Genomic DNA, 72,089 nt, shown 5'->3' with positions numbered 1-72,089 from the left:
TTGGAGTGGACACAGCCCCTATGGACAACTGACTGCACAACACAACACAGCCAGCCCCTATGGACTTTGGAGGAGTGGACACAGCCCCTATGGACAACAGCAGCACAACACAGCACAGCACTACACTACACTACACAGCCCAGCCAGCCCTAACTCCCACCCTCCCTCTTCACTGTCCACAGCCGAGTGAGAAAATGGCGCTGACGCGGGTACCTTATATAGAATCCAAAACCCGCGAGACCCGGAAGGCGGGATGATGACATTTTGCCTCGATTTCAGATCCGAGTCAGGCGGGAAAAGCCGAGCCTGACTCGGACGGCCTCGGATCGGGGGGGCTCGGGGGGGTTCGGATTTCAGAAATCCGAACCCGCTCACCCCTAATTGAAAGTGTGATTGTACAAGTGTGTACTTATTTTAAGAGTGGTGTATGCAGTAGATGTTATCATTTGTTATGTGGGTAAAGACAAAACAGTGGAAGAATATAATACTGATATATTATATTAATGGATATAAAAGGTATCAATTACTTATCTACTATGAACAGGAATGAGTGAACATGTGCAAGGCAATGTGCCCCACTCAGAAAACGTTGTGCTGAAAAGACCTTAATATTGCTAAAGGATGGTAAGGATTAGTTTAAGGTCCCAAAAAAGACTAGAGGCTCTGAAATGCAGTTTGATGTGGCAAGCTACTTTGGGTAAACTAATAGACATGAGAGTGTAATGTGAGCTAATGTTGAATACTGTATGAAGACTGAGCACTGGCACATGCATCCTAATAGAGACCATACTAAGGCCTTTGATGACACCAGTGCAGGAATATCTTTCAGATGCAATGGTTGGCTTTCTTGCAAGCTTAAAGAAGAGTATTGATTACAGAGTATCTATATTTAGGATTCAAATGTCAGGCTGTCAGATGGGTAAAACTGAAATTGGGATTGATTGCTGGTTGCTGATGTAATATATTTAGAAGACATATTGATGAGATCAAAATACTGTACCACATGCACCTCAATGATGCTGGAGAGATTATGATGGACATCTTCCAAATGACTTGTAGTAGGAGGCTACTTGTAGAAAAAATTTATATGAAATGACTAGGTTAGAGAGGCCATTAGATTTACAGTACAGTATGTCTGGCTGACCAGCTCCTGCAATGTCACTCTTCTGGGAAGGTTGGGTATGGCAGTCTGGCACTTGGGATGCTGGCTGACAAAAGAGGAACAGCGGTGTCCCGATGCCTGAGATGTCTGACAGGGGATAAGTATGCTCCACCCTCTAACCCTATCCCTCCTGGTTAGTACCTAAACCTAATCCTCCCCCCTTAGTGCCTAAACCTTACCCTTCCACCTTAGCGCCTAAGCCTAACCCGCCCCCGGGGTGCCTAAACCTATCCCTACCTCCCATAGCTAACAGCTAAGGGCACCCACTATACTTACAATCAGGGTGCTGGCTGTCAGGATCTCGGCGTCGGCTTCTCCACTCATGTCAGGATTCTGGCGCCGGTCTCCTGTCCGCAGGTCAGGATTCTGGTGTTGGGATTTCGTCAGCCGGCATCCAGATGGTAGGTAATGTAACTACATCCCCTCCTGGGTACATGGTGTTTCTGCTGAACAAGTTTGCTTTCTGGTATTCATTCCAGTTATGAAGATGGCTAAGCCATTGTTGGCATGGAGATCTGACAACTGCATGATTGTGACTGCTTCTTGTAGTGCGCAATACTTACTGGTCTTTCCTTGGTTGTTGTTGTAGGCGATTGCTGTTGGCCTAATATGACTAAAACATTAGAAAATTTAATTCTTCCTCTGACATATCAGAGTTGGTATGGTCAAGTCATAGCCTAGTAGGGTGGAATCCATTAATATGACTGTCCAGGTCTGAGGATATCTGCATCTTCCAACCTTAAGTTTGATGGCTGATTACACCAAAATAAGATAGAATGAGTTGAACTGGTTACAGGTATATTCTTAAACAAGTTTATTGCACCAGCACTCAAGACATAGAACATTCTGTAGCTTCATGTACTAAAAGAAAGGTCCTTTTATGAATAAGACTAGGGAGTATAGTTACTAAAGTGCAGGTTTTTCAAAGTGGAGTTGTTAATCATAGCAAACAATCAAATTCTAGCTATTACTCTACAAGGTGATAGATAAATAAGTAGAATAACACTTTAGTAAATATACCCCTTTAAGAACCAAAGACAAATCCCATGGTGCTATCGGTGGAACAAAAGGAGGCTGAACTCGCAGAACTCCTTGGAAAAAAATTCTAACATCTGGTAATGAAGCAATCTTCTTCTGGAACCAGACTGACAGTGCAGAAACCTGTACTCTCAAAGTGGCCAGGCGGAGACCACTATCTAAACCCACCTGAAGAAAAGCCACCTTAGGATCATATTTCCCATGGGAACACACAATTGACCAAAAGAATGCCAAACTCTGTAATAGATGCGGGCAGAGGCAGGTTTCCGTGCCCTAAGAATTGTTTGAATTACAGAATGGGTAAAACCTTTCGCTCTCAGGATGGAAGATTCAAGAGCCACGCTGTCAAAGCCAGACGAGGTTAATCCGGATGTCGGCAGGGAGCCTGCATTTGCAATAGAGGAAGTGGATATGGACTATCTACGAACAGATTCTGTATGTCGGTGAACCAATGACATCTTGGCCAAGCCAGAGCCACCAGTATTACCGTTCCACCTTCCTGCTTGAATCCTCTGAGAACTCTTGAGAGAAATTGGAGGAAAGAGATACGCCAGTTTGAAGTCCCATCTTACTGCCAGTGCATCCACTAAGGCTGCTGATGGGTCTCTGGACCTGGGGACTTTGTGGTTGTGGTGTGACGCCATCAGATCTCTCTCTGGTAGAGCCCATTTGTTTACTAGGAGCTGAAACACTCTGGAGTGTATGTCCTGGTGACTTAGGAAGTCTGCTTCCCAATTGAGTACTCCCGGTATGAATATTGCCGAGATGGACGAAAGATGATGTTCTGGCCCAACGAGAAACTTTGGGCCTGATTCAGACCCACTCGCGAGCGGCTGTCCGCTCGCAAGTGGGTCGATGTTATGCACTGAGCATGCGCACGACGGAGGGAGCTCCGTCGTGCGCATGCGCCAGACGCGACAAGCGAAGGAAAGTCCTTCGCTCGTTGTGTCCGATCAAAGGGGGCGTGCTGTCAATGTTGATTGACAGCACGCCCCCTTTGGTGGGCGTGCCTCCCTGACGGGGGCGTTCCCACGGGAACGCCTCCCGTCAGAAGCTGGCCCACTGACATCACTAGTGATGTCAGTGGGAGTGATTTTGGCTCTGATAGAGCCAAAATCACTCCGGAGCTTGCGGTTGAAAACCTCAACCGCAGGCTCCGGCTCGCAATTTCGATGGTCGCGATGGTCTCGACCATCGCGGCCATCAAAAAGCACGCTCGTATAGCCTGTGGGTGGTGACCCACAGCTATACGAGCGTCCAGGAGGACGCTCCATGAAAATGGAGCCCGGCCCTCATTCAGAGCGTGCGCTCTGCTCAGAGCGTACGGCTCTGAATGAGGGCCTTTGTTGCTTCTTTCATGGCTGCATAACTTTTTGTGCCTCCCTAATGATTGAGATAGGCCCCTGTGTGAGGTTCTGAATTTGTTGTGGAGCCGGGGTGGTGATAGGAGCAGACACAGAAGCAGACTTAAATGAAAAAGTGGGGTTTTCAATAGGTGATTTAGAAGACATGGGAATGGCAAATGAAAAGTCCAGGTATAGCACTAAAGTGCACTTGATAACTGTAGTGGGGGTTAATGGGAAATGTCCAGATAGTGACGGGCAGGAACAGTCCAATAAACAAGTATGGTGAGCTGTAACTGAATGCAGGTATGGTGAGCTGTAACAAATGCAGGCTGAGGTAATTCAGTCCAGCTGGGAGTGAAGGGAGGCAAGGTGCAGGAACAGCAAGTAGAGGTACTCAGGCAGGTAAAAGGTATGTGGAGGGTGCAGGGTAAATCCAGCAGGTTGGAGCAGGCAAGGTTCAGGCTAGTAGCGTAACAGACAGGCAGGTAAGGCACAGGTACTCTCTCTCAGCTGCAGCTTAGAAACACATTGCACTGGCAAGGAAGGAAGGCTCTGGACCTTCCTAAATACTCAGTGCCGCGCTGTGACTGGCTGGAATGAGCACATGACCTACCAGGATTGGACAGCCGCAATCACATGGCCGCAGGCAAGATGGCGGCGCCCATGCCAACGGAACGGAAACACCACCAGACCTCACCATGGCTAGTGACAATGTGCCCGCACAGAACCATGCGCAGCCAATGCCCCTCGCCAAACACCAGCACCGCTGCCAGAGACACCCCGCCATAAGGACCTCACAGGTAATACCCGGTGACTACCCTGCCAAGAAACCCTGGCCGTGAGACACTGTAGCAGGTCCTGTGCCATGACAAGTGCAGATTACTTTCCTGATTTGTCCATCTTCCCTGAAAAGTGTGATGACCTGTCACTGCCCCCCATCAGCGAAGACTGGAGTCCGTGGTGAGCACACAATTTGGAATCCAGAATGGGCGCCCTTTGTTTAGATGATCCTTTCTCAGCTACAACAGGATGGTGTGACGAACCTCTGGAGTGAGAAGGACCTACTGGGACCTTATTGATGATGATGTCCATTCCACCATGTCGAAGGTGGATACCATTGATCCCAGGACTTGCATCGCCAACAGAATGGATATTCATCACTTGCATAGCAGCTTGCATATTCACAATGATAGGCCTGCAATCTTGTCCTCTGGCAGAGATACCGTTTGTGCCAGAGAATCCAGAAATGCTCCCTGATGTACAACCTGCTGTGCTGTGTTGGAGAAAGTGATGATTTCTTCCAATTGATTATCCAGCCGTGCCTTTGTAGGCAGGCTATGGTCAGTTGAAGATGGTTTTGTAAAACAACCGGAGTCTGTGCAAATATCAAAAGGTTGTCCAGATATGGCAGAATTCTGACTCCCTGACATCTGAGATAGGCCGTCATGACTGCCATTATTATGGTAAATACCTGGTTAGCCGTAGATAGGCCAAAGGGTAGAGCCTGACATTGGTAATGTTGCTAAAGGACAGCAAACCTTAAGAATTGTTGGTGGGATGGTATAATAGGAACATGTAGATATGCATCCTGAATGTCCAGGGAAACCATGTAATCCCTAGGCTCCATTGCCAAAATAATTGACCTGAAAGTGAGGGCATACCCCTGAGACCACTTCTCGGACCCAGGCATCTGTTGTTGTTTGATGCCAATAATCCACAAACTGAAGAATTCGGCCTCCCATCCTGGGATCCCCCAGGAGGAGGCCCGCTCCATCAGGCCGAGGGTTTGTCATCCGGTTTAGAAGCTGGATGTCTTGCCAGGCCAGACCTCTTAGTTTGTCACCTTGTTTTGCGAAAACTAGTCAGTTTAGAGAAAGACTGTTCCCTTGCTTGTCCTTGAGGATGGATGGACAAAAATAAAACCTGCTTAGACTTTATAGCCATGGATGCTGATGTTGAAGCCGCCAGAGTAGCTATTATTTTATCCAACTCTGCTCCAAAAAGTCCCTTTCCATAGAAAGGTAAGACTTCAAGCGCCCTCTTTGATCCTGTATCAGCTTTCCAGGATCTTAACCAGATGGCCCTGTGTGCCACTATTGAAGCTGCTGATGCTTTAGAACAGGGGTGGGGAACCTTTTTTCTCCCGAGGGCCATTTTGATATATATAACATTTGTGGGCCTGGTGCAGGCCACACCCCCTCTGTGTGACATCATACAGGGCAGGGTCACAATCGCCAGTGGTTACAGCAATGCCCGGAGCACCCCGAGAATGCTCCAGGGAACTGTATTAGCAGCGGTGTGACCGTCTGAAGCATCCTAAGAATGCTCCAGGCGGCTGTAGGGTTCCTTTCTAGGCACCCTGCTAGCCAGATGAGGCTAGTAGAAAATAGGGCCGAGGGCCAAACCAAATAATTCCGCAGGCCTTATATGGCCCCCGGGCCTGAGGTTCCCCGTCCCTGTTTTAGAAGCTAAAATTCCAACATCTACTGCAGCTTCTCCCAGATAGGAAACTGCTTCCCGTATGTGGGAGATCTACATCATCTGTTCTCTGGTAGAGAATCTGACCAGGGCCCCAATCCATTCTTCAACAGCTTTGGCTACCCAGGCTCCAACCATAGCTGGACGAGTAACAGCTCCATGTGATGAAAATATTGCCTTAAGAAATGCTTCAATTTTTTTATCTGTGGAATCCTTCAGAGAACTTGCCGACGGAATAGGTAATGTAGCATTTCTGATTAAATGCATTACTTGAGCATCCACAGTAGGAAGTACCTCCCTCTTAGTACATACAGAAGCTGGAAAAGGATACAATGATGTTATTCTTTATTCACATAAAATTTGATTCCTCTGATGATGCGTCTGAATCCATATGTTGGGCAGACTGATAAAAAAAAAAAAAATTGCGCTTAGGCACCTTTGTCACTATCGGTCTGTTATCAACATTAGATGGTGCCATACTTTGACTAGAATGGCCATAAACATCCTTCCAGGAAGGATGCATAGGAAGTGCAAACATAGCATACTGTGGGTACCCTATCCAAGGAGGCATCGTAGGCGCAGTCATACTATCCACAACCTGCTTCATTACCTGGGACAAAGAGGAGACCGAAGATGGCTCTTGTCCAAGGACAGGTAAACTGGACTGGTGAGGTGGCTCTTTATAACAGACAACACACAAACCATCCTTTACATCCTGAGGGGACACATAACTTACATGGAATCAGCACAGGCTGCTCCCCCTCCTGTTTCCCTTTATCTTTTGACATGTTCAATAAAGGCAATGATTGCATTTTGACAGCCTTCACAAAATCTTAATGAATGTGAAGTACTGAGAGAAAAACCTCCACCCCAGAGGATGGTGAAAAAAAAAAAAAAAAAGTGATAATTATAATTGACAGACAGAAATAAGACTGTCAAATACAGCAGTTAGCAAACAGTCACATACAATGCATATGTAATATAACAGCTACAGAGCGCACTGAGCGTGGACGTCTCAGATACACGTGAATGGTGGGTGGAGCAACCCAGAAGCGCAATACCCTTTGTAGGGACTGCATCTGAGGAGGAGCTGTCGGGGGAGCACCTACTTCCCTTAAGCTGCCTTAACCAGCCGGGTACACTGGCCTCGTGGCAGCAGTAGCATCTGCTGCCAATCCACAGCGTAAGGCAATAAGGCCCCGGTGGTGTAGTGAGGACGCAAACACTCCAGGCCCTAACTGCAGCGGCTTCCGATGCATTTCCTGCGCTGGAAGCAAGGACTGCCGCACGCCATTCGCCATAAGCGAGGAATTGTCTTACCTGACATTTCCGTGCGTACGGTTGTAGTCCGGGTCACAGCATAGCAGCTAGCAAGCTTAGCCACAACCTGTCAGAATCACCAGCCCAGTTACTGGTGTTGCGGCCCAGCGGATGTAGATGGAGTCGCAGTAAGTGTGTCTTAATTCAGACGCTTAGTACTGCCAACCCAAAAACATAAAAATAAAAGCTTAGGTCTGCCTGAGCAGTCCCGTGTTACAAAGATGCATCTTGATCCTGCCGCACCAAAAGAACAACTGAAGTCCTATGACTAGGGGTGGGGTATATATGGAGGAGGACCTGAGGCATCCTGGGAGCTGAAGCTTTAACTGTTTGGTGCCTGGTCCCTCCAACCATAATATCCTCATGATATCCCTGTGCATCCCAAATGCCCACCCAGTTGTGATGTCAGTGAACACAAAAGGAACAGCCAATTGGTAATTCTGTATAGCTTAACTGATTGCCAATGGATCAACCAACACAAAGCCCACAGTGTGTACCCAGCTTGAGAGTATTCTCTTGTCAGTGGAATCCTGATCTGCAATCTGTAGGAGGGGGGGGGGGGGGGGCTCAGTTATTTCACCTTTTGAGTTAAGCTCCTGATGGAAGAGGGGTGATATTTTACTTAGAGTACTTCCAGCTTGTGGTTCTGAAATGGTCTGTGTGAAGTTCCAAGTGAAGCAGATTGATACACCTGTGATTAAATTTAACACTTATGAAGGATATTTCTCAGGTGGGTTCAGACACAATGGAGGTGTCCCCTCTGTATTAGACAGGAGTGTAAAGGGTCTCTCACGTGCCTGCCGATCCGTTGGGGAAGCGGTGAGATGCTTCACATTAAAAAAAATTACCAATTTGCGAACACAATCATATTTTGGTCGGGATCAGCAAATGCAACATGTTTAATTTCACAGATCCCCCAACCCCGGCATCTGTCAGTGATGTATGGGGTCCTTTAGACAAAAAATACAGGACAATCATCCTAACCACCCAGCATCTGTCAGATAGATATCTAACTCATACATGGAACGGGTGTATAGCCAAAGCCCAGTGTTTGGATCTGACCATAGATGCAGTCATAATACAATCATATTTACAGATTACGGTCATTGACACCTAAACAATCCAATGAAATTACAGAATTTAAAATGTTTTGTACAATTTTTACCCACTGAATGGACACTATAAATGTGAAAGTATTGAATACCAATTGTGCAAGAAGTATAGAAAATATTCTGCAGTAAGAGTACAGGTAACAACAACAAAAGAAAAAAAAGCTGTTTGTGTGTAGGGCATGAGACCATAAATAAGATTCAAGCAGCGGTATCCAGTTAGCCCGGGGGCTGTCCAATTAGCACCGAAGGCCAGGCTGACGCCGGCACTTATCTGGGCTTGTTTCTTCAGGACCTGATTTGTCCTGAAAAAATACAGTGGTGAAAACGTACAATCTGTGATAAGTTCACGGATTCTGTGGATCGAATTCAATTCAGTACGATGAGTAGTCGGCAGGGGGGGGGGGGGGGGAGAACTTCCACAGTTATTCTATACAATGCGCTGTTCGCCAACTCGGGAATTGGTTAAGTCAGAATGCCGGCTCTCGCGACTTAACCTGGGTGTTTAGTCAGAGAATGCCGGTTACTGCACTTTAAGTGTCAGGCACGCGGCTGTTAGCGCCGTGCTAAGTCGGCAAACAGCTGTGTGCCCTGCACTTTTGTCTGATTTCTCCTCGCATCCCCAGGGGGGTGGGAGAAGAATTCCTTTAGCAGCCCAAACAGCGCAGTGTATTGAATAGCTTCGGGAGCTCCCTCCCGCAGCTATTCATTATTGCACTAAATTGAATGCGGCCCTATGGGTTTTCACCCGAAAATCTTTTGCTTGGCCAAATAGGATACAAAGAAAAAAATAATATTTGGGAAAATCCCCGTTTTTTTCACCCCCCCCCCCCAAAAAAAAATGTATCGGGGCTAACTGGATATCCCCTATGTGCCTTGGCAGATTTAACAAGTGGCTGTCAGAACAGAACTGCATCTTTGTAGGAAGAGGGTGATCACGCAATGATTTCTGCTACATTTATATATCCCCTTTAAAAAGGAATAAGGAGACGTAAACTATACCAATTAAATGCGTCCCACAGCACTCTAGTACAGGCAAAAGCCTTCGACATGGAAAAGCATTACCAAAGCACAACCCTACACACCACACACATCACAAGGTGCTAATAAAACAAATCTGTACCAATATAGATTGCTTTGTACTTTTACCATCTTAAGATGGGTACACTACATAAACCCAGCGGCCGACCGGTAAGCAGTAAACAAGTACCAATCAGCCGCTCGATATACCTGCCTAGAAATCACAACTTAGTGAGCATTTAAATTTGCCCGCCCAGTTGTGATGTCAGTGTCTGCTGTCCCTGCAGCCAGTGTTCAGGCAGTCAGCGGGTCGCCTGTACACACATGCACATTTATAGGCATCGGCTGTGGTGCAGGGCTGACCGAATATCTGAACGACGTCGATTAGACATATCGGGGTGTACACTCCCACAGATGCTTTACAAATATTGTTCGATCGAACAATCTACTAGTGTGTACTCCGCTGTAGTCAAGTGGTTAGATACCTGAAAAGTTAACATTGTGAATAAATCAAATCTGAGACACGTCATAACACCTTGATCCCTAAATTATAAACTACTCTGATCATGCGACATTGGGCCAGAGAGCTGACAAGGTAACATTTGATCAATAAAAAGGAGAGGGGGGAGGGGAGAAATTACAATGAAATGAATACACAACTCAAAACACAGATTCAAGATGCTCAAAGTTAACATTTTATTAAACAACTGATTCTTTTAACATAATGGGGCAATGTTGGCTCATAAATTAGCTAAAAACACCCCAAATCCATTTTACTTTCTAAATTTATTTAATACAGCATGTATGGAACATTTGTGATTACATTTTTTTTGTGCAGGGTCACAGCCAATGTAAACTTTTGTTACTCTTTTGTATGGTAGAACAGTGTCACTTAATATAGCCCTGGACACAGACAAAATTAAGATTACACACAAGGAAATACTTAAGGTGCATACACACGTAATGAATATTTGAACCAACTAACGTAGTTATCGTTCATAGTTATAACTCAGAAACTGAACAATTTTTTGAACTATTATCGTTCATGTGCGTTCCAGTTTGTAGTTTATTCTGACTGAGCGATTTTCATTAAGGGAAGTTACAAAAAATAGTTTGTAGTTCAAAAAATCGTTCGTTACACTTTAAAAAAAATATGACAGAAAATAGTTGATAAAACAGTTGGTAACAAAATCAGTACGTGTGTATGCACCTTAAGCGTGACAGCAGAATAAAGGAATCCTTCATACGCAGTCTCTCAATACCTCTCTCTCAGGCTGTGTTTTATGTGGGGAAGAGAAGTACTGAGAACTACTAAGTTATTTTTTTTATTTTATTTCCCTTCTGTTAATGCAATCATCTGGTTCTAAACTCTGCTTTGGCAAGGCAGCCCTGAGGAATGGAATGAGAAGCTGAACATGCAGCACAATACAGCTGCCAGTAACAGGTGTGCCCAGCATCTGTTTGAAGGAAACTGGTTTTGGAGATGCAGACTTGTTCCTGCAGTTTGTGGGGAAGTTGTATTTAATCAGATTTGTTGTGGTACAGGCTTCTAATGCAGACTTAAGGTTGCAGTCTTTCCTATGTGTCACTTAGAACCACAAGATATGTTGATTGGGTGGACACCATTGTAATGTTGAAGGCCCTTATTTTCACTAACACTATCACAAGCTATTACATTTCCCATTTACGCAATTTCATAATTATACATTTTTTTTTATAATACACAAAAATGACATTAATGAAAGTGATGAGGACAATCAAACAAAAACCGTAAGACCAAAATAATAAAAAAAAGGAAAGCACCCTTCATCACATGGTGGTACATAAATGACAGGGATGTCAAACAGTAAACAGGTAACAATGCTACAAGTGATTGAGAAAAATTTTAGAACATGGACAATAAAAATAAGAAAAAAAAATCCCCGTTTTAATTATTTTTTTCACATTTTCAAAACATTCAGTGGCAATTGGTGGTTAGAGATGCATAGACCTTCACCACAACAGAGTTGGGCCACACACACACACACACATACGACAGCTGAATTAAACAGTTTTTCTTAATAACTTGTCCTTTTTGTAGGTGGCCATGGATAAAAAATAAAAATCTCCCCAGATATGTCACCCTTACCTGTTTAGTTATTTAGTTCATAAGCCATTTAGAATATAAACACTTCTAATTTTCTTAGATTCAGGTGTTAAAGAGGAATGTGAGATACAACTGCATCTACAACTGTATAATGCCCAGGGGCATCAGTGGGTATTTGCGCTGTTAAAGTGAGGGACGGGGAGCAGCCATTTTATGGCCTACCTATAAAGCATATAGATTCACTTGTATCCAGGGACCACAAGGCACTGTCCCTTCAAGAATTTCACTAGTTATTCATAAATGGATAAGCTACATTCTCCGGTATGTTGTTTCAGCCTGCAATATGGCAGATGCACTTTAGAGTTAATACAGCTAGCTCAGCCTCATGAACAAAGATTTCTGATCAGAAATTAGTTTTACAGCATTAATACATTTGTCACGTAAACCAGAAAGTCAGTGGCATAAGGAAAAGCAATTAAGTAAAGCCAGTATTAAAAGATTATTTCTCTCAACAGCACAAATTTAGCGCAAAGCCAGGAAAATTCTGGCTAGTTAGAAGATAAATACTGTCTCCACAACTATAGTCCAGTTTAGTACCTTCATACTGAACCTCCTGTAGGACATTACAGGGAAGCCTTTGGCGACGAAAATGGCAAGGAGCAGAGAACAATACCTTGGAGTGAGGTAGATCACTGTTATGGAGATCCAATTTAAAATTGATATATTCACTTGGGAGGGTTAAATTATACAGCTGACAGGAGAAGTTCTAAATGAATAAAGCTGAAGGTAGTGAAGTCAAGTGATGAACAAAATGCCAAAGTAGCCACCACCTATGCTGGGGTATGGGATTATTTCACAAGTACATTTTATACTGGATACACTCATTTTAAATGACACATTATAAAGGTCACTCGGCTTGGAAACCTACTGCAAGATGGCTATTTATATAGCTAGTTAAGTCATCTCCACATTAAAACAGACTAGAAAGCTGGGGAAGCCCCACAGGAATGAATACAGATTTAGTAAATTCCGAAACAGTCAGAATTTGTAAAATATTTAGTGTGGTGCTTATAGACCTACAGCAAATGTTGCATTCCACTCACATTCATTAGATCAGCGTCTTAACCACTACCAGGGAGGAGTGCACAGGAGCAACTATTGATGGATGATAGAAGAATGCTGAACTTGTAGTGTTATCACAAGCTGAATTTCAGATTCCTTAATTGCACAAACATTCTGGTTTACAGAAGGACAATAAGCAAGCACGGTTGATGCTAGAGGCCATGTTTATTACAGATACTGACAACAAGCTTTTTTTGGCAAACAGTCCAATAATCACATCTGTAAACATGTGTCCCTTTTTTATTGGCAGCTCTTACAGGAAGGGGAGAGAAAACAAGTGATTTTGGTTTAATCAGAATGCAAATAAAGCCGACTGTTCCCGCATGAAAATTATACATTTTTAATTAAAGTAAACTGGTACATTGCATGAAATGCAACTTTGTGCTGTCTGATGATCACAGTATTTCTTAAAGTTAAATATATCTTTACTTTTATTAACTCCTGGTTCGCAGGAGGAAAAAAAAAATCTTTAAATATACATGTAGGTAAATAACTTCTTTGCATATCTTAAAAAATACTTTATATATCAGTATATAAATACATTACCTACATGGTTACATTTCTTTGTCACCCCCAAAATATTTATTTTGTTAAACCCCCTTCACAAGAAGTAGACACCCCTTCTCTACTGAAAGGGCTCTGCTGGGTTGAATACCAGCTACCTAATTCATCCTCCATTCACTCCTTGTTAATAATGCTGACAAATTCTTGAAATGAAAAATGCTTTCGTTTTCCACAATAGAAATAGCAGTCATAGGAAACGCCTACACCACCATTCATCAGTTGTTTAAAACCTGAGCACTTGGCCTGTTACATAGCAGCTTAGTGATTTCATCATGCATGCTCACCACCCACGCAATCCTTGCACGCGTACAGGCACACTCCTAGATGCTGATAGGCCACAGAGTGCTTCCCGTTGCTCTAGTAAGAGGGGAAAGCAGTGTAGCTAATACTTAACTACACTAAATATAAACAGGCAAACACCTTAAGGCATCTTTTGAAGTTGGGAGTATGATTTGAAAGTTAAAGTTCAAGTTAAGGACAGTTTTTTTTTTTTTTTTAAAACATACTTTTCTGTCCTCCTTCACCCTCCATTTATTTTTCTAAGTTTTTTTTTATTTTCTTTTTTTAAATACATTTTGTGCAAATTTTTTTAACCTTCTACCATTTAAGGCAAAGGGTTTGCATTAATAAAGGTCAGAAGACAGACATTTATCCAAAAGCACATCATTATGCTACATAAAATTTAGAATGCGCAGTTTCAGATTATAGACACTGGAATTCCAGCAGCTATACTGATTTCCACAGATAAATGTCCAAAAAGGACAAGGAAGAGAAAAGCAGCTTTTACTGAAGCAGGATAAAGGAAGGTTGGGCACCAGGAGAAAGAAAAAAAAAAAAAAACATTGCTGCTAATACTGAAACTCCTGAAAGTTTCTTTGCTTTATCCTTGCGTAACACATCTGGAATTTTAAATAAATAACGTTAAGTATTCACATCTTGTAAGCAGAGCTTTAGTGCCAGGACTCTGCCCGTCGTTGGTCAAATTCTCCTATTAGTCTTTTAATGTGGGCAAGTTTATTGTGAAGGTATTCACATCTGTACTTTTCTTCATAATAGTTCGGACTTGCCTGTGAAAAGAAAATGCATGGTATTACGAAAAAGTCAGCAAAGCAATCCAGTTCAGAACATATTTCAAAAATGATTATATTTTATTTCTCCTTCATGTTAAAGAGGAAATTTCTGAGCTAGTCATCACTTGACCAGTGTACCAGCCATTGCTGCGGTTATAGATTTCTATTTCACTGCGATGGAGTGGAAGCAGGCCAAACATTCCAAGGGGATAGGTTTTCTAGAACACTCAAAAAAAATGAGAAGTGGTGTATTGCCCAAAGCAAACTGTTTTGTCTACATAGTGTAGATAACTGAAATCTGATTGGACACTCCCACACAAGCGAAATGCATACCCTTTTACGAGAGTTCCAAATGGCCACTAATGTGGCGGTTTCGACAAGAACACTTCGTAGGTAGGTCCATGCACTTGCAGTTCTACAGAAACAATTAATGTTTTTATCGGACGACGCTGGATCGGTATACAGAAAATTCGGTAACCCGGATGGACTGGCCAGCCCAGATCTTATACTCATTGAGATCTTCTGGGACGAGTTGGACGGTGCGTTCTAGGCAGACTCAACCTTCTCCAGTGTCAGTTTGTCGCTGTAATTAAGGCGGATTGGCAGAATATACAGCCTGCTGTTGTCTAGGAACTTTAACAGTTTGTTAAGAAGGGTGTCTGTAGGTCCACCAAATGCACTGATTACTGCAAAGTACTGTCGTCAAAATCATATTGATCTATTTGCCGACATTGTCCAATCACTTGTCTACATATTGTAGTACAGGTGTGGGCAACCTGTGACACTCCAGCTACTGTGGAACTACACATCGTAGCATGCCCTGACAGTTTTAACAGTAAAATTGTAGCAGGGATTCTTGGATGTGTAGTTCCACAGGTTGCCTACCCCTGACCTAGTACATTATAGAAAATGACAGCTAACATCAGATTGGCTGCTATGGACAACAGACCCACTGTTTTTTTTGTAAAGGTTTAGTAAATTTACACCAAATGTTAGGAGGATGTTTAAACCAAGGGGTGCTCAGAACATGTACAAAAACAAAACTGGTATCAAAGTCTAATGTATAGAAAAGGAAGGATGACAAGGCTGTAGATTACAAAGGGGGGGGGTTAACTTTTCAATTGTCTATGCTTGTTTTCCCCATCTGTGATATAAAGAATAAAAAAAATGGACAAGGATATAAAGGTTGCATAAAGTACCCCAGGGGGTCTTCTCTAGATGAGATTAAGAACAGAGCATTAGAACCAAGGATATGACAGGAGCTTCTACATAGTGTCACCTTTATTATGAAAGTAAAAAAAGTAAAGCTTGACAACACTTGAACGGACGATATATATCTGTACTGCAGATATATCTATAGTGCATCAGTGGGTGTGTACAGACGATATGTCTGAACATCATTCACAGACTTACCACATCTGCCCTGTAGCACAGCCGATGCAGATACATTTTGCAGATACAGCAGCACGTCTGGCTGTGTGCAAGGACGATCCGCCGACCATTCATACACTTGCTGCAGTGACCCGCCGATGGCACATCTCAACTGGGCGGGGAAATTTAAATGCCCATCCAGATGTGATGTCAGCAAACAGCGGCTGAATGATTGGTAAGTGTTATGCACTTACCAATCGTTACATAGGTTAGTGGGTCAGCCAGGTGTGTACCCAGCTTAAGCGCATGAGGAATATACTTCTCACACTTAACATCCAGAGAGGGTTATAAGCTTAGTTACATGAAATAACCGACATGTGATGTATACACTTACCTCTTTAAATTTACGATACTCTTTTATAACCTCTTCATGTACAATCTAAAAAAACAAAACAAAAAATAGGCCTTGATATACCAGATTTTATAGTTATAACAGCGTTAAACACATGGAAATAAAGTTTGCACTTGAAGGATGAAAATGTCATACAATAGAGTTTTCTTTTTTATTTTTTTTTCTCTATGGTCAGTAAAACATTGAGGTATTTCACAGACATGGACAAGCACAATATGATAAAAACAAAACAACTTCACATTCTATAGCATAGTGAACGATTACAGATTTAGGGGCCAGATTCAATTACCGAAGATATCGCACCAGCGATATTGTAGATTTTCCGCAATTTTCATGTAAAAATGGAAGAGAAAAAAAAAAAAAAAAAAAAGTCTCCATTTTGAGATATGGGGAAAAATTTGCAAAATCTCTATTCTTGGGTAAAAATGTGGGGATTTCTTACAGAACCCTTTGGACAGCCCCCTAATAGTTTAGCGAAAATATTTTTCATAAGTTGCGTACTTTGGCGAAAAACCACAGCTGAAAATTTCAGTAAATTTTTTATTTTTTTCATGAAAAATGCATTTAACGTATTGGGTCTGGTATTTTGAAGGGCCGTAAGGATGCATCAAGTGTTTTAAACATCGCACGTTTTTTTTAGCGGTTTTAAACACTGCTTGCGCCAGCCACATGCGAGGTTTGAAACACTTGACACATTCTTATGGCCAAATACCAGACCTAATACGTTAAATGCATTTTTCACGGGAAAAAAAAAAAAAAAAAAAAAAAAAAAAAAACTACTGAAATTTCAGCTGTGGTTTTTCGTCAAAGTACACAACTTATGAAAAAAAAATAATAAAAAAAAAAAATTGCTAAACCATCAATTCCGGGGGGGGGGGGGGGGGGGGGATGTCCAAAGGGTTCTGAAAGAAATCCCCACATTTTTTCCCAAAAATAGGGATTTTTCACATTTTTTTCACCTGCCCTAAAGCTGGAGAAAAGTTTACTGCAGCTTTTAGGCAAAAAATGTCCAATTTTTGCAGTCGCTGGCGAAATAGGCCGATATCTGCCGTGAAATCGGCTGATCTAACGTCCGATTTCGCCTCTAATTGAATTCCACCCTAAATTTCACAGCCTCTAGATGGACTAGAAAATACACTTCCATTACCTCCATGCCTGTTGTGAGCTAATCTATACATGGATTTCCAAACCATGTACATCAGTGTTAAGCTAGGTACACCCTATGCAATTTTTCATCAAACCAAAATGGGACAATTTTTCTGCAAAATCACGGTCCCAATATATGTAGCCCACTAGGTTGAGGAGGTAATCAGGAAAAAGCATAGGAAATATGAGCAGATTATCGAGAATGTACACACGCACACTGCACAATATCAGGAAATTGAGGCAGACATTTTCAGTCTTAACCGACAGATCGGATAATCAAAAGGAATGCGTTTGTGAATGTTTAACAGTTTTATCGGTGAAACACTAAAACATTCATACACACTATACAATAATTGAGTGGTCGGCCTCATTTATTGTATAGTGTGTACCTAGTTTAGAAGAACTGCCAAGAAGATTGGAGGACAAGGCAAGAAGCATTTTCCAAGAAGTTCATAAACCATAATAAAAAGGGAAATTACAAGCCACCATAAAACAGTTTTAGGAAACAGTGCACCAGTATGAGGTTTGTGAATAGTTCACAACATTCCAGAGTTGATCTTTTTTTTGCAATATAAAGAATACTAGATGGTTTTTCAAGTCATAAGAGTGCAACCACAGAAGGTTTTAAACAGCACTCCCAGCATTGTTATATCTATACAGGTTGAGTCTCAGATATCCAAAATGCTTGGGACCAGAGGTATTTTGGATAACGGAATATTCCGTATTTTGGAATAATTGAGTACCATAATGAAATATCTTGGGAAAAGGACCCAAATAAACACACATAATGCATTTATGTGTTATATACACACAGCCTGCAGATAATTTTATACAATATATTCATTAATTTTGTGGTTCAAACAAAGTTTGTGTACAGTAATGAAATTAATTTGTTTCATATACACCTTATGTACACAGCCTGAAGGTAATTTTATACAATATTTTTAATAATTTGTGCCTTAGACAAAGTTTGTGTACATTGAACCATCAAAAATCAAAGGTTTAATTATTTCAGTCATGCCACAAAAATTCTGTATTTCGGAATATTGCGTATTTTGGAATATTTGGATATGGGAGACTCAACCTGTAGTATGTTACTACCTAACAACTAGTATCTTTGCGCTTTATTTTTTTTTTATCATCTTTTATTCACTATAAATGCTGCTAGTTTAATTAGACAGTAACCAGCTGGCCCAATTCAAACACACCCCTCCAAGTATACACAGGTTGGACTGCGCTAATAGTGTAAGATGTATAAATTAGTATCACTTGACTGAATAATAATCGATCAAGGCTTCTTTCAATAAAAAAAAATATATACAATATTTAATAAAACAGATATCCCACATTACAACACAAAAAATATTAATACATCAGTATATTAAAAATTTGCTTAAAAAGTCAATGAATAATGGTTTATAATCTAACCACTGCTGATTATTAGTTCTCACACAATTTGTAGAAGTCAAAAGATACATTTTTATATATAGTCATTCATAGATGAACCAGCACTCTTATCTAGTCAGAAGATATAGCTGATGTGTTCACCAGCAGGTAAATGAAGGCTTTATTCCTCTTACCAGTCTGTCAGCACGTACTGATTCAGAGGCAGAGTTTTAATAGTGGTAACTCCGCTCCGCTTATCTCAGCCTGTGAAGTACCCTTGGAAAAACCTCCAAGTGTGGAGCGAAACGCATCGACAAAAGGGTTAGTACCGCTTGTGAGAGTCCTTGAATAGTTTTAGAGCTGCTGCCAAATGCCCGCACATACTTTTCAGCACAAAGGACTTTTGATAACTGGACAGAGGAGAGTTAATACGGAGGAAAGGACCCGGCGACAATAGCGGCCGCTATAACATCTACACCGTGGTCTCCCCTATTACCGGAGGAAACAGAAAGTAGTAGTGCACTGCCCATACTTACAAGCCGCCCCAGGAATCAGGTGAGGTGTGTACTACACAGGCAAGCCGAGCAGAGTTACCACTACTAAAACTCTGCCTCAATACGTGCTTCCAGGTGGGTAAGAGGATTAAAACATTACTTTACCCGCTGTTGAACAGATCAGCTATATCTTCTGACTAGATAAGGAGTGCCGTTTTGTCTATAAAGTTACTATATATAAAAATTCTCTTGGACTTCTACAAATTGTTAGAAAACGAATAGACTCAAGCTGTTATATTATAAGCCATTCGACTTTTTAAGCATATATACTGATGTATTTCATATTTTTTGTGTGTTGTAAAGTGGGATATAATGTTTTATTAAATATTGTATATTTTTTATTGAAAGCCACCTTGATCGATTATTCTCAGTCAAGTGATACCAATATATACATCTTAAGTGGTACATCCACTAGCCGACATAGAAACTACTACACGATTACGACATTGTAATCGTGCAGTAGTTACACTCTGGTGCTGTGCCTACAGTCTACGTTCAGTCGTTCAGTGTAGGCACATCAATCATCCCCTAACATGGTCAAGCTGACGTTATCAGGTTGGCCAGCATGTTCGGGCGATGTTTGATGTCGGAAACGTGCCTGATTGTCATAATCGTGCAATCACTATGTAATCGTGTAGTGGATACCCAGCATTACACTATTAGCGCAGTCTAACCCGTGTATACTCCCAGCATTTAGAGGGTAAAGTTAAAAATTTAAATTGGGGACACCTCACTGCATACATGCGCATACCTTGTATTCCTTAGAACCCGGAGAAAGACGCTTCCTATGTACATCGAGCTGCATAAATTTTCTAGTGATACTTTCTACTCTGGCATGTAAACTCCGGTATTCATCATATTCAGAGTTGAAGTCATCCTTGTAACTTTGTCTCTGCTCATTAGATACAATAACAGTGTATTTTCTGCAAGACAGAATGGAAGACCAGTTATGAGAATTCCATTACAGGCCATTTCAGTAAAATAACATTTGCAGTCAAGACTAAACGCAATGGGACCAATATACATGAATTTTGTTTTCTGTCTGCTGAAGTGGTTTGTGTCTACCTGAAAATCCACATACTGCACTGACAGCAGGCAACACCTGTGCAATAACTTTATGTGTGCATTTCACCTATTTACAGAGTAAGCAGGACAATGCAATCGTTGAGCAAAGGGCAGGCAGTTTATTTTATATTTACATCTATATAGCATATGTAAACCTGACAACACTACAGTGGGATATACCTACTGTAACTTAAGTGCCCAAATTAATGTCAATTTAATAATCTATAGTTTAGTAATTCATATGTTAGATGATTTACAAACAATTTTCGTGCGGCCTTATCATTGAAAGTGAAATGTAATCTCAGCTATACAAAAGGTAATTTTGCCTAGTTCTAATTTGTTGCAATAGTGAAAGAATACTGAGTGTTGCCTTGAATTGGTGTTTTGTAACGAATAGGGCAGGGGGTGAGAATGACCCGACTCGTCCATGTCCCACTGTCTGGCGTATTGTAAACATCAATACAGCACATGTAAGAGGTGAAAACAGGACCAATAGCTTAATATCTGCATACAGGTTTTTTTTAAATAGTGTTTTTCATTGCTCAATTCTACACATTTACTGCAGTAAGAGTGCTGGAGAAAGCTTAGGAATCAATGTGCTTACGTCCGGCGGTTCAAATCCCGACGCCGGCAGCCTGATGGAGGATATCCCAAAAGCGGGGGTGAGTACAGTTTCTAAAACCACCCCCTCCCCCAAAGCCCACCTTCAGGAGTGCCTGACCCTACCCTCCCCTCGTAAGTGCCTTTAAAGGGGGGGGGGGGGGGCCTAACCCTAAATCCACCTGAGGGAGACCCTAAACCTAGCCCCCTCATCCATGACCACGTGGATACATATCCCCGGCGTTGGACAATCTGTCTGGCGTCCTGTCGGAGTTTGAGCATCAGGATTAACATAGGAGTCTGTATTTCGACGCCTATGCTAGATCCCTTGCTGGGATTAGACTGCCAGTCTCATAACTACATATCGGAAGCTTACACTTTTACATGCAGCATATTATCACTTTCATAAAACACTAAAGCAATGTCTGTGTTCCAGTCCCTTACTCTTAAGTGCACAGGTAATTGGGCTAGAAACGAATGCAATGTCTTTCTACAAGGAGGTGGCAGCATATAGATATAAAAAAAAAAAAAAAGTCTGTCCTAAGCGAACCATGCTCCCGATTGGTGAAAGAAAGCACACCACATATCTGTAAGGTAAAGGCACTTCATAGCTACTCACACTATGTAATCTGGTAATTCTGTTGTTGACGAGGGATCTGAAGTTGTGCAGGTTACTTTAACATCTGAGGGAAAAACAATTTATATAGTTTAAAAACCAACCCTACTCCTTCCAAAAAATAAAAAATAAATCCCCAAAAAGTCTTAGTTAGCACACGAGTGGCAAATCGTATCCCAAACAAAAACATGAACTGCATGGAATGTCACATACAGGTTATATTATATGTAATTTCTAATTTTCAGAACAAGGGTGCAATATCCTAAACTAGTGGGCAAATTCACTCCTTGTACATTAAAATTGGGACACTGTTCCCCGTTCCCACTAAAGCTTATGGAAGTTCAGCTGAGCCTGCAGACAGATCATTCTGACCAGTCACCTGTGTGCAAGCAAGGATATTAGACAGTCACAGCAACATTAAAGATGGACCTCATTTGTAATATAACCGCTTTCCTTAAAAGGCAGTCCACAAGTCATTGTTTAAGTTTCTAATCAAAATGTTACACATGAATCCTTTTGAAAACAGACCATAAGGCAGGCTACAACCACTGCTGTATATAGGACAATTTGATAGTGTACAGTACAGCAACTAGACATTCACAAAATGTGCCATCTAGGATTGTTAGGTTTAAAATGGGAGCATCAAAATTAACGGATTTCAATTAAACCTTCGGCAATGCAAATCCATTGTCAAACAGTCAAAGCTATATAGCGCTCTCTCTCATATATATATATATATATATATATATACATACACATACATATACACATGAGCAGTATGTATGCATGCAAGATTCAGCAGACAGCTGACAGCATATTCTGCAGTGTCATCCTTTGTATAGACTAAATCTCTGTGGCAACACCCCCCCACCCACCCTGCCATATGATACATGGAGATAAGAGACTATTGCATGACAATGCACTCTTACTTGGTTAGGCAGTTAGTTTTTTTTGTGCGTTTTTAAGGAATTGCTGAAAAGTAAACATGGCCTTCCCTTTTAGGTGCATAAAAGGATTTAGGGGGGTATCCAATTAGCCACGATAACTATAAGTTTTCTCCGGAAACAACTTTTCGTACCTATTGCCCGAATTTGCCACTTATTACATGTTTGCGCTCTCCCGTTTATCGTGCTATCCTATTGCTAAACCGGAGATAACCATTTTGCACGATAATTCTTGCATGGATGACAGGCGATAAATACAGATGAAAATGAGGAAATCAGCCTGTACCCCAAAAACTGTAAATTAAAGGTAGGGTAATGATACAGGAGTGTGTTAGTGGCCATAATTCAAGGGTTTGGGGTTATTAAATTGTGTCAAATGGCTGTTCTGTGCATTTTTCTCTAACAATGAATAAATTATAGAAAGCAATATTTTTTGGACAAAATGCTGTAGTTAAATTAGGGGTACATTAAAATGGGTGCAAGTATATTTTTGTGCCATTATAGGGCATTTTTAAAAAAAAAATGTTAAATACACCTGTCACTTGCATCTGCAATGTTTAAAACCCATGTCCCATCCATGCAGCCCCCCATATACCTGTCCCACTACTTTAAACTCATTTTTCAGCACTTTACATTTAAGACCCCAAAGAATGGCATGTCATTATTGGCCAATTTAAGCAAATTAAAAAAAATATTTTTGTCTAATTAGTCATTAAGGGGTGTGTCCCAGTGGTCCTGCACCAAGTCCTGACATTTTTTAGCCAAAAGTAGGAGTTTTGCACAATCACCTGCTCAGAGGTGGGGAAAAGAAATATGCGATCATTCCTATATACCACTTTTTGCATATGCGAAAGCCACAGCCAATAGGATAGCCAGAACTATCAATGGAGAAAAGTTTAACAGTGAAAACTTTTCTGAAAAAAGTAGTGTTATCGCAGCTAATTGGATACCCCCTTAATATTGCAAAACGTTAAAGGACTTCTAGCTAAAAGCTCACAGCAGGCATCAAATGCACAACGTTAGAGAAAAAAACAAAAAACTCAGATTATGTTCATAGATGAGCACCACAGTGCCTCAACAGTATACTGAAACAAAAAGACAGCAGTGTCGTATCCCGCACCAGAAATAATGTAAAGTATCTTAAAACACAATGACGCAAACTAGTGCAGTTTCTATAGTAGCGGTTTGAAAAACAATGGTTTGTGAAAGTGTGCTATAGGGTTGCTACCATTGTAGTTCATACGACATATGAAAAGACAGTGCCCCGAAGTAGCTCACTGCTTCTCTTGCTAAGGTTATTGGTATATAAAACATTACATTTTATTGATATGCATTAAAAAATTCAATAAGATGAGAATGTTTTATATACAAATAGCCTAAGTCAGACAAGTAGCTCACTGTGCTTCTCTAGCTGTGTTTTTGTATTACACTGAAACAGGCAGGTGTTTCAAATACAAAGGATCACCTGTGACCACAGTAACAAATCTCTACATATAGCAACATGCAGCCTGATGCTGCTCTTCAAAAGACAGGGAATTTTTACCAATTTAGGGGAAACAATGGACAAAGTTTCCACCTGCCTGAATTAAACCTGGTTTTTCTATAAACATTTAGGGGTGCAGTCTAGAGAAATAAAAAATAGCACCTTTCTTCTCATCTGGACTTGGGCTCTCTTCCATCTTCACTATCTCTTCCTTTTTTAGGTGCACTGGCTGGTCTTCCTCCATGGGCTCAGCGTCCAGTTTCTTTCGGTCTTTGTCCCTATGTTTTTTTACTCTCTTTGCCTTTTTGTGCAATGTGCTGTTTTTATCATCTGCGGGATCAGAGCTTACCAACTTGATTGGGGTTGGTAGAGTGCTATCCAGAGCAGTCCTAGAAGTATATTTGTCTTGCTGGTCCTCATAGATGCTGCTGTTTTGACTGAAACTGTCCATTGGCAGATCTTGTGTCCCCCGACCCTCAGGGGTACTGGGAGAATTGGAGTTAGAGTTTATAGTTTGTGGATTTGAAACTGGAAGGCGTGTAGGAGGAAGTGGAGGAAGTGTTGGGGTGGCAGCAGATGGTGGAGGGGGTGCAGGTGCTGGCTTTTCATTGGTTAAACCCAAGTGGCCATTTAAAGTTGGGTGTACTCTGTTTGTAAGATGAGATATCCTCGGCTTCTTAGTCATTAAGGGATCAATGAACTCCGCATCCTGAGAACGTTTCTATAGAAGAATTGAAAAAGTATCCTTAGATAACACTCAAACAAGAAAGGAAAATAAATAAACACCCAAAATAGAGCTACTACCCACCGCAATCACAACCCTTTGTAAAATGGAAGTATAAAGAAAAAAAAATAAAAATAAAAATTTATATATATATATATATATATATCTCCACAATTACTAGGCAGCTACTAGGTACAGTACATCTGTCATTTTTATTTAGTAATCATTTTTTTTACTTCTTACATACACTAGAGTCCATTAGCCTGCGCATTTGCGGGTCTACAGGAACAATGCACACACGCAAGTGTCTGGACAAATGGAGGTCACACTATTTTCCCTGTAAATTGTGCAGTGCCAACGGGGAACTCCACAAGGTGAGTATACTAAATGTGTGCAGGGATTGGAGTGTGGGCTCTCATCGACCCTTTATAGGCAGTGGAGTATATTTCAGCTGTCTACATCAGAATTTTCATTTCAATGATGAGTGGAATAAAGTAAGTGGGTTGCATTACTACGGTAAAGTGAAATTTATTATCTTTAGCAATGGTCTGTTATAATTGGAAAACATTAAGATAGTAGAATGCACCAACTTCAATGCGAGATTATAATCTTTTACACATCATCCTAATTTTACTGTGCTTTATTCATTCACGGTTATCTGCCAAACGGCATAGATCAAATAGATGTTCCTTGTGACACAACCTACTCCCGTAACTATGTCATTCTTAACACAGTGTAGCAGTTAGGATAAGGTAGGTGTGGCTACTCTTAAGGTGCCCACACACTAGGCAATATTTTACACGATCAGCCAGATTCCGACGCATCGGGACTACAGAGCGTGTAAAATATGTCCTAATTGTGAGTCTCTACTCACGATTACGATGCAGATGTGCGTACCCACTGGTCATACATTGCATCTTCAGAGCTTGCCTACTGCAGGCAAGATCTGAAAATCTTATCACGATGCACTGGAATAGTATGGAATGCACGATAGATCGTGGGTCAATTTGGATTATTTTTATCACCAAATCGTGCCCACGACTGCAGGGGGAGAAATCGGACACGATATCGGATCGTGACCTGAACGCCTACTGTGTGGGCACCTTTATGCAAGAAGGCAGACACACACACATATAGGACAAGATATATGCGAGTCACCGAGACAGATGGCTGTAACATTTAATCAGAACCCTAATGCAGCCATGTTTGAGCATTAGGACTCATCTATCCTATCTGATTTCAGTTAACAGGCATCCTGGCCTAAAAAATGTCACAACAAAACTTCTTAATTTTGATATGCACACATGTAGATATCCAATTTTAAAAGCTGAACAAGTTCTGTTATTGTGAAGCGAGAAGCTCATGAATATGACAAAGATGTCTATGAAAGTCTTCAGAACTTCCCTGTGAATAGTATTATATTTAGTCACTACTTCACTGCCCTTTTAGGATATCTAAACTGGGAAAGCCTAGCATCAGCTAGAACGGCTGTTCTCACTCTAGGAGCTGCAAAGAAATCCCACAAGGGGAAAAAAAAACAAGACACAAAACACAACACTATGAAATAGAGATATGACATAAGCTGGTCTGGAGTACACTTACAGGGGTATTCAATATGGAGCGAAAAGTTATTTTTTGCGATAATTTCGCACCACTAACGTCATTTTCGCTGGTTTTGGTTTTACACCATATTCAATTTCAAAGACTTTCGCAGGTTCGAAAAAAACGGGGATAACTTTTCACCACTGAATAGGTGGCGAAAAAAAGTGCAGAATTGGGGTTTAGGGGTGCAGGCTTAAAAAAAAGCCTGCATCCCTGGGAATGTCATTTTAAAATAAACTGACAAAAAAAAAAAAAAAAATAGGGACACCCCAGAAAATTTTTTAAATTTGGGGTGAAAAAAAAAAAAAAAAAAAGTGTTTAAAAATAGGGAAATAGGTTCAGGGCTATTCTGCAAATAGGTGGCTAGTGTATTCTAGAATAGGCTATTAGCGGCAGGTGCATAGTTGCAGAATTTTTAAAGACTTTAGGGACTTGAAAATGGGTACTAGCATATTTTTATGTACCCCAAATTTGATGGGACCACTAAAAAAACGAAAAAAAATAACCTAAGTGCTCTTCTGCAACACTTCAATGTAGGGAAAAAAACACCTGCAGCCACTATTTAAATCCCCGACTTTCATTTGCAGGCTAAAACGGGGGTACCCATAGTGATCCCCCATGTTTTTACAGTTTTAGGGGGGGGGGGGATCTTATAATTTATGCCAGGAAAATTTCGTATTTTTTCACAGATCCTACTTCGCAGGTTCCCGTTTTCGTAGCTTTTATATTGAATACGGGGATAAAGCGGGCGCACGCCCGATACTTTATCCCTGGAAAAACTCCAATGTGCTGGACTTTTCGCTCCCATATTGAATACCCCTATAAGTGTACCATACTGATATCTAATGACCTTGTAGCAGCAAAGCATTAGTCACAACAGATTTAAAATAAATAGTGTACAAAATTCCTAAACTAGAAGGACATATTCCAACAGATTTCAACAGCCAAATCTCTACTCCCAAATACCTGGGGTGGTGGCGATGCAGATCTTAAAGGAGGAGAGTCTGATTGACTGGAGCTGGTAGCATTCTGAGACTGATTAAGTTTTCTGTTAAAAATTAAACCATATTAGATTACAGAGAAAAGCAGAGTTTTAGGCACAGCATTGCACTTATTGCACCCAAATAGATTTATCCTCAGATTCCTTAGTCTGTTGCACAAAAATCTAATACACAAAACATTACAGATGATCTTAAAGTTTCTTTTTAGTATGAGGAACTTAGATTCTTTAAAACACCATCCCCCAGCACACCAGTGACAAAAAGAAAAAAACAACTTCAGGAAATCTACCACATACCTAGAAAGAACTCTGTCTAATAACTGTTTATCTCCTTCTAGGTATCCAGGCCAATCTCTTTGTATTTCTTTGTAAACAAAATCCTTAAGTGTATACGAATTGTCCTTGGAATTCAAATTGGCAACCTTAGATACGGAACAAACAAAAAATAAAAAAATGTAGAGGAATATTTAATTATATAAAAAAACGCATAAAAAAAACAAACATTATAAACATTTGACATGCCGCCAGCCCCCCCCCCCCCAAACATGAACCAATACCTCTATAAGGGTGTACTTCTTTGCTATTCATGGAGGTATTTTTAGCACCTTCACAAACAGTCTGAAATCTAATACAATCTTGTCCATTGAGTAATAGTGGAAGCCTCCCGACAGAAGTAATGCAGTCACACAATTGGGGCTCAGGCACTCTGTAGCTAAGCCCAAAAAATGTGATATACATTACGGTCAGTCTGTGGTTTCAACAAGTACTGGGCCTCAGAACTATCCATATCACACATTAACTAATAAAGCTGAATTCACAATATATGTTCAGACCAAAACACACAAAAATTACCATCTCAACTATAAACATATAATATATTTTAGAAAATACAGTGTATATTAATAGGTACATTTAGAGTACTACTAAATGATGCCATGAAAGCACCACAACTGGGCAGGAGAATTCCCAGCTCATATTAGGTTACTCTACAACATAGCCTTCTATAGTCTTCAGCTGGTCCCAGCCCTTTAAAAGGATAGGCTAAATAAACAAAACTCCACAGTGAAATAGTATAGTGCAACAAGCAAGGCATAATTCACTATGGATACATACCAAGGTAATATTAATTTACAGTATTAGAAGTCCTATTTGCAGATAAACCCCAACAAAAACTCTGTTCATGAAAGAGACATGCATATTTACCACTGTAGAGATTTCTCTGCTGAGAAATAATTAAAAGTAATTAGATTATTCTTTGACTACCTCGTACGGCGGGAATGAAACTAGGGACCATCATTTTCACATTTGGTTTTGCAGCAGAAATGCTTTTTCTCATACTTGCGAGTCTTTAGTAATAAAGCTGTTGCAATAGTAAATTACCTTTTGTGAGATTTAAATAAGTTAATGTTGTGCGGTCTAAACAGTGTAACAGACCGATTGCTGGAACAGCCTCCTACACTTCAATGGTGAAAATCTAGAGTGCAGTGTTACACATTAATAAAGAGGGGTCATTTAGATATGACAAAGCTTATTTGCACCACTCAACCGGTCCATACATGGTAGATCATATTGTTTGGTAAATTGAACATAGATCGTTGTTGCCAAACTATTTGGGTGACCAAAAGAGCCAGAGCCAACAGATTATAATGTTTACTGCAAAAACCGATAAACTTAATATAAGGTCAGAGGGGCAGAGCTTAATATTGTTTTTCCCTAATTGGCTATGCAAATTAAGGGCGTCTTAGTGAACAATCCTATCTTATGCATATGTTTGATGAAAAACTACAGCATTTCATCACAACTGGCAAAGTTCACCTCCAGAATACAGTAACAAAATGATAACACATGGGTTAGTTTACTGCATTTTAGTTCACTCATATGCAAGTGTAAAACAAATTACACATACAGATTTCTAAACACACACGCACGCACACCAATAGCCAAGAACGCAACAGAGAATGTACTCGTTTACTGTGAGGCCTCATCTAAGTGAATAACTTATGTATATTCTACAAGCACTGCTGAAGCCTGCATAGTGAGCCTCAGGTAACTGGAATACAGTTCCTCATCAAGTATGAAGATGTTCTTTTTTTGGGGAGGGGGAGGGGGGGGGGGGGGGGACACAGACTACCCTGCATCTTACACTGTTACTCTATACACAACACTGCATGCAAAAGTGGTTCATGCAACAGTCAGCGCCGAGATCACAAAATATATTCAGAGTACCATGAGTTCACATTAATATTCGGTTTGCAGTGTATACTAGAATGTAATGCTGCATTTAGAAAGCACAGTGCTACAGATGTTTGCTCTTCTGGTTTATGAAAACCGCATTACACTGCCTTTTCCTAGTGCCATGGCTCAGCGACAGGGAAGAGTACAGGGTTGCACTGTTTCAGAGGCTTCAGAGCACAAAGACTCAGTCTATGCCATTTAACTCCTTCTGTCCAGAACCCAGTTTCCACATGTGTCAAAGATACAAACCCTTCGGCTTAGCATTTGCTATACTCTGAAAACATTTCATCCAGTATTTCTGTAAGCTGCAAGCAGATTGGTATTTAAATTCAAGGTAATACTACACCATCTATGCCAGTTCTCCATTCAAGGTGTAGCACTGCCCAATAAGGTTGTGCATGGATTTTGTAACAAATGATCAGCTTGCTGCAGCTAAATATAGACTCCAGTATGCTAGTTGCGTATGATGAGCTAGCACTGTACTAAAGCAGGAGCCTTGCTGACATCTGAAATGTAATGTAGCAATGAATTCACTTGCCACTTCTGTAAAAGGTTTAATAACCCATCCAGAAGGCATGTTCAATTTTAAAAAATTATGTTTAATTGTGCCACAATCAATTTTTAAGATATCTGAAGTTGTGGTTAAATATCTTAAGAATAAGTTAAAATAACAGTGGGCAGGACAGCAATAATATGAATAGATGGCTGAACACTGGCGGAATATGGATAGATATTTTGATACCACATAAAAGTAAAAAAAACACCCTTGTATGCATAAAGCCCTTAACCTACACTAACTTATACCTGACACATGTACAGAATGTTTGAGCATGAAAACCTATAAAACAGCCATGCACCAAATTAGCATACGGCTGACGTAACATGCTCTCACAGCTAGAGTCTGGGCTATTCTCACCTGTTGCAGAATACCACCAAGCAAGTTCTTGTCTTTGTGATTAACGCCATCTTTTTGTAAACGAGCGAGTATCTCTGGTTTTTTATATGGCTTCAGTGCCAGCAGATGAATCACCCTTTCCCTATATGGCCGTTGTGCAATACTGTTGCTGATATTTGTCTTTCGTAGGGTGCTAGCAGGATTAATGGGCGTGGACCTTTTTCTTTCTGGTGCTGTATCTAGAATATTATTTGCTGGTTTACGAATCTGGACCCTCTTTCCTACAAGGGATGATAAAAAAAAAAAAAACAATACAAGTATCCAAAAACTGTTAGCAGTGAAGTTATAGCTTTTTTTTTTTAAATAAAAAAACCAACCCACACGATGCGTGAGTATACTACATCACTGCACATGTTCTTTCCGGGCATCTCACAATATAACAATTATGTTTGAAAGAATTATGAAGAGGACATTCCTTCCAGTAAAGTACAGCCACTCGCTGGGCATAATAGATGCTGCTAAGGTTACAAAGTGTCATTGGCACAATTCCAGTATCAGATGAAGGAATCCTATCCAGATGCCTGAAATTTTATTTCACAGAGGAAGTAGCCATGCAGATCCCTCCATAGGACACACTGTACTGCCTCTTTCCTGCCTGACCCCAAATGGTAAACAATGCTTATTGGGAGTACAGTACTGCTCTAAGGCAAATACAGATGTACAGTGAATTCAAGTACAACCTTACAGATATTGAGACCAGTAGTCAGAAGCATTTGGGATATATGATCAAGCGCTGTAACAAGTAGGCAGCATGTTACACCAAGCACAAGTGATACTTTAGAATACATTGGGAATATCCATTATGGGTGTCAAATCACAGATAAGCTACTTAAAAGTGTCAGTCACACTGGCTACTTGTGTAATAAGGAAGGGCTCCCAAAAACACCCAAATTACATACCTAGAAATGGGCCACCAGGCTTTATGACTTTTGTACTACGGCTTCGGGTTTCTTCTTCTGCCTGGGTCATGCGGTCTCTTGTAAGCTGGTAGGAGTCATTAGTGGCACATACTGTGATTTTATCTTGAATAAACCCCAGGCAGTTCAGTTTAGACAAACCAGTGCTTTAAAGCAAAACAAAAAACAGAAATAAAATGTATGGAGTCATGGAAAGGACTTCTGGGTTTAGGCAGTTATGTTGCACAACAAAGTTTTCACATTAGATATAATTAACTCATGAGAATTCAGGCATTTGTACTTTCTACCAGTAAAGCAAACACTGCACTCAGCCATTCTATGACCTGTCCATGGGGGGGGGGGGGGGGGGGGGGGGGCAATGTTGTCTAAAATGCAAAAACAAAAATTGTGATTCCTTTATTAAAAAAACAAAAAACAACCTTCTGTACCAGGTCTGACCAACATGTGGCTCTACAGCGGTGGTGAAACTACAAGTCCCAGTATGCCCTGCTACAGTTTTGCTATGACATTTTAAAACTGGCAGGGCATGTGGGGACTTGTAGTTTCACAACAGATGGAGAGCCACAGGTTGACCAGGCCTTTTCTATATCAAAAGCTTACTGTTCTTTAAAATACTTACTGCAAGTGTAGAGATACATCAATGGTAGATGTTAAAAATTTATTATTTAACAAAGCCTCCCATTTGACGTTTAATTCACATTACCTGTCATCATAGAAGCAACCACTTGCTTACATTGATAAAAATTAAGAAGTAATTAAAATAGCATCCTAGATGCCATTTACAGAGATTGGTTGCTTTGGACAACTTCACTATGGGGGCGATTCAATTCAGCACGATACTGAACAGCCCCGGGAAGGAGTTTCTGGATCTATTGAACTGACCGCACTGTTAAGTCTGACTACAGGATTTCTGCTTGCACCCTCCCGAGGAACAAGCAGAAATCAGGACTTAAGAGCCGGCCGCGATGCCGTTTTCAGTCTTAGGCTGGGTACACACCTAAACGACTTGTAATTGGACAAATTTTATATCCAATTTCCTTTGAGGCCAGAACATGAGATATTGAGCATACACACGGTCCAATATCGCAAAAGACAGAACAATTTTAGCGTATCGTTTGATCGTATAAGATTTATCGCTGCTCCAGTACACACTACAACAATAACAGGCATCATCACGTAAAAATTGGACAAAAAAGATAGTCTGAACGTCCGATTAGCCGTACACACTACACGATTGGCACCTAATTGTATGTGATATTTCGGTTGGCCGAGCAACACAGCCAACCAGAAGAAGCCGCATACGACCCAGGGAGCGCACAATAGTGCATACACACTGACAGATATGCACGATTTGTCATACCGATGTCAGCCAAGTGTGTACCCAGCCTTAGTGTGGTGCCAACAGACTCATGGCTGTCACTGGCATTCTCCAATGTAAGTGGTTCTAGTTGAACTTAACAGCGCGGTCAATTGAACAGCACCAGGAACTCCTACCCGGGGCTTTTCAGCATTGCGCTGAATTGAATCACCCCCTTTGTCTCTAGAATGTTTGATAAACCACCCCGCCATACCGGAATGGGTATGAAATACCGCCGGCCGATTCCCGTCAGCGGCAGCCCGACAAGAGCAGAGTTAGAAGCAGCGGAAGCCCGACAGCGCTGGAAATCCCGATCGTGGATAGGCAAGTATCTACTAACCTAACCCCCCTAGCCCTAACCCTCCTTAGGGGTGCATAACCCTAACTCCAACCCCCCCCCCCCCCCCCCAAGTGCCTAACCCTAACCACCCCCTTCCCCGCTGCCTAAACCTAAGTCCCCCGGGGGGGTGCCTAGCCCTAATCCTCCCAGGGGGGTGCCTAACCCTAAGTCCCCCCCGGGAGCCCTAAACCTAACCCTTAAACCCCCCCCCCCCCCGTGGCTGTCCTCTCGCGGCACCCGGCATCACTACAATCGGGATGCTGGGCGCCGGTCTCCCGGCGTCGGGGAAATGCGGGCGTCTACATCTAGACGCCCGGCATTTCACCCTTGCCGGGATGACAGTCGGGAAGCCGGCTGTCGGTATTTAGGCAGTCGGCTTCCCGCCATACCTTTTAGTCCGGAATTATATATATATATATATATATATATATATATATATATATATATATATATATATAAATAATGTGCAATTTAACAATATTTACAATGGAGAGACAGCAGAGACTGCTTACCTTGACACAGTTTGCTGAAGACAGTCAAAGCTGCCTTGAGGGTTATCTTTCCCCACATTAGACAGATAGAAGTTAAAGTTGTGCATTTCATTGGGGCAGTCTGATTTTGGAATCTTGATGCACTAGAAGAATAAGGCATAGAGACATGATGAGAATATGACATGATGAGAACTACCCAAACCTGGTAGTTAAAGCATATAACTACCAAGTTTGGGTAGTTGTGACTATTTGATTTTGTGGAAGCACCTTAAAACATTTGAGTGCTTTATAATTACATGCATCATATGTCCATTTATTACCTTTTATAACAAAGTATATGGCTTTGATGGAGCAGATCTCACAGAACACTACCAAGGAGTGGTAAGTATTCTAAAGTCTCACCTGTAAAGATCTTGTTACTTAGATTGCACAACACATGTAACCATTAACTTCTTAGGAGATAGGAGTCTGTTCCGTGTACAAAAAAAAAAAAAAAAAAAAAAAAGAAGAAGGAGGCACATGCACTTCCCAACTAACCATTTTTAAAAGCAGTTCCTCCTGAACTGAAGCCCCATTTCTGTACATATAATCCCATGTCTGGAGAATACCCTGCCGCCTTAATTTTAACTGATCAATAGTAAAGTATCTAATTTTGCTTGAGATTGGCCTGAAGGTCTATAGTAATCTATATTTTTGGACGATTAGTTTAACAGTGCTTCTCAAATCAACTCAGTGCATGTTTTCCATATACTGCATGCTTGCTGGAGCACAGGAGTATTCATTAGTGACCAACATCTTAAAAGATCCACAGGTAGTTTTAATTATTTCACTAGTAAATCTGTGAGGAGACCTGGAAAATATGCACTATTGTACACACTTTTACATTAAAGTTTTGTGTCTGACCTGAGATTCGGAAGATGGTTCCAAACTGAGTCAGACCCAGGACTGCCCCTTTCACACTGTGGCACCGACCTGGGCTATTCCCGGGTCGGCGCTGTTCACACTGCACCTGTGGGCAGTGGAACTCTTCAGGCGATGCTTGGAGAGGACATCTCCAGGCAACGATCTCCCCATGCTGGAATCGGGACCTGAGTTGGATGACTCAGGATACCAGTTTTCACTATGCCCTACCTGGGTAAAACTCTGCTAGCTACCAGGGTTGGATTCTGGGACACTGGAGCCAGATTGAACCATTTCCACTGACAAAAATCCCAGGTTCATGTGTGCTTACGTGCAATAACCCAGGATTTTAGGGTTAGTGGAAAAGGGGTATAAGTGTGCCCTGGGGACTGGATTTGATAAGCACTGGATTAACATATGCAAGATAAAAGTCCAAAAATAATATTATGCAATTCTATTATATCACTGTGTTGGGCACAGTCAGTCAAAAGGAGACAAAATCCTAAAAGTAAACCAAATGCTATGAAACTCATGACATACAGACTGATGTAAATGATCTACTGGGAGATTCTTGGCCAATGCTCTGGAACCTAAGTCCCTGCTTACAGAGAGTTACCTCATGTGTCAATATTATCCAGGCAAAGATCAACTTGCAAACATGTCGCAAGGCAGACTACACTGCTAGGGAGAGGGTGAACTAACCTGTGATTACGGAATCAGACGCAATCCAAAGCCTGGTTGCATGGAGTATCAGAATGTGTTGGGTTTTAGAGGGTCTGGAATAGGAGGTCCAATACTGTACCTATCTATTTGATCCTCACAAGCAAAATTATACCAAAATACAACCAGCTGCAATATCTAATACACACCTCCTGATTGCTCACTATAAAATCTGTTTGACACCACCAATCACATTCCAAATAAAGTGATTTTACAAGAAAACATTGTATTTAAATAGCTCAATTTATTTTCTCCAATTACTTTAGCTAATAAGATTTAGCAGACAGAGATTTGCCCCCAGCTGGGAGACTGGCAGCCTTTTACTCTGCAACACCCAATTAGGCACTCCACAAACATGGACATGTCACACTTCAAGCTTCTACACAGGGAGAGGAGAACCTAATACACACACAAAAACACATCTCTTGTGCTAGGAATCAAAATCCAACATCCACCACAAAATCATTCAAAAGCTTGATAGTATGAAAAGAAAAAAAAAATGTTTTATAGAAAAACCACAGTGCACTTCACAGCAAAGCCTGCTGTAACTTCCCCAAGATATGCACATTTCATTCACAAGATGGATTAGACAATGAAGACCAGCTCTCATTATCAATTAAATTGGAAAATAATCCAGTCTCACCAACACTCCAAGGTGCAGATTATCTGCATTTTTGACCACAGAATTTAACAAGTTAACAGCAAACCTAATAAGGGCAACACATGTTTTTACACTTAATAGTATTGCAGTTTAAATTCTGTGGGCAAAAATGCTGATAATGGAAGGCTATAATAGCTGGTGCACAGCAGTTAAATGGCAGAGTCTCTGAAATGCAAACTGTTGCTTAGCATCAAACAAAGCAGGATTTGCTAGAACCCTTTGTATTAGAAACATGCTACACATCACTGTTCAACATCTGTCTCGTAATAAAGGAAAGTATAAATGCAATGTGACCAACATAACATTACATACGTTGATGCGTTACTGGAAATCATGACAGATTTTTTTTTTTTTTTGCAACCAGCAGCATAATTCTTTAACCTTTAACCCTAACTGACTTAATTGCAGTAGCAAGCACAAGTGTCTACTGTCTGTCAGAGATGCACAGCTCTATGCTGGAGAAACATCGTACTTTTTCCTTATTGTTATATAAGGAGACTACACCATGTCAATGCTGCATGTACTTTCTGAGCAGACCGTGAAGGGGTGCAGCACATGATGGACTCCCTTCCTGCCTCAGACAGTCAGTAATTGTTCCAGCAGTCAACAGCACAAACATACGTAAATAGAAGTATATTTAGATATAGTTTATGGAATAAACTATATCTTTCTGGATTTTATAGGCAATAGACAGAACTATGGAGGTTTGTCTTTCAGGGACGCAAGAGAGAAAGGCGAAGTTTGTTATGTTGAACATAAGTGCAACATTAGGGGGCAGATTCAATTAGCTGCTGGTTGAGTTGCCTGGCGCATTCAATTACAGACCTGCGAGCAGCCTTGAGGCAGCAATTAACACTCAATCCTGCTCTGCCCTCAGGGGGTGAGAGCATAAAATAAGCATTAACTACTGCCTTAGGCACATGACCTGGGAGAGCAGAAAAACACACACACACACACACATATATATATATATATATATACACACACACACACACACAATCTACAATGACAAGGGCTGTTGTCACATGATCAAAGTGTGCTTCAGACAACACATGCTGTAAACAGAAAAAGGGTACTCCTTGAATGTCAGCAATCAAAGCCTCTAGCGTGTGTGTGTGTGTGGGGGGGGGGGGGGGGGGGAGGGGAAACACCATTGTTTTCAGGCAATTAAATTTTTTTTGGCGATGGGTGCTAGTGCCCATTACTTATCACGCATGTTGCAGCCAAACGCACCATGATTAGCTGAGTAAAGCGGCTGAACCTGTGCACACTACTGGATGTGTTGAACTTGGGCACAAAAAAGCCAGACTTTGGGTGGATTTCTGCTCGGTACCTCAGAATGGCGTGTGCAGAAATAATTGGCACCCACGGCACTTGCGCCCATCTGCACAAACAATTGAATTGCTCTCGGTCACTTTAGATAGGGGCTGCTGCAGCCCCTAACAATTGAATTCACCCTATATGTTAGAGAGTCACATTTCACACATGCTACTGCCCTAAAAAAAAAAAAAAAATATGCAGCACATAGAACATGTAACTAAAGACTGGTAAGTCAATGATTACTTACTCCTTGGAGTCCCTGAAATTGAATGGATGGGCGGGCAGGTATCGAATTCTACAAGGAAAAACAAGAAATAAATCAGTTTTTAAAAAACAAACAAAAAAAGAAAAATCGCCTCAAGTGTTTTCCCATATTCAAAGATATAAGCTTCCAAATAATAATTAAAAAAAAAATCTCTTTATGTCATCTGGAGGTAAGGGAGCACACAATAGGAATGGTTGGGCATAAGCAATTTACAATCAATACATTTACAAAGTGGTGTTACAGTGTTTGCTTTATCTACAAGTCTAATATAGCTCTACACAAAAAACTATGCAAGAAGGAGTGTGCCATGCACACGCATGTCCATCGCAGTGACAAGACACCAAGCACTAAACAGAGTGGCTGGAACAGAACATACAATGGAGCAATTGTCCACACATTAAACTAACCACATTGAAAGTATATTCAGTTTTTTTAAGGGACCGGGGAGTGTACATAATAAGTATTTAAAAAAACTTAAAGACAGCAAAATTAAGGTTTACGTGAAGATTGAATGGAGAAATAAATAAAATAAGCTACTAACCACATACAAAAATACCCCTCCCCTTAAACACTCCCACTATGTGATATAAAATGTAGATTCCTGTTTACAGGTTACATCGTATTAAACCAGTTGCTTTGGGAGTCTTAAAACCTAAGTGTATAACTTGTGTACACATGTAAAAGGGACCAGCATCTGAAGGGGGACGACAGAACTCAGTAACTGGAGCTACATGGTCTCCATAGGACCAGCAAAGGCTGGATACATCCAGTTTGGCCACTAATGGGTAGAGGTTATACAGATTAGTTGTTAATCTGCTCATGTATGGGAATTAATGTGGTGTACAATGTTTACAGTGGAAAGAACAGGACAAGTGGAAGCCCTAGTAAACAAATACTCCCTTAACAGGATGAGCACAAGTACAATGCAGAAAATACAGAAACCTGTACAGGGTTTTTTGGCAGGTACCAGGTAAAAGTTGCAGCAATAGTAGAAAAAAAGCTTTCCATAAAAGCTTATTGCACATATAGGGCGGAATTGAATTGTTTTCGCGGCCCGCATCTCCCGTCTAAAGTGACAGGAGATCGCGGGCTGCTAAGCAATTGTTCTAGATTTTCGTACTGATCGCGCCCAAAGTGGTCGGGTTTACCTGCGTAAAGCAGCTAAACCCGACCAAAGTGCTGGGCGCAATCGCGAAAAGTGATGTTTGGGCGCCCAAACATGTAACTTTTCGCACATTTCAGCTCTCATCCCCCAGGGGCTGCGAGCTGAAATGTAGCGCTGGCAGCTGATCGTAGCCAACATGAGAAAGAATTGAATAGCTCCATCGGGCAGGAATCAATTGAATCCCGCCCATAGAAGAAATGTGGCATCTCCAGCGCAAAAGGAAAACCTCTATTTAAACAAGATATAAAACAATTGAAGAAACACCCAGTAAAATACTTTGTTCGTAGTATTTACAAGTAAGGAACCCTAAACAAAATGTACCCACCAATAGAGAGATGTATAATCTCACTGAAAAGGCTTAAATTATCTCCCTTCTCTAGTGTTACTCTAAATTGGGTAACACTGTATATCAATCTTCAATAAAAGGTAGTTTGAACATGAGATCAGTGTGACATTGTGATATAGAAAAGCTCTAAATTGGCGATTAAATATTCTCACTAATAATTGCTAACCACATCTCACCGAACAGTTATTCGGTGGTTAATATGAGCTTGGTAAATATGTAGGTTTCATGTTGCACTGGAGAAACCCAATTTCTTCTATAAAATACAGACAGGCAAAACACATTCACAGTATTAAAGCTGCATACAGATTTAGTAAATGAACGATTTTAGTAAATTATTTTCGTTCATTTTTTAAAGGGAAAAAAATTACATGAAAATAGTTTACTAAAATCGTTCATTTACTAAATGTAATGAACGTTTTTTTTTTAAACTACAAACAATTTTTCATATTCCTTTACTGAAAATCATTGAGTTGGTCAGTCTGACTGAACTACAAATGTGAACGCGCATGAACGATAATCGTTCATCGTTTTAACTCAGAAAGTGAACAATTTTTTCAACGACTGAATAAACAAGATCGTTAACGATAATCGTTCAAAAAATCGTTGTGTGTATGCACCTTTAGGGATGTAGTATAGACTAGTGACAAAAACCCCATTACCTCAGTATTCAATTAATCTTACTACACAAGTTCACATACAATTGCTACCACCTCTGAACGGAAGACTATCAGAATTGTATTGTTGGAAATACACATTTTAGTAGCTGTGAGACAGTTTCTAGTCTACATGTCAGCCAGCAAGTTTGTACATCTTTTTGGAGCACACATACAACAATTTCTCTCAATTGCACCCATCAATGGCATGACATGTGTTATATCTGAGCACCTAACTAGTAGTTTGTGAAAAACATGATAAAATGAGCCTGCTGGGAGTTACCTACACTGAAAAATTAAACTAATGCATATACCCAAACTAAGGGGCCTATGTATCAAAGCTGGGAGAGTGATAAAATTGAGAGATAAAGTACTAACCAATCAGTTCCTATACATTTTTAATACAGTCTGCAAAATGGAAGCCGAATGGTTAGTACTTTCTCTCACAATTTTCTCTCTACCAGCTTTGATACATAGGCCCTTTACTGGTCAATGTGGCCACCTGGTACGCATAACCAATCTGCCATCAAATGCATCAAACAGCAGTCAGTTAACCCCCAAGGCAACCTTTGCCTCTATAGACATGTCCAATGCAGGGAACCACAACATCCTCAAAGTTCACAAGTGATCAAAAGTCTTCAAGTATTTCCCACCATAGCTCTGCCTCTTCAGTATTAAAGATACACAGTATCAGCAAATCTATTTAGCTCAACTTTGATAGGACAACAAGGGGGGGGGGGGGTGGCGGGGATAGTTTCCTAATAAGAACAGATGTTGAGAGTTAAGCCGGGTACACATCTGTCGGATATAACTGCAGGTCCACTGATCTGTAGATGGTTCATACACATGGAACCATCATCATCTGCGATCCCACTGCCCAGGGGTCGCATTGTGACCCCCTCCCCGCTGGCCAGCAGACATGTGCAGATATAGCTGCTCGGATATATCAGGCATCGGCTGTGCTGCACAGCCGATGCAATATGTCTGAACGATGTCATTGACATATCATTTGTGTACACTGGCTGACTATCAATATTTCGGCCGTTCAGTTGAACGGCCAATATGTCAGCTAGTGTGTACCCAGCATTTGGAGTGCAAATGTTTATTTCTCCAGTCTTGTGATACCACTTATGTACACCCCTTAATATAAAATCAACCAATGCACACGAAGCACAGAGCATAGAGCAAACAGAGCAAAGCAGCCAAGATATCAAACTACTGGTAGCACCACCAAATACAACCCCCCCACAACACAGTCATCTGATGCAGATGGGGTGAAAGAGCAAGGGCTTATTTCTTTGTCAAATATATAAACCCTGCAATTCAGGTGAATTGTCCAGCGAATGAACAGAAGTGTTAAGGAAATTCTTGTTTAAGGTGATGAAGTATGTAGCAGATACAACAAATTGCATAGAGATATGTACCACCATCACTACTGTACCTGCTTTTTGAACAAATTGTGGTTTATAGATTGTAGTAATAGTTAGAATTTTACAACCCAAAAAACAGGAGGTGCAGACGTTACCAGTAATTTGATAATTAAATGCCATTAAGCATCTTTTTGCCTATATTTAAGTATTTCTGGAACACTGAATACTCCATATCCTCTTGAACCAATTATACAAAGAACAATTATTTTCCTTCACCATGTTACTGTCATACCATATCTGGTCCTCTTTCTCAGGCCATTTCCAATCAGTCCAGACATGTTCATGGTGCTTACTTCAACTTCATTATGGATTTGATCTTTCACTATTCTTGGATGAAACTCCCCCATACTCTACAACAGTCATGAAAATATATAGTTTTGACCATGTGTTGGCCTCCATCTATAGTCTCTTCATTAGAGTTCTCTTCTGAATTCTCAGGGGGAAATTCAATTGTTTTTACACACCCAATAGCCTGTGAGCTGACGGTGCGATAATCAATTGTTTGTTTTTTGTGCAGGTTGCGCCTAAATAGACAGGGTTTAGCCACTTAAAGTGCCTAAATCAGTCTAAAGTCCTGCTTAGCGCGTCCAAATGATGGACTTTGCAGAATTCTGCTTGTGACCTCAGGAGGGTGAGAGTAGAAATCATGCATTCACGCCCGTCGGCAGGAACAATTGAATGGCTATGACAGGCACGCAAAAAACCAAATACCTTCAAGTTATTTCGTTATGATTTTACCATTTGGTATAAGTTAACCTAAATTTTAAGGAATAATCTGTAAAAAAAACAAACAAACAATAAATTAACAGTTTGTTCATTTACTGATCATGGTATCCAGTAAATGAACACCACCCTTTTACCTTATCCAAGGTTATAAAGTTTTTTTTACCTCAAGAGTATCAAATTCTAACCCTTTATACCTCAATGCATATGGGTAAAGGTGTTTTTAAACACTGTATATTGTTATTTTATAAAGTGCTTGGTACAAGTTAGGCAGTAAATTACCTTCGTAGTTTGAGAGCAAAGCAGCTCAGACTCATTCAAAACAGAAATCTATTTGCAACCTAGTCATAGGACTTCAGGATCCAATCAGAATCCATCTGAAGGGGCCTATCCATTTGACAATAGTCTGAACGTCCAGACTTTCGTGTCGCTGAGGTGCTGGCACTGCACTGAAAGACGTTCACTGAATGTCTTCAGTGCAGGAGCCCGACCTCCCCATCTATTAAAATGCTGAACCTGACGATAGTCGTCAGGTTGACGGCATGTTCGATAGATAGTCAGGGTCGGCAAGGACCCAGCGTGCACGCGCATTGCTGGTCCTTGCCGGCTATCCACTAGCAGACTTTCTGCACGTTCCGACCAAAACCTCCTGGTTTTGGTCGCATCGTGCAGATAGTCGGCAAATGGATAGGCCCCTTAACACAAGGCGGCTTCAAAGCATAAAATTAGACACTTTATAGTTGTCTGAAATAAAATCAATTCACTGGTAGTGTTCATTCACTGGCTGATTCAGCCCATTTACATCATACAGCTCAGTAAGCTCAGCTTTTAAGATACTTTGTATCATGTTAAATTGTGTATTTTTAAAGATGTATGTACGCTTTTTTGTATGTGCACAAACACAGCAACAAGCAGAAATGGAAATGAGAGACTTATAGATTTATGTATGAAGCAGTTTTTACATAAAATAATGCAGAAACTAGTTTCTTCATAATTTTATGTATTGTAGTTCTGTATTAATAGCATAATGCAGGAGATTAGCACTTCAGATAGCAGTACCCATCATTAATTGGGACTACGATCTGACCCATATGCACTAAACTCCAAAAAGTGAAGCTTTTTGGAGTTCAGCCCTGGTAGTTTACGCCATCTTCAGATTGTGTGAACTACTGTAAACCTATATAGGCTCCAGGTGCAGGACAGTGATCTGTCGATCTCTCTCTCTCGCAGCCCCGTAAGCTTACACTGTGCACATGCGACGACTGTGCACTTCTTTGAAAGACTATTACAATTTGCTGGGGATTTAACTCACAGGGACATAGGTTTTTGCAACAGCTGTCCCTGAGTTCCCCTTTGTACAAAGCAGGGATATTTTCATATAATAAAAAAAAAAAAAAAAAAAATGAAACTATCCCCAGGAATATGGATAAATAATCGCGTCTGGTCCACGATTAGTACATAGACCCCTTAGTGTAGGGGAAAATAAAAAGGAAACACTTTTCTGAAGATCAATTTTTCAGCAGCTTGTTTAATATCCTCTTTAAAAAATGGAAAATAGCTGAGTATGCAAATTTAATCCCAACAACATTTTACAGTTCTTCCAATGCAGTATTTAGACTTTAGAAGAGCTTGAGCAAGAAGGTAAAAAAAAACAAAACAAAACAAAAAACAGCTGTTATTTCCTGTTGTAGGCCATAAATACTTATCATTGAACAATTAGGAGGACCTGTCTTCCTGCTTTCTGGAACAATTGAATGTCAATAGCTGCTAAAAACCTTTACATCCATGAAGAACCGAATGCTTAAGAACACATCAAACTCTCTAAAGGACTGGCAGACTGCACATTAACAAGCTTACCAGACACTGAAGCTAGTTCAGTCAGCATATTCAGTGGGTTAGCTTGTTTGAGAAGACAGGATGGTAACAATAGTATGCCTATCTTGACAATTTTTGGGCAAGACTATTTCATATTTGCATAGGTAACTCTGCTTTAGAATGGGTAACTATTGCACAAACCAGTGGAAATGTGCCCCAACGGTTAATGACAAGATCAATAAAGACTGGTTCTCACACAAGTGCTAGGAAACTGGCAATAGGTGGGAACAATGTTGTAGATAAAACGTTTAGAGCAGTCTCATTTATCCCATTTTTAGTACAGGTTTCAGCTGCTTGTTGCACAACACTGGATTGTTAATGAAATCTAGAAGTAAAAATCCCCCCCTCCCTCTCCCCAAGAACCACAACATGTGCCCCTTTCTGCTCATGTTAATCAAAATTTTGATAATAGAATTAAGGGGAAACATGGCTGTTTACTTAATACAATTCTAAAGAAGCCAGAACTTCCATCTAGATTTTAAAATCATTTGATGTGACAGAACGGCATTTTGCGTTGCATTCCCCAACCCCCCAAATGTTAAATGCGGTAAATATTGGATCAAATTACATGAGTAATAGCCGAAGTTTCGGGGCATGCAAACCCCTTTGTCAAAGTGAAAAAACATCAGCTAATTACTTTTGTAGTTTAATACAATATTTACCTTTTTGGCTGAAATTCACAAAGTGCCGCTGTTTGTCTTCTTCAAAACTATTACTAATGTAACCAGAGGGCACTGTTGTGCAAGCTAGGTTTGTGTGAGTACCAGGCTGAAAGCTAAAAAAATAAAATGGATGTTAAACTTGGAAATAGCGGAAATTAAAGTCATGAAATGTTACGGCAAGCATACGGAGGAGAAACAATTAGCCATGCCGCAGTATTTCGGTGATGGAAGCAATTCAAAGAGGGTAATATGCGCGTGACTGGCGAAGCGCATTCTGGGAGACCATCCACTGCGGTTACAGATGTCAAAATAACAGGTCAACTTTACGCAAACTTTCAACTTCACTTGGCATCTCATTCGAACAGGTTCAGCATATGGTGACAAAGGAACTGAAAATGCATTGTGTACCTGGCGGATACCCAGAAATCTCACAGAAGAGCAGATGTGACGAGTTGAATTGTGCACGAACACTGTTCGGATGGATACCAGATTTCCAGACATCGATTGTGATGTGCGACAAATCGTGGATTTGTTATGATCCAGATTCCAAACAGTTCAGTGTATGGAAACAGAATTTTATGGGTATAGGCAAATTTGTGCGACTCATTTGGTGTGTAAAGTCAAGCTTCTGCTGTTCTTTAATGCACACTGTATGATCCTACAGCACTGGGTTACACTGTGGACAGAATTAACGGTGACTTTGTAAACGTCCTGAAAACCCATTTGCATGAAGCCATGAGGAAGAAAAGATCACAGTTGCTGAAGACAGTGGTTTTTGGTCTAAGACAATACCAGACCACATTTTGCTGCTGTTGCATTGGCAGCATTGGTTGAAATTAATTGGACAGCACTGGAACACCCTCCATATAGCCCAGACTTCGCTCCCTGTGATTTCTGGGCATTCTCAACCCTGAAACAACAACTACACGGAAAAAAGTTCTCAACAGATGAGTGAAAAATGCCACAACTGCAACACTAAAAGTGATGTCACAAAACAGCCTACTGCACGTCTCTGAATCGTTGTTTAATTTCTAAAAAAGAAAGAAAGAAAAAAAAAAAATGTATTGAATATGAAGGATGATACTTTGAAAGAAAAAAAATAAATAAATAAATAATGTAAGAGTATTTTTCCTTCAGCAGGAACAAGCAAGCAAGTACTCCATTCCTGAACCTCATTAACTATGAGCTTACATCCTGGGCCAAAGTGTATTTTCCATGAGAAGTTTTTTTTTTTTTTTTAATTTATTTATTTATTATTATTTTTATTTTTTTAAAAGGCCCTACTGAAATATAATATTGGAATGTCTTCATGGTATCCAGTGCCCTCGCTATATATTTTAAAGTCCTGCTTTGGGCACCCAAACTGCTGACTTATAGAACATTTCTGCTAGCCAACTCAGAAGAAATGTGTCCGAGCGCTGCTATGTGTGCCCCAACTCAGCAACAATTGAATTGCTCCATCGGGTGCCCATTAGTTTAGGCACCCTATTTAAACAACTCAATTTCCCCCACTGATAAGCACAGGGAGCAAAGACTAGTCCATCTGGTCCCACATTAGAGCTCTGATAGCACAGACTGCTGAAAAAAGTTAATGCTGCCTAAGATCAAAAGATGCCAGAACACACAATGCATCGTAGCTTGCTGCATATGGCTATGCAAATTGCAATGCAAACCACAGATGGGTAAGTGTCCATGCTGACTCATGTCCACTGCCAAAAGATTCTACAACAGGCACTTGATAGTCAGAACTGGACCATGGTGCAATGGAAGAATATGGCCTGGTCTGATGAATCAGGTTTTCTATTACATCATGTGGACAGCTGGGTTTGTGTGCATCGTTTACTTGGGGAAGAGATAGTGCACCCTGGTACTATGGGAAGAAGGCAAGCCGACGGAGGCAGTGTGATTCTCTGCTGGGAAACCTTGGCTTTCATGTGAATGTTACTTTGACATGCACCAGCTACCTAAACATGATGCAGACCAAATGTACCCCTTAATCACAACGGTATACCCTAATGGTAGTGGCCTCTTTCAGCAGGATAATGGACCCTGCCACACTAAAAAAAATGTTCTGGAATACTTTGGGGGACATGACAGTTCAAGGTGTTGACTTGGCCTTCAACTTCCCCAGAGCTCATTCCAATCACAAATCTGTGGGATGAACTGGATAAACAAGTCAAAGCAATGGAGGCCCCACCTCACAACTTAAAGGATCTGCTGCTAATATCTTGGCAGCAGATACCACAGGACCTTCTGAGGTCTTGTAGAGTCCATCAGGGATGTATTTATAATGGGTGAAGGGTGTATGGTGCACACAGGCCCCTGGGTCCAAGGGAGGCTCACACTGCATACCTTTCACCCATAATATACTTACCTCTCTGGAGTCCCACGTCTGCGCCAGTGTCCGGCCATTTTCCCATCGTTTTGCACATGCACAGTACAGAGAAAATGGCAGCTGCGGCCATTTTCCCGGTGGCGTGCGCATGGCCTATAGACTCTGGGCACATTCCAGTGCACTGCCAGCCGCTGGACTGAGAGGGGGCTCGTGACGGAGACTGAACACTGACCCCCTCTTGAAACGCCCCTGGAGTCCATGCCACGAGAAGTCAGCGGTATTGGAGGCACAGAGGGGGATTTACACATTAGCCTGGTAGTTTTCATTTGTATTACCAAGTAGATTCTCTGGTATGTGCATAGGTTAGACATATTTCACCATAAGGGCACCTCCAATTTTATTTTTACAGTTAAATGAATTATTAAATATTCACTGTAAAGCACTAGAGTAGGTGTTAGATACAATGTTGCTACAACACAAAACCATATGAACCAGTTACTCTTCAACGGCTGGTAAACAGCTAACTGTATAGAATGGGTTGGGTATGAGACGCCAGTGGTGGGGATGCCACTGGTCACAATACAGACAGCGGCATCCTGACAGTGAAGATCCAGACAGCGGTAGGTGGGTATATAGTACAACTAACCCTCTCCGATGCCTAAACCTAACCTCCCCACACCCTAAATTTCCCCCTAGTGCCTAACCCCCGATTACTTACCTTCGGGATTTCGGCAGTCGGGTTTCCAGTGCCGGTATTTAGACAGTTGGCATCCCACATGCCAGGATACAGACTACATCCCGTATAGAATAGCACCCTCAGTTAACAGCAAGGAATCTTTCCTAATGATTTCAAAGTTCGATAGGTAAAGTTGCCAAATCTCCCATAATACATAGATGAAAATGTTACTTTTATTCAACAGCAAGCATAAAATACTGCAAGCACGCATGCAAACTGGTTCCACAGACAAGGCATGCTGGACCTTTAATCAAAATGACTGAGGTCCTAATAATAAGCTGAACATTAAACTATCCATGCTCAAGCATGGTTATCCATAAAACCTGGCAAACATGAAAACTGGTTCCATGGGCAAGATATGCTGGGAAATGTAGTTTGAGGCACAGGTGGCTTATCACACTGAATGCATAATGTCTTAAAATAACTGACTTGATGGGGTGGACCTTTTTTTTTTTTTTAACAAATTCCATTAACAAACAGGTAGGACTGCACTTGAAGTGTAATAAAGAACCAAATACTTCATTAGGAACGGCCTTGTTCATATTTGTACATGAGATCATTTGGGCTAGTTTCCGTTCAGACTAAAGGCCCCCATACATTAGAGATTGCAAATTGCACGATTGCTGCAATCAATAGTGTATAAAAATCTTTCCCTTTTTCAATCGATTACAGAATTGCCACAATCGATTGCAGAATTGTACGATTGCTGCAATCAATCTCTGATGTATGGGGGCCTTAAGCCCTCATACATAGCTATGCAAAACAATTCATAGCAGCTGAGCAAGGTACATGCATATGATTGCTCAGGCTAATCTATCAAGCCACTGACATTTAGTATTGCTTAATATTTATAAAACACACACTGGAGCAAAAACCATCTGGATTTCCTGAACACTGGAGGCCGAGGTGGGGGTGGAGAGCATGAACAAAAGCAGCATTGCTGAGAGCTAGTGACGCAAGATCTCTAAAGAGAAGATAAATAAGCTTTAGCTTGTGTGCATAAACTAAACAGAGGGTTATCAGGTTAAAAAAAAAAAAAAAAAAAAAAAAAAAAAAAAAAAAGTATTTGAAGACCTGCCACTATGTGAATTGTGCCATAAAATATATCACACAGCTTAGCCTTAAGACAACTAGGTAAATAAGGGGGCATCTTTTAGGGTATGGACAAATCATTCAATCAAGACAGACTGGCATATCAAGTGTATAACAATTAACTCAACTACGGGAATCCCAAAGCTTATACCAGATTTGTTTTCATCCATATTACTAATCTGGCAACTTTCATGCAATTAGTTTTTTGGCAAAGACGGCAAGTGTTAAATATTTCAACATAAAATAATGTAAAGTCGCAAACAAGATGGTGTATGCAAAACCACGGTAAAAATCATTTGAATTAAGCTTTTTTCAAATCAATATCAGCATTGTATTTTTATACACAAAAAAAACCAACAAATACTTCCAACCTGATAAGGTGACACACAAATGTCCCCACACTAATTGGGAATCACTGCTTTACTACAATTAAAAGGATGAACAAAACCTGAAATACAAGTTGACTCACCGGGAAAGGGTGACTTAAAATTTCCAAGTTTCTTAGCAATATATATGTGAATTAAAGAAAATTTAGCCTGCAAAGCTGTTTAAAGGAAAAGGGTGTATGGAACAAGAATAAATCTTAAACCAAGGTTCCTGAAATGTCACACGTTTTATTAACAGCTATTTATAGCACACACACGCCACAGCGCTTCATAGAGAATATTTAAACGATTTTGCCAATTCCGAAGCATCCGAACGTCAAATCATCAAGTGTGTAAGCACGATGCGCATTCCCGCGGCGTCGTTAGTCACATCTTCATATCTTTTGTACATGCAGGAAGATTGAAATCTCGTTAACAATTCCCCTCAGATCATGCCGAGGGTACAATCTACCAAACGACCAGGCAATATGGTTACATTATAAAGTTAATGATGTAACCACAAAACGATGCAAGATCTAGCGTTTGGTCGTTTGTTAGATTGCACAATGTGTATGCACTAGATGGTTTGCCCGGGAGTTCAGTGGAATAGTTTAAAGACATTGCATCGTTTGCAAGTTGTCTAGTGTGTACCTAGCTACGTCATCAGTCCCTGCCCCACTAGAGCTTACAATCTATATTTCTTATGTCACACACTGGGTTTGTTAAAAATTAATTAACCTACTAGTCGTCTTTGAAGTGTGGGAGGAAACCGGAGCACCTGGATGAAGCCTATGCAAACCTGGGAGAACATACAAACTCCACACAGACCTGGACAGGAATTACACTTCTAACCTCAGGGCTGAGGCACAGTAATGCTATGCCACAACGCTGCCCACACAATTCAATAAGCAGTTTCATAGAGAAGAAAAATAAATAAAATATATATATTCTGTTTGAAACAGATAAATCCCCTTGAATCTGCAAATCCCATGCTATAGTGCCTGGATTCCACAGTCACCTTGGAAGATCATGTGTACTTGAGAAAAAACAAAACAAAAAAAAACAAAACACGACAGCTGGAGCCTGTCCCACCACTCTTAACTGGCAATTTGTGGATAAAGCAGCTTTCAATTGAATTTCTGTTACTGCCCCCAATTTCCTTTGCTTTTTTTGAGACTAATTTGACAGTTTCTCTAATAATTGTCTGCAATAGTGAACAATTATAGTGGGTATGTAAGCAGTAAATATTAGGAACTATAGGGAACAGTCAAGAAAAATCCCACAAGTAATTTAATAAAGTTTTAGCTCCAAAAAAGTTGCAAACTACTCAAATTGTAATCCTCTCATCCATAATAGAAACTCATTCTCTGATCAGGGAGGAAGCATCCAAAATGAGCGGGACAAACATCTGATGCATCCTTAGCAAAATCAACATTAAAACTACAATAACTGTAAATATAATACTGTACAAAAGCAGTGAGGTTGCCAATTGAAAAAAAAAAAAAGCCAAACATCTAAAAGTGGCACCAGTTAAAACAATCTATACTCTCGAAGGCAAACATGATCATATTTCTATTCAAGAGGCCTATCAGACACAGAAACTTGCAGATGTCAAAAAAAAAAAAAAAAAAGTAATTAAATACCTAACACACAAACTCCGCAATACTTTGATTATCCGAAGAACAAGCACAAGACCCATTAAGCATATTATGCTGGCAAATATGTAGTTGGCTGGCAAATTAGTATTGTATGTGTGTGCTGGAGAATGTTAGGGCGATATGTTCACTGTGACCTTTCCCCGGTGGGTAAAGTCTGCCTAGCATTGATAAGGAAATGTATAATACATATATATACTGTGTGTCATATGTATAGACAGAAAAGCTACAGCTATAAGAGCAACAGGTGACTACCTAGATTTCACACAGCTGAAGTCTACATTGCAGCGATAGATATAGATAGAGATATATATATATATATATATATATATATATATTATATATAATCAATGCAAGTTTATAGGAGTTCTGGTTTGAGCCTGAATTCAGATACAAATAAAATGCATGCAGCTCCAGGCAGCAAAGGAAGCAGAGGCTTTAAGCTGCTTAAATTAGTAAAGGAAACCTTTTAATTAGCAAGTCTCATGTTATAAGGGCTAGTTTACATAGAAAAATGATTGTTTCAGACAAGCAGTTTGTAGGTTCAACACAGAATTAGTACAAGAACACATCTTACTTCCTGTATCCAATGGACACCAGGCATTGGCATTTGTGATCATAACACTAGCCTCATGTGGAAATATAGTTGCAGTTTGTTGAAACACTGCTAAGTGTTGAGGGTTACAGTACACACCAATACTCAGATTAATAAGGGTTACAGCCCAGTTCCTCTCGATAAAACATGGGTTAGAAATGTGACCCTCTCCAGCAAACTACTTGGACAGCACAGGCTCAGATTATACATTTGTAGTGCAAACATTTAAAATTGTATGGAACAATTTGTAGTAGTAAATAATGGTGCATACACACGATCAGATTTTTCCTTCAGATATGAACGACTGAACGATTTTTAAATCGTTATCGTTCATATCTGAAGGAAAATCGTTCATATCTGACATGCCTGAACGATGGACGATCAACGATGCGCGTTCCCGTTTGTCAGATAACGATATCTGACATCTGATGGGTTTGCAGTCAGACTTGGACGATTCCATTCATTTTAATGCAGTCAAAAATCGTTCAAATCGTTCAAATCTTTGGTAAAATCGTTCAAATCGTTCAATCGTTCAGTCGTTCATCTGACAAATCTGACCGTGTGTATGCTCCTTTAGTGTTCAGATTCTGAGTGTTTACACATAACAAGTATAAAGCTGGGTAAACACTAGACCACAGGTTCTCAAACTTGGTCCCCAGGACCCTAAACAGTGCATGTTTTCCACATTTCCTCACAGATTCACAAGTGAAATTATTAGCTCCACCTGTGGATCTTTTAAATGTGTCAGTGAGTAATGACCACCTGTGTACCTGCTGGGTGACCTGTGTGGGTCCCAAGGACAGAGCTTGAGAACCACTGCACTAGACTATAGGTCAACCAATCACACAGATCGGGACAACATATCAGCCAGTGTGTACCCACTATAAGTGACCATGCGAGCAACTGCGGGTCATCCATTGTGGTCATTCCTACGGCCTGCATGTAGGGCAGATAGAACTACCCAGAATCCAACGCCTGTATAGTTGATGGAACCGGTGCCTGACATATCAGGCGGTCAATTACCGTATCATGCAGTGTGTACCGACCACCCGATATAATGGCGGTCAGTTGTCACATCACTGGGTACACACACTGTCAGGTTTGTACTAGCCTTTAGTTGCAAGTTGTTGTCTTTTAGAATGTTTGTAGCAAATAGTTAAAAAAAACAAAAATACTCTGTAAAGTGTGTGGATCTATACAATCTGCAAACGTACAGAAGTGATACTTGGTAACACCACTTAAACCAAACTGACCAAATATATATATTTGGGAGCCAAGTCAAATTAACATGTGAGCATTAGGCGTTACATGCATTGCTGTACAGCACATCTGCAAAGCACGTTAGGGAAGTTCTCCCTTCAAACATAGCAACTTGCCTTAGAAAAGTGGAGGAATATGGTGGACATGCATAAAATACATACAAACCATGACCACCTAAGTCGTCGCCTTTCCTAGTACTGGGTGGGATTTCCCTTTGTCGGCAAAACTGATTTCTTTGTGGCATGGATGTAACAGAAACAGTCTTTAATACTGATACTACCAAGTTGCTGCAGATTCATGTTGCAAATCTCCTATTCCAAAGGTGCTTTATTGGATCTGGTGACTTCAGGCAATTAGAGCACACTGAACTCCAGTTACTAATACCAGCTCGAAGAGACATGTTTACACCAAATTCTGACCCTACCCATCTACAAAATTGATACATATCAGACCAGATATTATGCCATCTTTCAACTATCAATTGGGTGAGCCCATGCCCACTGTAACCTGTTTTTAGCCATCAGGAGCTGAACCTGTAGCCCATTCACTTCATGGTTAGACGTGCTATTCATTCAGAAATGCTCTCATGCATACTGTTGCTGTAACTCATGGTTATTGGAGTTGCTGTTGTCTGTCAGCTTGAGCCAGTCTGGCCATTCTCCTCAGAACTCATTAACAAGGTGTTTTTGCTGTAGACTGGATGCACACTGGATTTTTGCCCCCCGCACTGTAACCACTGGACAGTCATTATGAAAAAAACCAGAAGATCAGCAGTTTAGTAAATATACCCCTGTCGGGCACTAAGGGGTATATTTACTGAAGTGAGTTTTTAGAAATGGAGGTGTTGCCCATAGCAAACAATCAGGTTCTACTTAATATTTAACTAGCGCCTTCTAGAAGATACTAGCTAGAATCTGATTGGTTGCTATGGGCATCTCCACTTCTAAAAAAAAAAAAAAAAAAAAAAATCTCACTTGAGTAAATATACCCCTAAGAGTCAGATGTGTTAAGCACTGGAAAGTGATAACCAATCAATAAGCTCCTAACTCATTTTCAAACACAGCTTGTAACATGGAGCAGAGTGGCTGGTAGTTTATCACTCTCCAATTTATCACTTTCCAGAGCTTAAAGTGGGTATACACCTGACATATCTGCAGATGATTGTCATTCATACACACTGAATGGCCATCATCTGTGTCTTGCTGTGGGTCCCGCCCCCCTAATCGTGCGGTCACCTGCCGATGGACAGATATGACTGCAGACATATCTATTCATCGGCTGTGCAGCACAGCCAATGTGATATGTTGGAAAACGCCGACATATCGTGTATGCTGCCCAACGGGCAGCAGATACATTGGCCGATCAATTGATCGGCAATGTATCCGTCAGTGTGTACTCAGCTTTAGTTACAGTACATCTCCCCCTAGTCATAATACACTGCTTTCAGATTCTGGACCCACTGAACCTCTTGACCATATCTGCATGCTTTTATGCATTGAGTTGTTGCCACATAATTGGCTGATTACGTATTTGCATTAGCTAGCACGTGTATCCAGGACGTGCCAGTGAGTGTTTATGTATGAGTAGTGCCTCCAGACAACACAATGGGGCTTCTTTAAGAATAGTTTTGAGAGCAATACTACAAAATACACAATTTTCAGAAGACTCCTGCATTTTTTAACCTTCGCTGTGGTATATTGCCAGAGAATGGCAAGGGACCTCTATCTCACACATCCTGGCACCTATTAATGATGGGTTCCTTTTAGTACTTCTTGTCTGGTGATCATTTGAAAAATGTTAAGCTGCAATATGGAAATCATGTTTTCCATATGTGTGCTTTCTAACCCTCATGACACAAAATGATCCATCAACTTCGTGGGCGCCCATACTGATAAAAAAGGGAATTCGCTCATTGAAGTTGTAGCCCACTAGCAATTATTGTGTAGCAATCACCAGACAATATTACCCTGCGTGACAGAAAACACTTGTCAATAGGTTGGAGGGCACTACGTGCCTCATTACATCCATAATTATACTTGTAAATGTGAGGGTGGAAAGGAAGCACACACTTGAGAGGGGAATCCCCCATTTTAAATTATGGTGCCCCCTTAGCAGCTATTGTCTGGTGAACTCTTGCCAATATCACCCAGTGCTAAGAGATGGGGGAAGGGCACATGTACCCTAAAGGGGCCTATCCATTAGCAGATGTTTTTCTGAACGAGGAAAGAAAAGATATCTATTGAAAATTCCAGTGGCTGTGCTGAAAGATGGGTCATGTACATGACAGATTTTTGCAAAAGACGAACGATGAACGATGAACAATATCGCATGACATCATTCAGGGAGTGGATTTTTTTTCTATCCAGTGCTTTATGGCTGCTGTTAATATCGTACGGCGTTTACCACATATAAATTGCTAGATATTTGTAATATCGTACAGCTATATGCAATAACTGACCAACATGTTGGAGAGACCAAGTATAAAATTTATCGGCCGCAGGAGCGCGCATCTATCGCTCAGGGCCTATCCATTGGCAGATAAATTGGACCGAACGATATATCCCACACACATAGGAACACTGCCTTGAAAGAGGGGAGTCTGCTCTTTCAAATGATGTTATCACTACACAAAAACTGAATTAGCACACAATGAGGGACGGGGGTGCAGTGGAACATATCTAAAAAGACCTTATCAACCCGATCATGTGGCAAATAAAAAGTTGTCCCCCATTTAATGCAGAAGGCTGTCCAATTTATAAAATGGTAGGCTTTGTTGGGTCACCATATTCTTCCTACAGCGTTGAAATTAAAATCCATTTTTAGTTTTTTACGCCGTCTTGATTTAAAGTGCAGATTTTTTTTTCTTAAAATTAAATCTACACAGTGGGGGTGGGGATAGAAATACAATTCTGTGCAAGTTTGTAAAGCTCCCAGGATGAGTGCCCTAAAGCCATCTAATAGCCTGCACTGTAATTCCACCCTACTGTGGTAAAAACACATGCTAAATAGGGCTTGGGGGAAGCATTGCATGGGATGAGAATTGCGCCTGGCACTTGAGTCAAATTTACTGTGACTCATCCACAAGCATTAGTCACAGCTCCTGACTTAAGTGCTGGGCGCGATGCGGGCAATTTAATAACTCCGGCCAGCCATCCTAGGAGCTTGCCAATCTGGTATAGAATTGAACCCCCCCCCCCCCCCCCATAGAGATCTGCTTTTTACTATTTTAGAAAGGTGGATTATTTGCAAAAAAAGTACCCAAATTGTCGATAAAAGAAAAAACAAAACAAAAAAGACACGACACTCATTTTTGGTTAATGTTTCTTGACGTGTCAGAATGAGCAGAAAGACTAATGGTATTTTCTGAAAATACAAAGAGCTCGATTCAAATCAGCGCGATGCTGAATAGCCCCAGGAGGGAGCTCCCGGAGCTATTCAACTCCTCAAACCGCTTAGTCCGACAGTTTTAGTCGGAGAATGCTGGTTCTCGTAACAACCTGGGTGTTTAGTTGCAAGAATCGGCATTCTCCGGCTGCGAGGCTGTTAGTGCCGCGCTAAGCCAGCAAATAGCCATATGGACGGCACTTTAAAGTATTTCTTCCCGCACCCTCCTGAGGGTGAACAAAGAAATCCTTTGGTCAACCATACAGCGCGCTGAATTGAATAGCTCCGGGAGCTCCCCCCCAGGGCTATTAAGCATTGTGCTTAACTGAATCGAGCCCAAAGTGCTATGAGAAAAACCAGGTAAAATTTGTGTGGGTACCACCTAAGAATCTGATATTGCAGTTGAAATGTGATGAGCACTAACGTCGGAAAGTGGCCTTGGCATAAGAGTGAGAAAGTCCTCAGCAGCGAAGGGGTTAAGTTTCGGGGGATATTTATTATGAGTGTACTGCTGCAGGTAATCTGTTTTTCATCAGTAAAGCACTTGCCATAGTTTTCTATGGGAACAGTGTCCAATTTACCAAGTTCCGAAGAGCTTAGCGATAGTCAGCGCATCTTTAGATGACATTAGCCAGTGTAGCCTAAATTTTCATGATTTTACTGACACCTCTTCAGCAACCTATACTTGCGCATATGCTGGCAGCACAGTAGGCAAGCCAGGTCTGAAACTGGCACTAAAGAGCGATAGAGTAAGCAAACGCCATCATTTTTACTCTTAATCTGGACAGGCTCTTAACAGAGCTACTGCCTGGCAATAGAATTTTGATAAAGAGCTAACTAAAATAACTTGCTGCAAGAAGAGGACCAGTTAAACATTTTGTGAAGGTTGATAAATCAGCCCAAAAGAGTTTCCCATGACCAAGGAGTAATGTAGAAGACCGCCTCCATCTTTATGGCCAATGCACACCACAATTCTGACATGCAAATTTTATAGAAATACCTGCACAAGACACTGCAGCTGTCAATAGCATCTTTAGCTGCAGATTTAATTTGTTATTTGCTGACAGTTTCAAAAGGATCAGGGTTCTTATTCAAGGAGAGAAAAATAAAAATAACTAATGTGGCAAGATGTAGAATATAATTTAGGAAAGGATTCTGGGCTGCAGTGACACAATCCAAAAAGTTTTGATAAAGCTAGTGATTCAGAAAGGCGAAGGATAGATTAGAGTAGTACTATTCTGAAGTCATTACTAAATCACTTATGGGACCATGAATTAAGTATCAAATGTGGATGGAGAAAGTAAATACTTTGCTCAATTTAAAACATCAATGATAAATGATGTATAGATTACATCTTCAGGGCAAAAGAACTTAACTCCTATACAACATACACAAGTTCATAATGAGGTGGAAACCACAGGTGCCCCCCTCCAACTGTCTGGTATCATTTTCTATTCGCTAATGCTCCACCTGAAACAAAAAGGTTCAAATGCTGACAACCTAGATAGCCACAAAATTCTGGGGTAAATCCTATTAGCTGCGATTCAGCTTAAGGCACAAGTAAGTGTGGTTATATACCGCACTTACAGTACCTCCAAACTCACCGACTATTGTCAACAAAAATTTGCAAGATCAGGATAAAAGTGGGGCAAATTGCAAGCCTTTGTAGTGGCAACTGGCCCCCATTGCACCTAATATGACTGATCTCACAATGCAGACAGAAAATGTTGGTCTTTGATTAAAACAATAAATTAATGTGTAAGATACTGTGTAAATATAAATGACATTTACCTCACCCGCCATCCAACAGTAAGTACTTTGGTCAGGATCTAGAACATTTTCTGTATTTATAAGTGTCCCAGCACTCAAACAGCCAGGGGCTTTACTGATCTCTTTTGTTGCTTGTCAGGTGTCTCCATAACAGAGCTGATCCAAGAAAACAGCTCTATCCTTTTGATTAGAACCCCTGTGTTTACATATCTCCTGTTACAGAGAGCCAAGCAGTGCCATAGGTGATCTACAGTGGTGCCAGCAATATTCAAGTCCAGAGACACTCTTAAATACAGTGACTGGTGAGCAATAGAGAGCTCCTTTAGAGATAGATATATCTAATTTTTTTTATATATTTTTCAGACAGCCATAAAAGCGGCACCTCAAATCCCTTATGGCAATGGTCACGTAAGAGATTTGCAACATTTGTGTTTACACCTCAGACTCAGCTTGCGATTTCCTGTTAATGTCCCATTTTGAGACTTTCAATATTTATATTATGTCCTACTTATACATCCCAATATAACAAAACTACAGCAAATGTAACGGTTAATGCAGCAAATTAGGTGACCCGGTCAACACTTGAAAGAAAGCTGCAAGACTATGGTATTTGCATTAAATGCCAGTAAAACCAGATTTTATGTGATTGACATGCAGTTTTACTTGCATGCAAGAGGTCATTGTAGGTCACCGACTAGAGAAGGTAGTATTTAGAAAACTGCAGGGCAGCACAGACTGTGTAATGGTTAGCATTACTGCCTCACAGCACTGAGGTCATGGGTTTGGTTCCCACCATGGCCCTACCTGTGCGGAGTTTGTATATTCTCCCTGTGCTTGCGTGGGTTTCCTCCAGGTACTCCGGTTTCCTCCCACACTCCAAAAAAATATACAGGTAGGTTAATTGGCTCCCAACGCAAATTAACTCTAGTGTGTATGTGTGTGCGCATGTGATAGGGAATATAGAGTGTCAGCTCCACTGGGGCAGGGACTGATGTGAATGGTAAGATATTCTCTGTAAAGCGCTGCGGAATATGTGTTGGCTATATAAATAACTGGCAATAAAATAATAATAATGAAGGGTGGATACTGGATACAATTCCACTTTCAGACACGTTTTCGTGCATGGTGTTAGAAATGGCCATCAGCTGGTATCAGGCAGATGCCCATTTCATATGGGTTTTAGAGGGTTGTCTGCTACAGATTCTAAACATTTACCCTGCACCTTCTTATGAAATCTGTTTCTCAGGGAAAATGCATCTAATACCACAATACAAATGTATGAAATCTTACATGCAGAGCTGTTCTCACAAGACTGTGTACCTTGGGCAGACTCCGTATTTTCTTAATTTGTCTTTCCGGTGAAGCAAAGGACAATTTGGCTATTTAAGAGTAATTTGAGCTGCCTGCATTAAGTGGGAAAATGTGAGCTGTTAACATCTTTTTAGATGCACTCTGGCAATACAGACTGTAGGAACTTTGCGACTGCCTGAATAAACGCTGTTTATGTGAAGTGATTCACTTCGAATTCTCCAAGTCCCAGCTGACTGCATGCAAGAGCCAAGAAGTACAAAAGTGAGCAGCACAAGAGGTCACTAGGCCAGGCAGAAAGTTTGACGGTATGTACTGTGTAGACTAGAGTATAGGAGCTGTTCCTTTACATATGAAGATTTCCCTTCTAGTTTTATAGTCTAGTAAAGCAAAGCACACGTCAACACATCATGAACCCCCCCCCTCTTACAGAGCTTCTTTAGTAAGCTACCACAGTCGGCTATAAGTATGTATGGAGTAAAAATATAAAGAAGGCAGGAGTTTAGTTACACTAAGGACATGTAAAGCAAAAAGTAAACAATATCGGGATCAGACAATAGGCCGTATTCAATTTGGAGTGAAAAGTACATTGCTGGACTGTTCGCAGTCATCTGAGGTTTTGCTGTCGAAAACTTAACGCGCACGTCCCCGCATCAAATTCCGAATTGGCGAAAAAAGGACCGGCGAAACCAAAATCAGCGACAAGTCCTGACCTTTTTGGGAAAATCATCCCGACACCCCCCCCTACAGATGCTCTGACATGGGGGTTCACTATGGGTACCCCCAAATAGCCCTGCTGAAGCTATTTGGGGGTCTTTAAAAGGTCTCAATAGGTGCTATTTAGCGTCTTTGAGCAAGTGGTGAAGAATAGTATTTTACACAGTTTTTTGGGAAAAATAAGTAGTCCCATCAAATTTGGGGTACATGAAAATAAATCGCTAAAGTAAAATGCACAAAAAAAAAAAAAAAGACGCACCTTCAAACAACTGCAATGAACAAAACACCTCCCTCATACTTGAAGACCCCCCCAAAGGCTATTTTTCTGGTTTTTGAATTTGTACCCCCACTATGAACTTTTTTGCTCACTTTTTCAAAGTGCTTTTTTGGGGTGTCCTGTGTATTTTTTCAGCATTTTATGATGCAGTTAGCATCAAGGGGGCTATACAAAGTGTGCAGAATAGTTTCTGCACCCCAAATCTGCACTTTTTCCGCTGGGAATCATAGGCGAAACTTCATTGCCTATTACATTGTGTTTTCGCACCGGCAAAAGACGCTAAAATTGAATACGGGGATAAGTGAAATCGGCGAAAATGACGTCATCGGCAACAAAAATTAGGCAGAAAACGGCCTTTCGCTCCAAATTGAATATGGCCCAATGTCTTGTTCACCATTGTGTGTATTGCATACTAACTGAAGGCTAAAAACCTTCAGGCATTTCAGCCCACAGTTCATAGAAAAACAAGAATTGCATAGTAAGCAGTTTCCTGTGTGGGATTTTTGGGGTATTAGGTCTCCTTTCTGTCCAATAAAGCCTCCCTAATCAAGGAAAGCAGCAATGATTAATCCTGTCAAGCGAGAGCCTGAGCACGTACTTAGCTTTTATATGCAAGCCACATGATCAGGAAAAAGAAAATGAATTAAAAAAAAAAAAAAAAATGCATTAAAGCAACAGCAAAATATTAACTGAAATAATTTGAAAGCCATATAAAAGGGTGTTTTATGCATTATAAAAAGCACACATTCATGCATAAGAGGAGGAATGCAGAACTACAAGTGACTAATACAATTGTAAACTATTTGATCAACAAAGAAAGTCAAAATATACCAGAGATTTCCAGGTAAGGTTTATAGCATGTTTCTCAGAGTGCTAATCAGCTACAGCAAGTACAGCCAGCAATTGAATGGACGTTTCACCGACAACATCAATATGGTGGGTGAGTTAAAAATGTGCAACTACTTACATAATCCTACCAATAAGCTGTAAACTACACAATCCTATTTGATCAACAAAGATGTGTAGAGATAGTCAGCATTTGTGTGTTTTGAACCAAACTCAAGAAAAACAGGGAGAGCCACAAAACAGCTGTCTCATCTGAACGGATAGCATAGAACAGTAACTCAAAACTATATCATACAGATCTGCACAGGGTAAGAAAAAATGTTTTACAGGCCCAAGGCTAGAGACCTGAAGTGACAGCTCAGCAAAATTCCCCTATTTCCAGAACTGAGACTTTGGCTCAGTTTACTGAATGAAGCAGAGACCAGCTGGCACCACAGAGGAAGTAAAGTAGTATGTTTGTAGCTATACAGCCATTTAAAAGCTAGCACTCTGAAATAGTAGCAAATAAAGCAATTTAAGATTGCTTAAAGAAAATCAAATATGGTCATAAATATAAATCTAAAGAGAACATTCTTGCTGCTAAATTTGACTTAACAAGGTAACACCAGACACTAATCATTAAAACTCCATGAAGGCCAGAAAGCATTTTGTAAAACAATTACAATAGTGCCTTAAACTTGCATAGTTTTAAGCAGATACACTACCAATTGCTTAACAACAAGGTGACGTCCAGAACACTGGGGAAGAGAGAAACTCACTGCAGATATGTGGCCAGTGAATGGGAGGTGGGAAGATCATTAAAAACCGCTTAACCAGCTGTCCCCCACAAACCTAGACAGGAGGGGGGGATGGTCTATGTACGACTGACAACACAGCACTATGAGCCACTGCTAGGGTCTATAGAAAGGCTTACTCAGCTTTCCTATACAGGTACAAGGCACAGACACTGCACACTGTGCTGGAGACACTGACACGATAACAGGGTACACCAAAAAGTGCCAAATCCACAAACAAAAGATAAAAGCTATAAAAGGGACACATGTACATAATGAGGGGGTGCAGAGCAAACTAGCCCAGCCGTAAGGAAAAGTGATGACACTGATACATAGGGACCTGGGGGCAGTCGGGAAGTTCCATCCAGTGTCAGCTCCGGGGAAATACAGGATGAAGTCAGGGTCTCCCCATAGAGGCTTCTCCTTTCAGGACACACAGATAATGGAATCAGGGTGCACCCAGGGGCACAGCACAGGCCAATAACCAGGAAGCAGCCTAGGACCCCCCTATTACTGCACAGTGCACCTGGGAGACAAGGGACCAGCTGGTTCACATAACAAGGCTGTCTGTCTCGCAGCACCTGCCCAGGTGGTTGTGCCCGGCCACCAGCAACCCCCTGGGTCACCCTCAGCACATAGCGACCCCCACCCCCCCACTCACCCTTTAAATAGCAGCCCCCGGGGCACTTTCTATGAGCCCCACTTCTCAGCTGCCGGCTCTGCCCCTTACCTTAGTGTTCTGGTGGCTCTCCAGGGCTCTGAAGGCGGTCTCAGTGAGTTTGACGTGAAGCACGGTGACCTGGTCCTGTGTCCCCCTCCCGCAGGACAGCCCGTACCTCCCCTCCTCACTAAGAACCGCCGCCGCCATCTTCCTCGCTCACTCCCTCTTCCCCTCCCGATTCTACGGGAGCAGCGGGTTTTGTATGTCGCAGCCTAACTTGCTGCTGTGTGCACGAAACGGAACAGGCGACAGTGATTGGCCAGCCACGTGGCCCCGCCCCGCACGTACAGGCTAGCTCTTTATAGCCAGTGACCAGGGCTCTTTAACTCTCTCTATTTCGTTCCATGCGCGACGTCACGGCGTTAATGAGTGGGCGTGACCAGCAGTGACGTGCGCAGAGCCCTGAACTGGGTACACTGTGTCATAGCGGTGACGTCTCCTCCTCCCCGCTGAGCGGCGGGCTCCAGTGTGTCTGCTGTCTGTCAGTGTACAGGGACCTGCTGCTGCTGCCGCTGTTTAAATAGCTATTGTACTGGCCACAGCTTCCCCCTTATATGAGAGAGGTGCATTTATTTATTTATTAACAGTAACTTATAGAGCGAAATTCTCCACCATTTCATTTAGACACAGTATTTATTTAAACTGATATTAGAATACATTTTTATTCCCCCCCCCCCTCTCAAACAAGGGACCTTTGTTACAATGAAACAAGATAGTTACTGTGGAAACTGCTAAACGTAACATATAGGGGTTAATGTACTAATGCTGGGTACACAAGGGCGATACACTAAATATACTGCGTTCGCAGACGTGACAGTGCATTCAGATGCCGTTGCAGGGGCGTGCATAAATTATCCACTGCAATACCATACGCAGCCAGAGGCCTCATAGCGTGTGCTGAAGTTAGCAATTTCTGAGTGAGGTCTGACCTGCCTTAACTATGTGTCTGGGTCTGATGTTACCGATTATTTCGCTATATCGCCCAAGTGTACGGATGTGTGTAAGGGGAAATGGGCTTCCTTATGTTAGGATGTGATCGCATTGCGATTGCAAACATTTGCACAACACTGCTATCAGCAACTGCAGTGCGTGCGTATTGGCAGGATAGCGATCCTTGCTGAATCAGGCCCTGTGTTCAGAACATTTTCAAAATTGGGACAGATATTTGCAAATCTTAAAAACAGCCTTTTATCCTCTATTACATATGGAGATTTTGCAAATTGCTGGAAAAGTGCAAAATCGGAGGCTATTACATTTTCCCCAACATTGGATACTTATTGTACTACTATTCTCGGTATCAGATCATCCAGTCAGATCTTCTGTCAGCGCTGAGGACTTCGCCACTTCCAAGATGCTACAAGGAGCATATTGTGTGCCTCCATTATCCCCACTAGCTATCTAATTGCTACAATAAGTCAGTATTTTTACAAAATTATCAGAAAAGGTGCATACACACACAACGAATTTTTGAACGATTATCGTTAACGATATCATTTATCATTCAATCGTTGAAAAAATCGTTCACTTTCTAAGTTAAAACGATGAACGATTATCGTTCATGCGCATTCACGTTTGTAGTTCAGTCAGACGATTTTCAGTAAGGGAATATGCAAAAATCGTTTGTAGTTAAAAAAAAATCGTTCATTACATTTAGTAAATGAACGATTTTAGTAAGCGATTTTCGTTCATATTTCCCTTGAAAAAATGAACGAAAATCATTTACTAAAATCGTTCAATTACTAAATCGTTGTGTGTTGTATGCACCTTCAAGGCTATTTTATTTGCTAAGAAACCCTTGCTGTTATGCACAACAAGAAAATCCAGAATAAAGTATTTTCTCAAGCATTATAAGAGCTATCTACTAAGGGCTTGGTTCGGATGGTTGCGTTCACACGCTCCGGCCTCTGCGAATTTATGCGAATGAATGCAATCGCAATGTGATTGCAGCTCTATACAAAGCCGCCCACCACATTATCAAGCCACCCACTTCCCTTTACTTACATCCGCAATGCCTTTGCAAGTGTGAAAAAACATCGGTAACATCGGACCCATACGCACAGTTGTGGTTGACCATGACTTCACTCACAAACTGCTAAACTTCCTGTCAGTATCTACAGCTCAGGCTGCGTATGCTGCCGCAGGGGGTTAAGTATGCATGCACCTGTAACAGCGTCCCAATGCACAGGCACGTCTGTGTTCACCCGACCACCCCCCCAATACCATCTATAAACAGAACTTCTTGTCAATCAATATCAGAAAAGAGTCTGCGTACTTACTGCGATCCCTAACCCAATCACAGTAGCCAGTTCGCACACGCGTAGTGCGATCCATACGCATGCGCAGAATGCAAACATCGACTGAGTACATGTGAAAGCAGCCTTGCTAAAGTACGTGTCAGTCAGCTCCTGTTGTTTTTCAAACACAGTCTGTAAAGTGACAGGAGATGATTAGTTGGTACTTTATCACTTTATCTCTCTACACTTCATCTCTCTAAGGCTCAGTAAACACCCCCCCCCTTCCCCCGTAGAGAGAGATAAATTGGATGGAGATGAATGTTTCAACCAACCTTTATAAGGCTGTGTTTGAAAAATTACAGTTAGGAGCTGATTGGTTAGTACTTTATCACCGTCCAATTTATATTTCTCCAAGGCTTAAGGTGGGTACATACACCAGCCAGATTTCTCTGCCGACCCGCCAACAGAGCGGCCGATCAGGTAAGCTATACACACTTACCGATTAGCCGATTGGCGTGTCGAAGCTGACACCACAACTGGACGGGAATTTGTATTTGCCCGCCAAGCTGAGCCTGGCGGTCCTTAGCAAGATGCACCGTTATATCTGCAGAAATGTCAGCCATCTGCTGTGCTGCAGAGCAGATGCAATATGCCCGCTCTCGATATTTCGGACAGAAATGTGTGCCCATAGTTTATAGCGCATGCGCAAGTCACCGGTAAAATGGCCATGGTGCCCATTTTCCCTGTACTGCGCATGCGCAAACGACAAAATTGCCACGGTGGCCATTTTCCAGCTATTTTTTACAGCACAGACACCGGCACCGACGTGGGACTCCGGAGAGGTAAGTATACTATGGGTGCAGGGTGTGCGGTGCGTCCCCCCCCCACGAACCCAGGGGCCCGTGTGCCCCGCACACCCTGCACCCATTATAAATACACCCCTGCTTGGAGTAGGATTGCTTCTCAGCCAAGGGAGTGGGCTCAATCACAATTTTGCCTAAGAACACAGCCATGAATAAAGAATGGTACCAAAACATCCTCCAAGAGCAACTTCTCCCAACCATCCAAGAACAATTTGGTGAAGAGCCATGCCTTGATGATGGAGCCATAAGGCAAAAGTGATAACTTATACCCCTTTACCACCTAAATTCCGGGTCTGACCCGGAGTTGGAACAAAGTTCCTATCCGGTTCAGACCCGGAATTTTGCCCAGCGCCGACTCGGGATATTCCCGAGTCAGCGCCGCTCACACCGCAGTCGGGTCTGCATAGACCCGGCTTTTGCGGAGTGAAAGTGGTCGCTTGGAGATGACATCATCTCCAAGCGCCACTGAAGCCGGACCAATCGGCCGGCTAGCAGCGCACTCCAGGTCATCGTGACCCGGAGTGCGCTGTTCTCACAGCAGGGTTTCACGGGCTACGCCCGTGTTAAACCCTGAGAGTTACCTGGGTTGGATTGCCGGGTCACTCGACCCGGCGATCCAACTCTCTCCCCTTTTACACCAGGGAGCTGCCCGGGTTAACCCTTCAAAAACCCGGGTTTTAGCTCCGGTGTAAAAGGGGTATAAGTGGCTAATAAATCAGGGCTGATTTACCATGCAGGGAAAATGCTATTTCATTGAATAGCTATGTGGCAAATCGGATTCCCCCCACTGAATTGAAACATGAAGTGTTCAAAGTAATAAAGGTTAAATGCACATAAAAATGTAAATATACACATTCTCATTTGGTAAATATGTTTATTATTTCCCCTCAATTTACATGCAGATAAGTTAAATTAAAAACCTGCACCAAACTCATTAGTTTTAATGACATTGGGTTCCAAGGTTCAAGCTATCAACCCATGCATGCAATTTTTTTTCTGATTGAACTGTTGCATTTCCTTACAATCTCATCAAGATAAATTGAAAGAAACCTATTACAGTCTGACTGTCTTTGATATGATTGTTTTATATAGATTGTATATAACAAAAAAGTAATTGTTTAAAAGGGCCCATACATCAACAATCAATCGGGCCAATCTTGCATTTTGCCGATTTTGTAAAAAAAAAATAGCCAATGTATTTGGTTTGACGATCACAGATTCCAATCAAAAAATAATCAGCAAATTATGATTTCCAACATGTTGGATTTTGTCAAACTGGACCAATTGGTTGTTGGTGCATGGGCCCCGTTACTCACACAACATTTTTTGATGTGATAGAACAGAAGGACATTTGCAGTACATTATGGGACAGTTGTGAAAACACTTTGGGGGTCATTCAGACCCGCTCGCGAGCGCTGGACGCTCGCAAGCGGGTCGATGTTCCCCCACTGCGCATGCGCACGATGGAGGGAGCTCCGTCGTGCGCATGCGCGAGACCCGGCGAGCAACGGGCTCTCCATCGCTCCGGGTCTCGCACCAAACGGGGCGTGCTGTCGATGTTGATTGACAGCACGCACCCTTTGGTGGGCGTGCCGGGGGCGTGCCTGCCAGACGGAGGCGTTCCCATGGGAACGCCTACCGTCTGAAGCCGGCCCCACTGACATCCCTAGTGATGTCAGTGGGAGTGATTTTGGCTCTGATAGAGCCAAAATCACTCCAGGGCTTACGGCAGCGAGACCCTACCGCAGGGTCTCCGTCGCAAGCCCGATGGTCAAGACTATCGCGACCATCATCATGGATGCTCGCATATGCTGTGGGTGGACACATTAAGAACACAAAAAAATCAAAATCAGTGTATAATAAATACGTGTGGATTTTTTTATCAATTTATTAAGAAACATTTGTAGCATGCTGTCAGCTTTACATAGATGCACAGATTTTTCACATCATTTTACATTGATATTTCAGGTAACCATAAGCTAATTTGCCTTATTCTAAGTTGGGAATAAAGCAAAAAAGAGTAACTGTGAACCCAGACAAACGATGTTGCAATGCAAGGGGTGCAAATACATTTATTTTTTTACATGCAGGGTAAATACTTGCTGCTTTTGCATGTAGCCCATTCCAGAGTCATAAGTAGGGTAGTGCGGCCGGTGCTGCAGCACAGAGTGCAAGATGCCCTGGGGCGGAACCTCCACCACCACAATCTCTATTTGTCGGGTGTCCGCTTGTCACTTGCGGTGCGCCTTGCTTCTTCCATGCAGTCCTGAGCTCCACCTCCCAGACAGATCCCTGGTCCAATGGCAGCAGCGGGACAGTGATGCCAATAGCGGTAGGGAAGGGCAAGGCAATGGCTAAACAATGACAGGCATGGACTGGAGGAGTGTGAGGCTGTGAGAGAGACAGAGGAAGAGGACACTAGCGGCTTCAGCAGCGCAGGTAACTGTCTCTCCATGCCTGCACGCCCCCATCCCAAACAGCAGCACTTTTAGTATCACCACCCACCGAACAGCAGCAACTTCAGTATCCCCAACCCCTCTGCCCCGCGATCACTCACCCTGAACAGCAGCACCTTTAGTATCTTCATGCCTGCACCCCCCCCTCATGATCATGGTACCCCCCTCTCCCCACGTTCATCTTGAACTGGACAGCAGCACCTTCAGTATCTCCATGCAGTGTTATTCTCATTTATACATTTGTTCAATATAATAGTATACACAGTGTTATTGCTGCACTATAATCCTATAATTACTATCTAGGTAGCACTAAAGTACAGTGTTATTATATTTTATTTAAATGACACCAGTGTGTGGAATACTGTGTATATAGGCACTACAAAATTGTGGCATAATGTGTAACGGACATTACTGTGTGGCATTATGTGTATAAGGGGCATTACTACTGTGTGGCATAACGTGAATAAGGGGCTCTACTGTGTGACAACGTGAATAAATAGTACTACTGTATGGCATAATGTAAATAAGGAGCACTACTGCGTGACGTAACATGAATAAGGGGTTCTGCTGTGTGACGTAGCATGAATAAGGGCCTCTACTGTGTGACATGTGAATAAGGGGCACTACTGTATGATGCAATGTGAATAAGGGGCTCTACTGTGTGATGTAACGTTAATAAGGAGTACTACTGTGTGACGTAACACGAATAAGAAGTACTACTGTGCAATATAACGTAATTAAGGGACTATAATATGTGACATAACACAAATAAAGGGCAATATTGTGTGGCATAACGTGAATAAGGGGTACTACTGTGCGGTGTAATGCGAATATGGTTTCACTCCATGCGATATCCCTGTTTAAAGTATGGGGGTTGGGCGCCATTACTCTTTCTGGCACAGGGCACCAAAATGTCTAGGTACGGCTCTGGCCCATTCATGCAGGACAGCTTTATTTTTACACTGCAGTTTAGTTTTGCTTTTGGACACACCCCTCTCAAATATAAATCTCTCTGCAGGGGTGTATCTAGGAATCCGAGCGCCCCTGGCAAACTAATGGATCGGCGCCCTCCATAATTTCTGAATAATTACACTATACATAGTACTTAAAATGATTCCCCAGCTACCCCTCTATGCAGTGCCCACAGTAGCGGCCACCCCCCCCCCCATACAGTGCTCCCAGTAGTAGTCCTCCCCATGCAGTGCTCCAGTAGCAGTCCCCCCTAAGCAGTGTCCACAGTAGTAGTCCTCCCTGAACAGTGCCCCCCAGTAGCGGCCACCCCCCATACAGTCACCCCAGTAGTAGTCCCCACTATGCAGTGCTCCCAGTAGTAATCCCCCCTATGCATTGCCCCCAGTAGTAGTCCCCACTATGCATTGCCCCAAGTAGTAATTCCCCCTATGTTGCATTGCCCCCAGTAGTAGTCCCCTCTATACAGTGCACCCAGTAGTAGTCCCCCCTATGCTGCATTGCCCCCAGTAGTAGTCCTCCTATACAGTGCTCCTAGTAGTAGACCCCCTATGCTGCATTGCCCCCAGTAGTAGTCCCCCCTATACAGTGCCCCCAGTAGTAGTCCCCTATACAGTGCCCCCAGTAGTAGTCCCCCCTATACAGTGCCCCCAGTAGTAGTCCCCCTATGCTGCATTGCCCCCAGTAGTAGTCCCCCTATACAGCGCTCCTAGTAGTAGTCCCCCCTATGCTGCATTGCCCCCAGTAGTAGTCCCCCCTATACAGTGCCCCCAGTAGTAGCCCCCTATACAGTGCCCCCAGTAGTAGTCCCCCTATGCTGCATTGCCCCCAGTAGTGGTCCCCCCTATACAGTGCCCCCAGTAGTAGTGCACCCTATGCTGCATTGCCCCAGCAGTAGTCCCCCCTATACAGTGCCCCCAGTAGTAGACCCCCTATACAGTGCCCCCAGTTGCAGCCCCCCCATAAAGTGCCCCCAGTAGCGGCCCCCCTATACAGTGTCCTCTGTAGTAGTCCCCCCTATACAGTTCCCCAGTTGCAGCCACCCCCATAAAGTACCCCCAGTAGCGGCCACCAGCTATACAATGCCTCCTAGTATAGTGCCAGGCTTACAAACACAGAAGAAAAAAAAAAACTGACCTGAATCCCCGCTCCTGACGCGACTGCCGCTGTCCGCTCTTCCCGGCCCGCTCTGCAGTTCAGTATGGGAGAGATGTCATTACGTCTCTCCCATCACCTGCTGCGGGTGGAGCCGGAAGGTGGAGCTCATGAGTGAGCACCAGCCGGCTCCCTCCGTGGACGCAGCAGCCAATGAGAGTCTGTCTGACTCTCATTGGCTGGCTGCTATAACAAACACATAGCCGCCGCTGGCCAATGGGTAGATACGCTCCTGTCTCTCTGCACAACTTATATCTGCCCCACCTGCAGTGCAGCATGGTTTTGTCAAAGTGTAAAGTTTCTTGGTCTTTTTTGCTTTACTACCAACTCAGAATCAGGCCCTTTATATTATTGATGATAAAAAAACTTTTTTCATGATAGTAGGGTTTATGACATGGGGGTATAGTGCGGGTTTTTAGAAGTGGATATGTTGCCATAGCAACTAATCAAATTCTACTGAACATTTATCTAGGACCTTGTAGAAGATAATAGCAAGAATGTGATTGGTTGCTATGGGCAACATCTCCACTTCTAAAAACCGGCTCTATAGTTAATATTACCCATGGAATCACAAGAACCAATCAGACACTTGCTTTCATTAAATGTAAAGATAAATTGGTTGAGAAGGATAATCTGGAGACACTGGGCCTGACTCACTACCATACGCAACTGCGAATACGCACGCAATCTGTTGTTTCGCACTGCGCATGCATACACATCACAGTGCGCGTGCTTGAACTGGCCGCTGTGATGGGGACTGCAATCACAGCGGCTATGCAGACCCATCGCAGAGTGATTGACAGGAAGTACCGTGGTAGGTGGATGAGCGAATGCAGGCGTGCCAGTGCGTTCGCATGCCGATGCAGGGGCGTGCATAAATTATCCATTGCGATCCCATATGCAGTCTGAGGTCTCATAGCGTGCGTGGTTGTTAGCAATTTCTGAGTAAGGTCAGGGCTTGTGCACGGGTGCGTGAGGCTGCGTTAGTACTCGATTATACCGATTGTTTTGCTATTCTGCTAAACATTACAGATGTGTTTAAGTGTAAGGAAAATAGTGTAGGCATCCTTATGTTGTGCTGAGTTTGCATTGCGATCGCAGGGGATTAGCTTGCTATCGCAGTTGAACTGCATGCGTGCGCAGTATTGTGATCCGTAGTGAATCGGGCCCACAGTACTTGCTTTGCGAGTGGACACATAGGCCCAAATATAATAGCCTACAAATTACAGGCACTGCTGTGATTTCAGCACTAGAGCTACTAGATATAAAGCGGAAACTAGTTTTAAGGCAAAGCCAAGTTGGTTAAATTGCTTTCGAATTACATGTAGACAAACTTGCAAAATTGAAAATACTGTGCCTTAATGTTTATTATTATCTGTACAATAATCTATGATAGAGACTGTACTTGTTAATACCGGGACACATTCATCTTCAAAAGCCAGACAACTATGATTATCTGCAACAAAAGCAAATGTACGATATTACTCAATGTTTGCTGACACCTGAGCAAGCTTAGTGATTAAAACACATATTGTAGGTGTCATTTTTCCTCTAACATTTTATACACATCTTTTATGACAGCCTTTCAGTATGTTTGAATAGAAACTTAAAGTCCAGTCACCTTAATTCAATTAAGTAAATACTAAAACCACAATTGAGTTAGCATCGATTGATCACAGCATGATCTAGAACTGTCTAGAACAGTGTTGGCTAACCTTGACACTCCAGCTGTTATGGAACTACATAACCCAGCATGCACTGCTACAATTTTGCTATTAGGGCATGCTAAAACTGTGGCAGGGCATGCTGGGATATATAGTTCCACAACAGCTTTAGTGTCAAGGTTAGCCAACACTGGTCTAGAAAGTTAATCAGGTCTAGTTAAGCAGGTAGTCTGACAGACTCTCATTGGCTGCTGATGAAAACAAACACACAGCTGCCGGAGCCGGCGGCTGTGTGTTTGTCACTTGTGTAGCACTGCCCGAACTCCGTCCGGTCAGCGCTACACACGCGGTGCAGTCTGTGCCACAGTGACACAGACTGCCCGCAGCCCGCAGCCCGCATGACGCTGCGGCCCGGGGGGCACATGGCACCCTGCCCCCCGGCCCAGCCCGCCACTGGCCTGGGGTCACCATCAGAACAATCGCGACCATCAGTTGTGATTGTTGCCGATGTTCCTTTGACCAGGCTGTGGAAGCTAAAGCATCCTGCATCCTCACCGGGTACTGGCAGCCTGCGAGGCCGTGAAGTCTGCGTGCACCCACGCAGACTCTGGCCTTGTCCATTCCGGAAAACGCTGTCAGGGAACGCCCCCGCTCCGCCTCCCAAATGCCGCAGCCTGTCAA

General features: G+C 41.8%; 1 protein-coding gene across 1 annotated transcript; it reads right to left on the bottom strand.

Annotated features, from left to right (window-relative positions):
- Positions 1–12,827: 12,827 nt before the first annotated feature.
- On the bottom strand, positions 12,828–62,354 carry ELL2 (elongation factor for RNA polymerase II 2). The gene is made up of 12 exons (XM_088444672.1): positions 62,077–62,354; positions 37,362–37,409; positions 33,535–33,656; positions 31,308–31,471; positions 30,370–30,629; positions 27,516–27,640; positions 27,185–27,266; positions 24,055–24,613; positions 21,469–21,532; positions 19,936–20,107; positions 16,081–16,125; positions 12,828–14,312 (listed from the first exon to the last, which is right to left on the bottom strand). Exons 1-12 carry the CDS (start codon positions 62,212–62,214, stop codon positions 14,196–14,198), a joined length of 1,896 nt encoding a protein of 631 aa, XP_088300798.1. The 5' UTR covers positions 62,215–62,354; the 3' UTR covers positions 12,828–14,195.
- Positions 62,355–72,089: the final 9,735 nt, after the last annotated feature.

Source organism: Taudactylus pleione, unplaced genomic scaffold, assembly GCF_031769625.1.
Source record: "Taudactylus pleione unplaced genomic scaffold, aTauple2 ptg000370l, whole genome shotgun sequence".
NCBI classification, from domain to species: domain Eukaryota; kingdom Metazoa; phylum Chordata; class Amphibia; order Anura; family Myobatrachidae; genus Taudactylus; species Taudactylus pleione.
The sequence above is the reverse complement of the archived record's forward strand: the minus strand, read 5'-3'. Positions and strand labels throughout refer to the sequence as shown.

What these genes read in the sequence shown, in the direction of transcription:
- ELL2 (XM_088444672.1), bottom strand. Translation starts at nt 62,214, where the DNA reads ATGGCGGCGGCGGTTCTTAGTGAGGAGGGGAGGTACGGGCTGTCCTGC. An exon ending in AGAGCCACCAGAACACTAAG is followed by an intron (nt 37,410 to 62,076) that starts GTAAGGGGCAGA and finishes TTTTCCTTGTAG; the next exon opens with AATTCGATACCTGCCCGCCC. An exon ending in GCCTGGTGGCCCATTTCTAG is followed by an intron (nt 30,630 to 31,307) that starts GTATGTAATTTG and finishes CATCCCTTGTAG; the next exon opens with GAAAGAGGGTCCAGATTCGT.